Here is a 72,089-nt window from a genome sequence, read left to right on the forward strand (position 1 = left end):
CAGGACCTAATGAGAGTGACACGCCTCCGCTGGCCATCACAAACCTGAGAGCTCCGCGTGCCACAAACCCAAAGTGATGTCTGTCAGCTGAAGTTACGCAATCGCGGTGTTCGTGACTCGTCAGAGCCAGGGCTGCGCGGTCCAGATAGAGGTTGTGTCACGTTAGTGCTGCAGGCATATCGACACACACACACACACACAAACCATGAAGAGGCAGTGGGTTCATGTTCTTCCGTGGCCCAAGGTTTGCACTGGGCAGGTGCTTGGGGTATCGACGTTTTTTTTTTTTTTTTCCTTTTCTTTCAGCATTAACTTAAACTGGACACATCTCATATTCCCATTGCATGAATCTAAACCTTTCCTCTTATTTCAGAGGATTTAATCTGGCACTGGGACCCTTGTCTTGACACCAGTTAAAATCCCTCATTGAGAAGGCTCTGCACTGAGAGATAAGGGCCCTGAGGCAGTGTGGCAGGCAGTTCTCCAGTTAGGACCTTCTGTTCGTGTGTGAGGAGAGAACGAGAGGGGGAGGGAGAGAGAGAGAGAGGAGGAGAGAGAGAGAGAGATGGCCCCTGGCAACCTCATTACTGATGTCAGCATGTGTTAGCGTCCCCCCCCTCCCAGTCGTGCATGGTGAGGAGGCTCTGCCCCCCCCCCAATCCACTCCCCATTCTGGCTATCATCTCCTCTTGTGTGAGGCTTCTGAGGGCCACATTCTCCTACACACTGACTGATGGCCTGTTGACCCTAGCAACAGACCACAGGACCCAGCACTTGGGATGCCACAGCATGATGGTGTGGCTCAGACACACGCCGATGCGGTTGGTTCTACGGGAGCAGGACTAGTGAGGGGGGGGGGTGTTGGTGTGTCTTCATGTGGAATCACCTTGAGAGGCATGCAGGAGGGCTCTTTTTTGGGCATTTGTTTGATGTAGGGTAAATATCTGCATATGCTAATGAGTTTCACATCACTGTGCCCCGGGTGCAAATCCTGCTCGCAAAAGTTCAAAGACAAAAGAACCTCAAACCATCATGATGCATAACCATTTAGCTGCAGCAATTGGGGTAGGGGGGAGTTTGGAGGCTCATGTGTTGTCAGGGGACTACTAGAAAATATTCTACAACAGAGTGTGAATACATGTAGATCTCAAGATAATTTGGATAGGCACATATTTTAAATTAACATAGCCAATGCATCTAATCATGGTGAAATTAAGAAATAAATTGTAATTAGGTATTAGAGGCATCTCCTGCTAAGTTCACCTCACTAGATGTGGATGCTTTCATTGTTTCATAATGAAAGTGGGTTGAAATCATCAGTTTCATTATTTTGAAAAAGTATGCACAATTTATTGAACTCCCCGTTACCTGACATAAGATCAATACAGCTTTATTAAGTTGAATTATGTTTTCCTGTAGTGAGCTGTCGCAATCACTGAAAAGTTGTCTCTTATTCGGGTCAGTATTCACTTCATCAAGCTTGTGTTTATTAGCTTAGCATTTGTGTCCTTCCAATGCGGTAGATAGAGGGCCTTCCCTCTCTGGCTCAGCACAGTGTTTGTAGTTATCATTTTTCCTCACAGAGATAGCCTGTGTGTCTAACCCCCGGACACATAAACAAATTGCGAGGCGTCCCCATAATAAATAGCATAATATGTTTACAGACTACGGACAGCCTCAACATGCCTTATCAGCACACCGTTTACCTTGAATATTCTCTTCCGGTACCAAGAGGATATCATGGATCATGATAACACTATGTCTATGAGCGCTGTGAATTATTCAGGGCCAGGTCTGAATTGTTGGCACTGTCTACAGGTGCAATAGACATCTTTAGATTTAATGGTGTGGAGAATGTAGGCACAGGGATCTTCATCATCTCACAAACATTTTGAGAATGGGATTTCACATTCTCTCTAAGGTAATGCTGTAAAGTATTGCTGTTTAACACACAACAGAAACTACACATAGAACATTACATAAACTACACATAGAACCTGTAACACTGCAGAAACTACACATAGAACCTGTAACACTACAGAAACTACACATAGAACCTTTAACACAAAAGAAACAACACATAGAACACTACAGAAACTACACATAGAACCTTTAACACAACAGAAACTACAAATAGCACCTTTAACACAACATAAATTACACATAGAACCTGTAACACAACAGAAACTACACATAGAACCTGTAACACTGCAGAAACTACACATAAAACCTTTAACACAACAGAAACTACAAGTAGCACCTTTAACACAACATAAACTACACATAGAACCTGTAACACAACACAAACTACACATGGAACCTTTAAAGGTGCCATGTGTAATGTCCGCCAAAAAATCAATTCATACTTCACATTCCATACAAGATGGGCAGTATACCTCCAGAAAGTGAGTTGGTCTTCCCTAGAGTAACAACCGAGAAACGTGTATTGCAGTTTGGCTGGCGGTTTTGTTGCCCGCATACCGCCAACCATGGCCGAAACTGGTATTATGACATCTGTCGGGCTGTGGCTAGTAACTTAGCATGCTAATTCAGGTTGATATCTCTGCAGCACTATACCTTGTCATTTTTTTTATGACATCATCACCCTTATTTCTTCTCATTCTTTTGATGCGTGTAGCTCATTTTTTGGATATTTTTACCTCAATTCTTACACATGGAACCTTTAACACACAAACTATTAACACATGATCACTAGATGACATCAGGTAAGATACTGTACCATCCTAAGATATCCAGGTAAGATACCATCCTACTATGGTCCGTTATTTCCTTGAATGTATTGTACTTGGTCAGGAGCACCCTGGATTTTTAAACAATGCTGTCAGTATCGGCTGCCAAGAGCAGGCTGCTGCATAAATCCTCAATCACAGAGAAAGCGCTAGCTAGTCAGTCACACAGGCCCATAAGTCTTAATCCTCTATAACTCACAGGTGCCCAGTCAACACACTGCACAACAAACTCCTTTAAGCCAATTTAAAAGTCTTAATTTTAGTCCCTTCGAGGGGAAGTATTTGGCTTTAACAGTTATGGAAGTTATTATTCCCAAAACTCACTTTGAAAGTTTCTGTTCTGTGATAGAAAGAATATGTGTGTAGAGGGGGGGGGGGGGGGTCATGATCTTATTCACTGCAGCCTTCTGCAGCTTGTGAGTTTGCTGGAAAATAAAGCCCTAATCACACCCTTCTTTCAGTCCCCCTGGCTTTTGCTCCCCCATCCCACCCCTCCCCACCAACCCTTGCTTTCCAGCCTTATTTTGGTGTCCTGTTCGCTGAACAGAGCTATGTGTTTATGCCTCTCCAGCCTGATAAACAAAAAAGCCTCACGCCAGAGCTCTGTTGCTCGCTCACTCGCTCTCTTTTTCTCGCCTTGAGGATTGGAGCGAGGCCATGTGGTAATGGAAAAGGCAAAAGCCCACGTTGGCCAGAGCCATGCAAAGGCCTTTGTTTCCTGCCGTTGTCAGCAAAGGGAAGCCAATGACGAGGCGGCACTCCGGGTAATAATTCCAGTGACTCAAGGGCACCACACGTCGAGGCCGGCGTTCATAAATAGCGATGGGCCATCGTCATGAGCCATTTGCGAATATGAGTTGTTCATGATGATATGGTATGATATTGCCAATGAGCCATTGTGTGTTAGGCGAAGGCTGAAATGATGGGGTGGCGATACGATGGAGAAAAAAGGGAGATGCTTTTGGAAGGGGTTGCGCGCGCGCGCGCGCGTGTGTGTGTGTGTGTGTGTGTGCGCCAAGGAAAATCAAATTCATTAGCCCGAGATCATTTTCTGAACTCAAAAGGTGGAAAAAAAAAGAGTGATACAGAAAGAGGCTCATTATTCAGAAATACAAGAGCCAGTTTTACGTCAAAGCTTGACATCCGGTGATGAAAGACTGCTGTGTTTTCAGGAGACAAATTTCCTCACAGTCGTGAATCTATGGTATTTATCTGCGAGCTAGATGTTCAGTTGCCTCCCCGAAGACCACAGTCACCCTTCACATGGATTTCCATCTCATTCACTGTGGCAAGATGACAGCCTAGACCCGCCTAAACAGGATTCAATTATTCATTTATTCCGTTTCGCGTGTGGTTCCATCAAGTTACCTGACAGATGTCCGTTCATGAGAGCGTCACGGGCAAAGCAGCTCGTTTCAAGGCCAAGCAGCTGTAGCCTAAGCCGTTCACCTCATAACCATGGAAATAAACACTTCAGTGGGCCCTTTGCCTCAGCTGCCAGTGCAGAGCGAGAGAGAGATGGATTGACATAGAGAGTGAGAAAGAAAGAGAGAGAGGGGGGGGGGCAACAGCCACAGTTTAGATGAGCTACTACTAAGTAAGGCCAATAAAAACAATGGGGTGAAACTTCATGGCGCATTACTAAACTATGCATTTTACAATGTGTATAGGACACGAGGCCCATCATGGCTTTGCTTATTATTTTAAATTAAAGGTCCCTTAAAATCTCTTTGCTTATTATTTTTATTATTTTATTATTTTTCTCTTTTTGAAACCACCTTCAGGAAGGTAGATTCAATGTGGCGTTAAGTGTATTTTTCACTCCATTAATAATCGTTGCTTTTACTGTTCATACGTCATATTTCCTTTGTCTTTATTAATATCGCATTGACCTATTCACGCACAGTTTATTTGCAGATTCGGCATGTTGCAGATTAGATATGTTATCACCCAGGCTTGGTCTCTTAGTATGCAGCCCGACTCCCAGTGCCACTGAGACAGAGCACGTCTCTGTTTCGACTGGAATGCCTTTCATCGCTGCTCCTCGTAGCGATACGGCTGCGGGAGAGGCCTGTCTTTGTGGCGTGTAATTAGAAGCAGCATACAGTGCTCAAAAATGTCTCCGAAGTCATTGAATTCTCTCCTGTGCACAGATGAGAGAGAGAGAGAGAGAGAGAGAGAGAGAGAGAGGAGAGCATGAAGTTGTGTGGGGGCGAGACTGGTGGTTTGTCACCTAGTGAGGAGAGACACACACACTCTCTCCTTCCCCCTCTCTGTTTCTCTCTGCTTCTCTTTCTCTCTCTCTCCCTCTCTCTCTCTCACACACACACACACACAAACACAGATACACACAACCATGCAAAAGTTTCCTTTTAATTTGGATCAGCTCATGCTTGATTGCACAGCTAATTGCCTGCCCTTTATGTGCCGTTTTCATCGGCGGCTACACAAGACGGAAATCTCTCCCAGGGTATGGCTTTAAAAAAGTCCAGTGTTTTAGTTTTTTTTCAGCCCATGATTTCCTCCACCGAGATATGATTCAAAGAAGGTTGAATCTGTAAGAAACCTAATTCTCCCGGAAAGGTTTATTTTTCGAGCTGCCAAGTAAGACTGTATGGCTTTGTGCATAATGCAAAGCTTTTTTTTGCTCTCCCTCACTAACAAAAGGCTTTCTACTTTCTCAGATGTTCACTCAACAGCTTTGTCCAATCTGAGCACTAAGTAGCTCTATGATGGCATATGGTCCAGGCCGTCTCTTAGCAACTCAAACTCACGGTGGCATACACAGAGTCCGTAAAGTTGATATTCTGGCGGGTGGCTCGGGTCTTTTCTCTCTGGTTCAAAATAAAGGTCTCCTTGTCTCAGAAATTCCAACCACTGGACTAGGCTGACTCACTTGGCCCTGTCGCACGGTATTTCTGATGCAACACTGCCTTTTTTCCACTTTTTATTTTCTGCAATATCTCTCTTAATGCCTTCATCTATTGGTCTTGGTGACCTGACTTACTTTACCTTGTGTTAACACATCAGTTTAATTGTTCACATTACACTATGTTAGGCTAAATCTGAATCAGCTTCATGGCAGCCATCCAGGTCTTTGACATGAATAATAATAATGCTTGCAGCAAACAGCAATATGAATTCCATACTCGGAGATATTCAGCCCAGTTCATTATCACCCTTTTGAGGCTTGGTCTTTGGATGAATTGAGGTGAACAAGCTTACTTAAGAGTGCATCGAAAGTTCTTGTTTCTGAGCTGTGGTTCTTTGGTTGACACCTCTGTCGTCTTAGAGAGATACAAATGTCTAAAATAGGTTTCATTTCCAAACATGGCCCGTCCTTGTGGTCCCTTTCAGAGCATGTTGGAGTAAGAAGAGACAACTTGGGTCTAAAGAGACGGCCAGCGGTCCAAACGCTAACATGCCTGCCAAGTTTTCAAACAATGTGCAGGAAAAACAAAGACACTTTAGTAGGTCAAGCATGCAGATTTATAGAGGCTTTTTTCCCCCTCCGCGAGACAGATATTTCACTGGCTGTCAGCCGGGCTATGCGTGTCTTTCCGTGTGCAACCGGTCTCAGATCCTTTAGAGCCCAAACACTTTTTAACGGGTTATTTCTGCCATCTTTCCTCAGCAAAGCGTGGAGTGCCTCAATAGGACCGAGGTTGGTGAAGAATAATGTCACCGCAAGTTTAATTGGGTTAAGGGAGCCTGTCTGTGGCACAGATTTACAGAGGAGAGGGAGATATATACAGTTATACACCAAGGAAGAGGATGTCTCAAAGAGGGGTCTGCAGTGTGTGCTGTCGACTTGTGGACTCATTCCTTTGTAATGAATGGTTGCTGTTGCCAAGCGCCCAGGGGGGTTTGCTGCACCAAAGGTGTGAACTGAAATCTGCAGTGGGAGTTGAGAGGTGAAAGAGTAATGGAGTCTCATCCAACCGCCACCCTCCTATGCCACACACACACACACACACACACACACACACACACACACACACACACACACACACGCATGCACAGACAGACAGACACACACACACACACACACACACACACACACGCACATGCACACAGATACACACACAGACACACACACAGACATTTTTTTCTCTCTCTCTCTCTCTCTCTCTCTCTGGCCTTCATTCTCACTTCATCTGTGCATTCTTGGACACTTTTCACAAAAAGCCCCATGTTGACGGGGTGGGGGGATCACATGGGTTTAGCCTTTGTCAAAAGGTATGTGATAATAAATGACATTGCATAAATCAAACACTGTCATGAAGCGGAACTTAATTCCCGGGGTGAGTGACACCTTAATTGCCGTAAAAGTGTCATTAGTGGCTTGATGATATATTAGCTGACAACCAAAATGATCTGAGGCATATTTTGGGATGGATTCATTTCATTTGTCCCATGGGTGCTCGGAGGGTCTAAACCAGGTGGGTGTCCCCATAAGACTCCACTTTGTGAGATCATTCATATGCACCTCTGTTACCCAATATGGCTAAACTGGCATAATGACCCATAACAGCAGAATAATCAATAAAGAGTTATTTAAAAAAAAAATCACATTTATATATCTCCCACCACCAGTTGTGGTGATTTAGATATGCCATGTATAATTGCAAGGCTGTAATCATGATATACTTTGATATACCCCCAATATTCAAAAATGCTCAAAATGCCCCCCCATACCAAAACATAAAATGTTATGCTACAGTAGTTTCACTCACTGTTGTTCAAAATAATCACATGTCACAAACTGGAAATGGTATGCAGAATGGTTGAATAGCTGATGGAAACAGAGAGTACAGAGGTTAGATGATCTGGGGTAGTGCTTAACTACTAGTTACTACAAAGTATTGTTAACTATTGTCTTACGTCATGGGGGAGGTCATACATGATGTTATGTGATCATGCAAACAATCTACAATATAATGGCAGGAACTGATTTCACCCACCATGCACATTTGAACTCCCCCCCCCCCACCGCCACCCCATAGCTACAGCCTTGTATGACTGAAAGAGGGTGCTTTTTGTTCATTTCTTAGGTTGACTTTCTCTTTTTCTCAAATTTTCCATGTCAATATTTGTTAACATTTAAGCCAGAATCTCAAAATGTATTTGCATGAATGTTAGGCGGCTTCAATCACCCTTATCTGAAAACAATGAGTTGCAAGTTCTGCCTGGTTTCGCGGTGATGGGTCACGAATAGTCTTTCAGGTTTCTGTTACGTGTTTGAATAGCAGGATTCCTATGCAGGGAAAATACTTATATTGGCCCCATGTATTCCTCAAGCATGTTGCTCTACACATTAACTATATGAACAGCTTGTCAGGCTAACAAAAGAGGCTCTTGTCATTCACTCTGCATGCTCTGTCACGCATGTCTTGTGATAAATGAATGTGGCCAACTAGGATGCCGATATTAATAGTCACGCTTAACAGACCCACCTGATGGTCAACTCATATTTTCACACTCTAGTCTCTGCTGCTTCCAATCAACACATTGACCCACATTATGGCTGGCACCCTTGAGGCCTTTAAATAGACATGAGATGATATCCTGCTACCTTGGAAGAGGTTGGGTGTCTCTTGGTCACAGATGTAGACAAGAGTATGCAATCCAAGCTATAGCTGCAGTACTGCCATTATACAGTGTTAAATTGTATAAAAAACTAGATGTACCGCAGAGCGGTACAAAATATGACCGCCGCCCAGTCCAGCACATGTTATCCACAAAAATAAGTCACGCTGAAAGGCATATATGATTCTAACTGTCTCACTGAATTGCATTATGCACACTCAATTCTCACTGGTATCTGCTAGACAACAAGTACCAAAACATGATTAGTTCATAGATTTCACATGTAATATACATTTTATACAACCCCACCCCCATCTTGCCTGTTTATAATTCTGAGAAATTCTTGAATTGTGTGTGTGTACATGTTTATGTTTATGTGTGTGTGGGTGGGTGTGTGTGCGTGCATGTGCATGTGCTTGTGTGTTTGCCTGTTTATGTGCCTGTGTGTGTGCATGTGCATGCATGCGTATATATGTCTACTGTGAGAGTATGTGTCATACGTAGGATTACTGTGAATGTATGTGTGTGCGTGTGTATCTGTTTATGCACATGTGTGCATATGGAATGGGTTTACATGACCCCTGGAGGCAAACATACGCACAAAAACATACGCAGTTTTGACCATGTCAGCCAGAGATATTGTGATGAAAACACCTAATGTTTTGCTTTTTAATTTTTAACTAGGTGGCGCTATACATGAAATAAGTGGTAATGGGATAGGTTGACATGCCCCCTTAAGACCAACATACAAAAAAAAGGTGGACCTCCTGGGCCCTACGGATTTTTCGAGATATTCACAGAAAACTGTCTCCGGCCACCTACAGGCCAGTTGGTGTATAGTAACATAAATTAATTTATTGTGTGGCCCCCCATGAACGGAATTCAACGAAACTTGGCGTGCATTCAGAGAGTGTCATAATGATCCTACACTTCCAATTTTGTGCAGTTTTGACTATGTTAGGTCACAGATACCTGCGATTACAACACCTCATTTTTACTTTTTTGTGTTTAACTAGGTGGCGCTATACATGAAATGAGTGGTTATGGAATGGGTTGACATGGCCCTTTGAGATCAACATACAAAAAAAAAATGGTCCTCCTAAACCCTACGGTTCTCGAGATATTCACAGAAAACTGTGTCTGCCCTACCCTCCATTCGGCAGCTGCGCGGCGGTCATAGTTAGTGATGAAGACATATTGGCAAATTGGAGCAGGAGGTTCCACAGCAGAATTGTTTGAGTTGATCTTATCGTTTGGGAGCAGGATCCAGCACCTGATCCACATTATCAAGATGCTGCTTTCATTAAGCACTTGTTTCGAGTTCATGGCCCCCGGTAGTGATTCACAGTTCCCCATCTCCTCCTTAATGGCCGTTCACGTGAATTTACAGGTTTCCCTGGGGGTCAGCCCTCTTGGGTTTCCCCCTGCAGAAACCCCCTCCTGCCCCGTGTGCGCTCTGGATACCCCCGGCACATCTGGAATTGCCATCTTGGGCCTTTTTTTTTTGGTCTTTTCTTTTTCTGTCGGGGCAGTTTTCTCCTCCATGGCCTCTATGGGTTCTCTCTCTCTCTCTCTCTCTCTCTCTCTCTCTCTAACTTTATGACTGCGTTCTTGGTCAGACTTTGATCAAAGCGGTAGTCACTGCACCCCATCTGAGCCGACCCTCCCGCTTTCATCAGATCACGTAGACGAGTGAACCTCCGCTAGATCCCCCCCTCCCCCCACCCCCCAACCCCCATCAGAGTCAACGATTAAAGCACAGCACTCGAAAAGGGCAAAAAAGAAGAAAAAAAAGAAACGTCATGGTGTGTTAAATATAGCTCAAAGGAACCTGATGCACCTCTGGCTTCACATCTTTGTCTCTCAGAAGTTTCTAAAGTGATGATGAAGATGTGTCCTCTCGATGTTTGAGGATATTCAGATGTGAAAAACTGAATTTGCACTTTTGCACTGAATTTGCAGATCAGAACAACACTCACCCCTTATACATTTTCAACTTTCAACTTGGGTGCCTTTGATTTTGTTTAATGCCAATTTTTGACTAATGTTGCTAGTCGAAATATCATTCTTTCTTGACACTAAGTATTAGGGAGAACTATCTCTAAAATCTTTGAGATTTATCTGAGGAAGTGATGTGTGAGGAAGATTAGTTTTTAGCATTAGTCTATGATTTACTTTGACATACTGCCATTATGTTTCATTGTAATAGTGACCCATAATGTTCCCTGTGCCAGCTAGGCTTTTGGGAAGTTTGTAGGTCCACACTCAAGACAAGTTGAATGAGTGCAGTGCTCGGCCAATGGATGAGCTTTAGATAGGCCCCGCGTTTATCGTCTGACTCAGGCTATCCAAAGCTCTGTAGCTGCTTGCCGATGCCATCATCCCCTCATTCATCACCGCATCACTGCACCATTGCACCCAGAAGCTCAGAGACACTTTGAATCTCTCTCTCTTTCTCTCTCGCTCTTTCTCTCTCTCTTTCTCTCTCTCTTTCTCTCTCTCTTTCATTGTTCTCATCACTCTTTCTTTTTCCTTCTTTCAGCACAAGTGCTCTACTTGATTTTTTTTTTTTTTTTGCTGTTCTCCTCCACCAACTCTTTTTTATCCCCCCACTCAGGGCCTTTGAAAATGGGCCTTGGTTCAAGCTAGCTGCTTTCCCTGAACGCTGTCGAGTGACATAAGACAGACGACCACAAATCCACTCCTTAACCTCCTTTCAAGAAGAGAGAGTGAGTTTTATCCAAGGCAGAGAAGTCATGGCTTTGAGATAGCACTTACTGGCAGAGATAGCCACTAACTAATTAGCTACTACTAACTAGCATGTCGTCAACTGTTTATTATAGTTCTTATATGTCATTTATACAACAGTTAGGTCCAGTCGAGCTATTTATTCCTTTTTGATTGGACGAGAGGCATTCTATGAGTCATCCCGAGTGACGATATTCCAGCACAACGCCACTCAAGACTTTTAACTGCTGGTAATCACTCCACGAAATATACATTGCAACTGTTAAAACTACACCAACATTCCATTCATTCATAAAAAGCGCCAGCAAGAAAAATGAATGAACTAGCAAATTAAGCAATATGGCAGATAACAACATTTTTTGGCGTACCTACGGCCGAATTACATCCTTTACCAACCCTTCTCCCCCTCATGTCATATTGCTTAAGTAGACACTGCTATACTGCTCTTATGTATCTGTCAGAAGAAAGGAGACCACATTATAATATGTGTCATCAATCAATTTATAAATACATTTATAAACATATATTAGAAAACAATTCATGGACACAAATCCAATGAGAAGTGTTTCAATTTTATTCTTACCAGTACTGATAATAATCTTTATCATTGTTATACTACTGAAACATGGTCTCATACGGCAGGTCATGGTCAAATACAACTATGATGATAAAGATCAATGAAAAAAAAATTACTGAGTTCTCACAGACAGAATGGACAGCTTGGAGATTTGCCAAAAGTGTGTTAGATTAGACTAATCAGCCTGAATCTTTAAACAGCCACAGTGCTATCTGGAGAGAGAAAAATCCTGCTCATCAGCCAGTCATCCCTGTCTCATACGCTGTGCAATGATGATGTAAATTCTCCCATCTCACACTCTTGAGACTCTCATCAGCTCATACCTAAGCTGGCCTTCGTCGGCAACACAGTGTGGCCTGTCAGCATGATCCAAGAGGAGTAGTGTTGACTCATGATCTGTAATGAGTGCGATCGGAGCCATTGCGTTTATCTTTCCCCCATGAGGAGGAGATAGCGCCAGTGCTGCAGGCCTTTTAGTAATGGTTAATAGGTCAATGTCTCACCCCCCCACCAGATAATGAGCGCTTACTCCTGATGATGCTGTATGAACTGCAAAGCCTTTACTGACAATTTTATCAGTCAAAGGGACAGATAGTACAAGTATATGGCACATGAACATTTTTCGCTGTAGGGCAGTGAGTGGCAATTCCATTAGCTTCAGCTGTGCTGCTGCAGTTTTGAGAGTTGCGCTGGAGAAACCTTTTGACTCCATGTGTGGTGTGGGAGTGTTAATCAAGAAGATTAAACCAGCAAATGACGTGGGGGATAAGATCTCCCCAAAAGGGTAGACACGCAGCAGAAGAGTTGGTATCAGATGATTTTAATTGGCACTGAAACAGCTTATGGTGCACAACGACAAAAGATACCTAAACGAAGTTGGCTGTCTAGTTAACGTGGGGGTTACCCAGGGTATAAATTATCAAATGAAACGACTTGGCATCGACACTGAAAGATGAGTGTGGCCCTGTAAATAGCACCTTACGTAACCTCTCATTAACACCAATGTGCTTTCCCCCGGTGTGGTCGTTAGTAGGTAGCTGAGCTCCCCTCTGTCTTTTCACAAAACAGCACGACTCCCTGGGCGCTTGTCTTGAAATAGAACCCTCGACAACGTGAGAACCTGAGAACTGTTGCCGACGCCTCTCACTCTCAAATCCCTTCCTCCAGGTAGAGATTGCACCGGTAACCGGAACCCCCTGCTGCATTGTGCAGCCGTGGTGACAAGGGAAGGAATGGAACACTCACTCCTCTCCTTCCTCGTGAGTGTGTAATGATAATTAAATACGAGGTCCTCAAATAGAAGGTCCTGTAATTAATAAAGGCCGACGTGTGAAAGGGGGGAAGCGGACACAAAGGCAGGCAGGGAGGGAGTGATCAGTCTGGGCTCATCCCATGACAACTGTCTGCTCTTTATATGGAGGTGTGTTAGTGCACAAAAGTGTACTTCCACTTGACCCCAGTACAGGCGAGCTGCTCACTTACTGTAATCAGTCAGAGAAAGGAGTTTTACTGGAGCAACACAGATGTATAAACTTCAGATTTTATTTTAAAGTGCCAACATAAGGGACTAACGTTCCGACGTTCTGCCATGTCTTCGTCAGAGTCGATCTTTTACTGTAATCAGTCTCATGTTGATTTGCTGACACAGTTTAGACGGAGTTTCAGATGTGCCTCAGTTTAGTCAGAACACAGTTTGAATCCTTTTCTAATGTCATGGATGATTACAGCACACACTTAATAAAGCAACACCGTTCTAATCCTGTGAGTTAGAAGTTAATGGAGACATTAAATATGAGTCTTGTAATTACGACACATCAAATGCAATCTATTATCTCTTGACTATAATTTTTAATGATGCTCCACTGTGCATAAATGGTCCAGTTATGCAAAAAATGTTGGTGGGGAACTAAAGGTTGCACAGCATTCGAAGCGCTCCAAAAATGATCAGTTAACGCTAGAATTAACGACTTGACCTTTGACCTTATGCCGGTGGCACTGGGAATGGTTCTCAAGATGATGAGATAGCAGAGCGTCAGAGTGGGCGTCTTTTACACATGGGGAGGGAGGGGAGTGGAGGGGGAGGGACACACGACGAAGATGAGGCGAACAGTGAGCCATGTGTTAGAAATGGCAGGTGGGTGTAGAATGTTCTGGCAACGGTCACATGGCTAATTGACTTTTCATGGCGCATCTACAGTATGTAGACCTCAGCAGCCATTACGAGAAGCTGCGTATAGCCATGCAGTGCAGTTGTTGTTTTTTTTTTTTAATGGGTTTCCTCCCTGTGTTCCTGCTGCAGGGTCCTCTGTAGTCTGAGTGTAACAGGCAGGGAGATGTGGAGGCAGACAGAGAGATAGAGGCAGCACCAGAAGGCAGGCTGTGGCCTGGGGAAACAGACGGGAGGAGAGAAGACAAAAGGTTTATCAACATCAGGTTAGATGAAGTTCCACATCGCAGACAGGTTAGCCTGATGTCCTCTTTGTGTGTGTGTGTGTGTGTGTGTGTGTGTGTGTGTGTGTGTGTGTGTGTGTGTGTGTGTGTGTGTGTGTGTGCTTAAAGTCTCCTTTAAATCGCTGAATTATCAAGATTCATTTCAGTCAAAAGTCACTGATGCAATACAGCTGGAGACTTGAAAGTAAAGTCCTCTCTTTGAAGTGGATCGGCATATTTAGTGCTTGAAAAAGCCATTTCAGATCGACTGAGAGGAGATATTACTTGTACAACAAGGGGGATATTCTGTGAGACGAAGGCACATTAGGATATGAAGTTCATCCGCCTGGAACTAGTCCAAGAAATGCATTAACAAACAATTATCACTTTGTCAGTGAATTGCATTAAAGCGGAGATGGTGTGTCAAGATGGCCTTATGTCTCTGTAACTGTGCTTTAGACTTTCTCAGTGTTTCTAGGGCTCCTCCATGCGTTATAATGGAAGGTGGTACTTGAAAGAAATAACAGGGTTGCACGATGGATATGGCACAGAAGAAAATGTTCCATGCGTGGTTTCGCGTCATGAATAAGGTACGAAGGAAAGGAAGTGCACAAAAGGAACCAGAAAGGAGAGGGTGAAAAGAAGTGAAAATAAAAAAAACTATTTTATCCCCCCCCTCCATGTCATATCTCAATTTAGAAACCCATATTGAGGGATTAATGTGCAAATTATTTTACAAAATTGTGTTTACAAAATGATGCCATTGCAGGTGTGTTTTTCAAAAAGACAAGTGAGTGTGCTCTTTAGCAGATGAATCAGTGTCGGTGTCACTCCAGGACATACCCCACAGCACTGCAGCATTGCCCAAATAAAACCTCCCAGGCCAGGGACCAGAGAGGCCAGAGGCTGTAGGTACAGTACTTAGCATGGGTGCACCACTCTGGTTACAAGGGTGGGCCTTTGCTAAGCTGAGGTTTCATTTCATTACAGGAAGCGTTTTTAGAGAGACAGACACTCAACTTAAAATGACCTTTTATGTAACAACAAAAATCAGCTACTATGCTTACTATCACTGCTCAGCGAAGGTGCTATGTTTCATAGACCTTATTATATAAAATGTCAATGTATTAGCAACAATAAATTGAAATATAATACAATATAATACCAACAATGCAATTATATATACATGGTAAAATCCCAGCAGTGCTTGTTTACAGACATTTCCAGTTAACATTCAAATATAAAGGCCAAAAATCAAAATCAAATCATGAAATCATAGAAAGCCTCTCACAAGTCCATCTTGTCAAACATCTGGCTTTGAATGCAACGCCTAGATGGCACATGAAAACAAGCCTTTCTAGGTCTCGTTATTCATGGTCAGTAATTTGACATCCTGATGTTACATGTTACATAATTACAGATATCCTACCATAGCCCAATACTAGGTTTTTGGGGCGGAGGTTATGGTTTACCACACAAAGTAGCAAACACACTGACTCCGAGCTCCCTGTAGTGCGAGCAACGACCGCCCTCCCCCCCCCCCCACACACACACACACACCCCCACCACCACCTACCCCCATGTCCTAATTGCAGTCAGGAACTGAATTGTCCCCATCTGCAGTGGTCTTGACATGTTCCATATGAGCTCGGCCATTGTGTGGAGCTTTGTGCTCTCCACTAATGGGGTGGGGTGGAGTGGAGGGGGATCTTCAGTGTCTCCGGGACATGAATAGCCTGACCTCCACCCTGGAAAAACTTAGCCAAACACTCAACACAGTCTGGAGCATTTCAAGGCCAATTGTTAGTCTCTCTTTCTCTCTCTCTCTCCCCTCCTCTCTCTCTCGAGTTTTGTTAGTTGTTAGTCGCTCTCTCTCTCTTTCTCTCTCTCTATCTCTTTCCCTCTCTCTCTCTCTCTCTCTTCCACTCTCTCGCTCACTCGCTGAGCACATTTGTTGTATGGAGCAGCGAAGCACATAGACAGTGGGATGCTTCACTCGAGACAGACAGACACACACACACACACACCCACACACACACACACACACACACCCACACACACACACACCGGGAGCAGGGAGGCAGGAAGGAAGGCAGGTGGCCGGGTGGGGGTGTGCTTGTTTGGTCTGTCAGAGAGAGATTGTCTAAACAGACTCACGTGTGCAAAGCGGTTCCGTAAACATTGCCAGTGTTGGTGAGTATCCGTGAGTGCGTGCAAACGGAACAGCGCACCAAACACAGTCAAACATGAGAAGAAGAGAAAGCAATGTGAGGAAGACATGTAGCTTGACAATGTAGCACACAGATGTACAGCGTTCACATTCACACTCCCCCTCATTCTCTGTCTTTGTCTCTCTCTCACGCACCCACAAACACACTCACACATATTTTAATACTTGCCGATAACACCTTATTCATGTAACATGACCCCCCATCTGGCATACACAAAATACACACATGCCGATATAAACACACACACACAGAAAGCTAAACCACAGGAGGAGGTATAGGCTGACGTGGCCTGGGGACAAGCTCACACCCTGCTGTGGTCCACCCCCTCCCTCAGCAAAGCTAATTTGCACCAAACGCTAACAAGTCAAGTCTCTCCTTTCATCCCCCTCCCTCTTCATCCCTCTCTTCCTCCCTCTCTCTCATCCAGAGGGGGACAGAGTGAGTGAGTGAGTGAGTGAGTTGGGGGCAGGGTGCAGGGCAGTCTGTCTGTGCGCCCACAGATGTCCATGAAATATGTATGGGAGCACTGCTCGGAACAGCCACCCCCCCCCCAATTGATCAGCAGGGCGGTTTTCGTAACGGGGGGTTAGAAAAAAAAAGAGATTGGGCAGCACCTGAGAAGCCGTCCATCCACCTCATTACCTCAGCACCCCTCCCCCTCTGCCTCAACCCCCACCTCCCTTACACCCTCCCCCACCAGGACAACCAGACAGCAACCACACCTTGCAAGCACTATTGTGCGGGTCAGGATTTTGGTTGGGCGGAAAATGATATGATTTCTGATTTTCTGATTATTTGTACAAGGGACTTGATAATTTAGTGACATTTAGCAAATCTATATGCATGAAGTCGATACACCCAGTTTTAAAGGCATATGTGATGACAGGGAATAGATAATTTTAAAAGAGTCAGTCCTTCTGAGTCAGGATGTCAGTATTTTAATTAATTTCATGCATTTTTCACTCTGCCTTGATAAGAGCAGGTCTATTAAATGACTTCATAATTCTCATCCGAAGGTCCGTAATTGGGGGAAGAGTTGTATGGGGTCAGACTGTGTTCTGTGCGCTCCATTGTCTGTCTGGGGGAGGGGGGGGGGGGGTGATGGTAATCCGTCCCGACGTCTGAATTAGGTGAAATTCCCCAGAAGATGCTGACCTCCTCCAAACACACCCCCACTGCCACAGCCTTTTCCATGCACAATCAATGAGTTACAGCTGCGATTTGAAGCAAGCACCAGGATATTTCTCTCTAAAGTAACAGGACACAGGAGGTTGATTATCGATCCACTTCAGACCACATTATGGACAAACCACTGCAGGCAAACAGCATCAGACGGTGACAAAAAGCAAAACATTATCGCTTGCCTATTGGTAATAAACCATGAAAATGACAACTCCTCTTCCCAAGTAAGCCATCGTTGTGGTGATTCAGGGTAATCGTCTAGCCTCATCATTCACAGCGAATTCTATTTCCTGTGCCCAGCACCTCATCTCCCCACTGGTCATGAGCTCTTGAGAAGCTTGCTCCTGTTCTGTGGGATGTCCTTGAACAGCATTCACGGTAGTTATTGCTCTGATTGCAAATTGATTGCAGGTCCTCTTTCTCCCTCTCTCTCTCTCTCTCTCTCTCTCTCTCTCTCTCTCTGGATTAAAGGTTATCACCCCTAGCAAGCTGTGCTAATATAAATATGCTGTCAAAATTTGTCTTCCAAAGGTTAGCAGGTTGCTCTTTGTTGCTTGCTCATTTAAAAGAACAAAGGGAAGCAGGAAGTAATTAGTTAATTTATACAATGTTGTTTTTGCAAAAAAATTAACAAATCCACATTGCTGTTTGTTTATTTTTTAACGATTTTGCAATTGGTTTTGATATAATTTTTTAATCACCAACACACACGGCGGAATAACAACAACACACAGCTCCCTGAGAGCTCTGCTCTCCCACTGTGAGAAGCAGCCTTCTGGTGGCTGACATCACGGCATCCGACCTTGGCTCTGATCTGGCCCAGTGTTGTTTCTGTGTGTGTGTGTGTGTGTGTGTGTGTGTGTGTGTGTGTGTGTGTGTGTGTGCGTGCGTGCGCGATCCCCCCACCTGTGGGCCTGCATAAAAGAATGAAACACAAAGAGCAACTTCTGTGTGTGTGTGTGTGGGGGGGGGGGGGGGAGTGTGTTCCGTCGCATTTTGGCCAAGATTCCAATATTTCAAAAGGCTTTGAAACCGCGACATTCTATCAAGGATTCCGACTCAGAATAAGGCCTTGACATGATAAATTGAATTTCTCTAGCAGCTCAGAGGACGTAGAACACTCACCATTGTAAATGCTAGTTTCCTGTTCTTTAGAAAAAGGAGGGGAAGGGAAGAAGAAAACAAATATGTGAGTGTACAAATAAGGGGCAAGGAAATCTGAATTAAATAGCCACGATATGGACTTCAACAGTGTGACTGTTACACAACTAGCCCAAAACACCAGGGGGCGGGTGGAGGCACTCACATCTTCATTTCATGCACGCAAATGGGTTGGCGTATAAAATCCATATAAAACAGCTCCTTTCATGCTCCCAAACATGGGTGACAGCTTGTAAAAAGCAGAAAGAGAGAGAGAGGGTGAGGGAAAGAGAGAGGGTGATGCCTGTGAAATGGCGTCTCTCTCACACACGCACATTCATGGTTATTTCTGTAGCGGCGTATTTATGCTCTGTCTAACTGCAGCTGCCTGAACTCATCGCTTTGAACAGGAGACCAAAGCCCTGCTGCAAATGGGTGAGCCGAGCGGAGGCTCCTGGAAAACAAACAGGACGGCAGACACCACACTGGATCAGCCCTGTAAATGTCTACAATGGGAGCACGTTAATTAATTCGTCGACATGTTTATTTATTTGTGTTCTCATTTCAACTGTATCTCAAAATTTGAGATATATTGACCTCAAGAATGATACCATGGCCCCTCATCACACTCTCTGAATGACTCGGCTGGTGGGTTGGCAGGTATTAGGACTGTACCTTTGACTAAAATTCAATTGGCCAATTTCAAGGACTGATGGTGAATTCATGATTTCCTTAACAATAAGCAGAATCTCTGAGTTTTACGCCATGAGTTACCTCATACAGACTACCTCATCCACTCACACTGTCTTCACGCTGGCAGAAGAGGATGTGAGGGTTTTCTGCTCTCTCTCTGTCATCACTCTATGCATGGTTCCGAGTCGTCCAAGGTTCTCATCACAGTCTCCTGCCTCTTTTAAGCTCCTTTGTGGAGCAGAGCAGTGAGGCGACACCCTGTGCTGGGTCACTGCGAGCGTGTGAGCTACAGTAAGAGAACAGCACCTGATGGTGTGTGCGTGTGTGTGTGTGTGTGTGAGAGAGAGAGAGAGAGAGAGAGGGGCCTACAGACAGGAAGAAAGGTGGCATGCAGACTTCCAAGCTCTCTGAGATTATTCTATTCAGAAGTACCAGACCCATGCAATGGAAGTGCTCTCAGAATTTGATTTCTTGTGCATGGCTGACCGTTAGGAGCACTTAGCGAACAATCGAGAGCTGCCCAGGACGCCTCGCGTGGAGATCTGCATTAGCTAGCGCTTGGTGTGAGCCTGCCTATTGCCAAGGTTACTGTTACCTCCCTCCTATTTTTTTCGACTGTCGTTTCTATCCATCAGGGTTAATGGGAACGTTATTATTTCACTTGAATGGATACCCGAACATGATGGTTTCATTTATTTAAGAGAAGAAAGGAAGACTGCCCCGTTTCTTTACGAGCACATGCAAAAGAGAAATTAGACCTGCCAGCGCATTTGGGGCATTCTGTTAACAGTGGCGCCGATTGTGACGCTAACACATAATGAAGCCATCACTTATACCTTTTCATTTCCCATGATTCATTTGTGCCCATTGTACCAGCCTTTTTTTTGCCCGCCAGGCACATCACAATTTGTGATTAACAGCCCAAGTAAACACAGGTGAATCGACAAGGCATGAGATGAAAGCATAATGAGGAGCAAAGAAATGTAAAAAAAAAGAATGGGGCTGTTTGAGATGAAAAGCACGTCATTCAGTGATTCAAACAAAAGTTGCTCAGTAACTTTTCTAGGGGAGGAGTAAAAAAGCCATTATTTTTTTTCTCCAATGTTTACATTCTCCATTGTTTTGAAACTCATACCCATTGGTTGTGGTTTTTTACTGGTGTGTGTGTGTGTGTGTGGTTCATGATGCTTTCATGATAACGGTTTCTTTGGGGCAAGTCGAGACAAGTGGCAGGCCGCAGCACACAGGCTCAGATCACAGAGAGGAGGACCGAATTCATTTGGGCTTGAAATGACTTTTCAGTAAACATGAGATGCATTCTTTTGAGGAGCACTCACCTGTTCCCATCCTGAGATCCTGATCCAGACGTTTCATGTGGCTGTCTCTGCAGACGGTCAACACGACTCCAAAAGTGGTGCATTTCCTAAGGAAGGAATGTGACCAATGCAATTGTGTCTGCACTAGTAGCACATGTCTGCTGTGGAGTCCTACCTTTGGTATTGTCATCGTAAACAGGACATTGGATGATGTTGTGCGAGATGGAAAATGTGACATTTCGTCAAAATGAATATGCATACTGGTCTGCTCACACTTGAAGTAAAAGAATCCACAAGCATCTAATTTTGCACTTAAATGGCCAGCCATACTGGCTGTGTATGTGTGTGTGTGTGTGTGTGTGTGTGTGCGTGTGTGTGTGTGTGTGTGTGTGCGTAAAATGGCCAGCCATACTGGATATAACATGACTTGATATCAAGTGGTTTGAATTGCTTGTTCCACTGGTGAAATCTTGTGGCCTTGCAATTAAATTTGCTCAATGATAAAATAAAACAAAACAAACAAATAAAAAAACAAAACAATTGCATTTGGATTATTGAGCGCTGAGCAGAATGGTCAGCAACCTTTGTAACGGTTTTGTTTATGTAAAGCACATTGAATGACCTCTGTGTATGAAATGTGCTATATAAATAAACTTGACTTGACTTGACTTGACTTGACTTGTATCAGAGGTGTGTCCCTCAAAAGAAAACACAGTAACCTGGAAATAATCAGGCGACTGGCAGGAAAACAGTAAACCGTGCCCAATTTATTTTTTATTTATTCACAACATTTAGTTTCTAAAGGCGTTGGGAATCCTGTCTGAATCCAAACACACAAGACTGGACATGGCAATGTCCTCCTGTGTTTTTGTTAGATTAGGTCGTCCAGGCTGGGAAGCCTCACCCTGAACAGCTGCAGAGATCGTCACATCCAAGCCAAGTTTACACAACACATATTTCCACAGAACACACAAGCAGTCACAGTTCACTGTGTGCTTGTATTGTTTGAATTAAGTTAAGTTAAACAAAACTTCTGTTAGTTTGGTCATGCAAGTAGCATGCACAGGATGTACCTATAATATAAGCTATGGTTATATCGACTTCCTTCAGCTAATGCCATGCTCATGCAGTAAGTTTGCTATTTAAGTATACTATTTTACTGCAGTAAGATGAGTATGCTATACATAAATCAGGTGCCAAATTCTGCCATTAATTGCCATAATCACCAGTCCATGTTGATTGAGTGTTGATGTAATGTCATCTTGACAGCGCTAGTTATGATGACAACTCTCACTATGTTATGCATGCTATGACTGCTTACCGGCATGTAACATGACGATAGTATAGCAGTATTTAGTATTCATGGCAGTTGTCCAAATAGTGGACAACATTATATTCTCACACGTAAAATAGAACAGAAAAATGTCCAAGAAGAGGGAACAAGAGTGCTTCACGTGATTGTGATTTCTTGAGGTGCAGCCATTTTCCTGTGACACTTGTCACACGGCCTTGGCTATACTGCGCCTCGAGTCCGCTGCATTAGAAGAGTCCTCGTGGAGAATGGGGGTGGAGAGCCCTGGCTGGGCTTCCATTTATATGGTAATCTGCTGGATGTTTGCTCGCTGGCCTGAATGATTTCCATTTAAGGCAGAGCCATAAATTCAGCCGGACACATTCTGGTGGTTGGTGCGTGGCCTGTGCATCCTACTTGTTACACACACACACACACATTATACAACCACATGTATGCGCATGCACACACACAATCACACACACACACATCCACACAAACACACATTACATTAGCTCATGCATGTGGATAGATGCTCTCTCTTTCTCTTTGTTTTTTTCTCTCTCTCTCTTTCTCTTTGTTTTTTTCTCTCTCTCTCTCTTACCCACGTCGACACATTAATATCTCTATGGTGCAGGGTCACATGTGGTGACCTCCATGAAGTGACAATGACATGGAGAATGGCCTGTGACCAAACTGGCAGCAGCATTCCCCATTCTTTTGCAATGTTCCCTGCATTAATGATAAAAGTAATCTCTGAAAGTAAGCACAAGCATTAACCCTCTGTCTCTGTGTATCATACTCTCAGCACTGAGGTAAACTGATCAAAGCCCTGGAGGGAAAAAAACAAAAACATCCTTGATTGCTGTAATTTTGACAGCTGGGCAGATTGCACAGGGCTATTAGTCGTCTCAAGACTGCAGTTTTAGTTGAATATTACGTAATTACACCTTTGTGGTACCTTTCGTCTTGAAATCCACATGGTGCCACTCCAGCCTCTGCATACTTACTCTTACTTAGCAGTCTGATCTGAAACGTCTGAGACTGAGTGCCATGCAGGCTGACAGGTAGGCTACATCAGGCACATAACTGAAATGTTCTGTTCACTGAATGTATGCTGCAACTATACTATAACTATACTATACTATATTATACTATACTATAATCAATGGAACTGGTTACACCAGACGTGATGGCGGTGCGTACATTTGAATAAATTACATTACTCTTCTAAAACTAGTCTTACAATCTGCGAAAAGAGCGCTTTAATTAGGCACGTGTAGCCTAATTGAAATTACATTACTCTTCTAAAACTAGTCTTACAATCTGTGAAAAGAGCGCTTCAATTAGGCACGTGTAGCCTGGCTGAGATACTCCATAGAAATAAAACAAAAACAGCTGGTATCTACCACCCTACAGGCCATAGTGATAGCCCCACTTCACCTCTTACCCCCTATCCCTATCAACCACAACTCTTCCCCTGCATCCAAAACAGCACATATTCCCAACAAATTCAGATATTTTAGTTGTTTACAGATGTGCATGATCCTACCATAAGATGTGGATACTATGAGATGTGGATCGAGTCGTCGAGCCTCGCCAGTCTTGTTTCACACCAGGTGCTTCCCATCTAATCCCATCCCATCCTGCTCTCTCTCTCTCTCTCTCTCTCTCACTTGGTCCTCCCAGCTCGGCGTCACTCGTCCAGAGCCTAATGAGCTCTGATGGATCCCTTGCCCCAGTGCACTTGGCAAGCCCCCCCCCCCCCCACGCTCCCCTCCAACTAGCCAGAGGTAATGACCTGGGACGAGGGGCGATAATGAGGATGGCACAGGGGCCACAGGACTGTTGCGGTGAGCCACAGGTCTCGGAATTGGAGGGCTAGGGTGGGGGGTGGAGGGGGCAGGTTGAAGGGTCACGCACTGATTGTCGTGAATGCTGACCGGTCATTGGGGTCGGTGGCGCACAAAGAGGCCAGTCGATGATTTCGATGGCGGTTGGTGCACAGCCGAAAAAGAGGAGAAAAGAGGGGTTGATGAGGGGTCGACGGGCTACACTGCACGACCATGGCCACAGATGGCCACACACACACACACACACACACACTCTCTCTTTTCACCACTCTGTGTGTGTGTCTTCTTAGCCGCAGTGTATGCCTCTCGGAGCAGGGAGATGGCCTGTTGCTAACTGAGTGGCTAGTGGCTCTTTGCCATTTTGAGAAAGCCCCTTATCTTTAGCTCTCTCCCTTCATGTCCAGCGAGACATCAGTCTCCAAATCAGACGCCTGAAACGTAATAAGTGGGAGGTCATTAAGGCACGGCTGAGCTAGTGTCCTCTGCGATGCTCAAGCTTTCTTCATCTTCCTGTCCTGTGAGCTGTTTTTTTAGCCTTGTTTGAGCTTTTTTTTATCTTTCTTTCTCATTTTATTTTAAGTTTTTTGTTTTCCGGAGCTGTTATTTTATATATTTAGTGTTGTTTGTCTCATGTTGATGTCACCGACTGTCCGCTCGAATCTCCCTCTGCGCTCTTGCACTTCCACTCCGGAATGTTCCATCTGTCGCTGGCCTCCGTTACACCCAAGCGTTTTCCCCTCGGTCGACAGGCCGAGCCGTGCAGAGTGGAGCGGCACAGCAGCAGCAACAGCAGCAGCGTTGTCCTGACGTGAACCCGGCTGCCTTGGTGAGGGCTGTTCTCTCCAAGACAGCTAGCTTGACTCCCCCCCCCCCCCACACACACACACACTGCTCCCAAATACCCCCCCCCCCCCCTGCCCGCCCCCACACACACACACTCACTCCTACAATAACAGCACAACACTGTACTGTTCACGGGCGCAGCTGTTCAATACTCTTTTCTCTCCACCGAGCACTCATTGTCAACCAACCTCCTCTTACCTCCCTTATGCCCCCCACCCAACCCCGTACAAACACATACACACAACACATACACACACACACCTACACACACACACACACACACACACACACACACACACACACACATACATCCCATAGTCCACTGTACTCTGCATTCAACAGACCTGACCGTGTAATGTGAGCTACAGTGAGAGAGAGGGAGGGAGAGCGAGCGAGTGAAAGACTGAGAGTGCTGAAATATCTGACCATGATCAATCCCAGCTGGTGGCGTTAGATACAGAGCCCCCTGTGTCCCACATGTGTGAGAGGAGCGAGAGAAACAGAGAGAGAAAAATGAGAGACGAGAGGGAGAGAAAAAAAAAACCTCATGGCCATCTCTCCAGCACTTTCCCATTCGGCAGCCCTCCTCAAGCCTGTGAGAACATGGCCTGTGCTGTTTATTGTGCTTGGGTCTCTCTGTAATGGCCCATCACATGGGCTGTGTGTGTTTGTGTGTGTTTATGTGTGTTTGTGTGTGTGTTAAGGGGGGGTGGACGTCCAATCCGTAAACTGTAACGCCCTTTCTCAGATGGTTTTTTATACTGGTAATGGGAGCAGTGGACAGTGCTCCTCAACCCTGGCTGATTGAATGTTCAGTACAGGACACACGGAGAGAAGGTGATTGTGGCTTGTGTGTGAGGTGTGTGTGTGTGTGTGTGTGTGTGTGTGCACCAGAGGGTTCCCACAGGGAGGCAGTTAGTCATAATTCAGAGATAATTGTCACCTGTGGGGCAGTGAGGGCAATGTGACGTGACGGACTCAGGCAGCCAGAACTGCAGTCCCACACATCTCATCTCAGCACAGATGCTTTGAAAGGGACACTCACCAACGCATCAAAGCACTCCCCATGCTAAGTATAGCATGATATACTCTGAAAGCATGATATGAAGTTCAAAGGTCAACAGGTTCAGAAAATTATATAAAATGTAAAGAATGAATGTCTCTAGAAACATTTGAAGGAGGCAGTTGTGTGCTGTCACCGTTGAGAAAGCATAACAATCACATGAATATGTGCTTTTAATAAAGTGTGGGAATTAATTAATGTTCTTTTGAAATCAAGCATTACAGCATCTACAAACTCATTAAATGACTCTGAGACTGACAACCAAGTTGTTGATGTAGGCGCAACCTGAATTTGTTTCACCAAGCAAAATACTGACGGGGAGAAAAAAGAATAATCAAATATGTCTGTGCAAATGAACCAAAGTGATCTTTTAGTCAAATTATCATTCTGCTCAGCGTTCCCAGCTCCTAAGCTAATAAGACATACAGCGTGGTGAGAGTTAAATGCCTCTCTGAAGTTAATTTGCCATCCCCATCTGCAACAGAATAAATCCTCATTCAAAGTGTTTGAATCATAACCTTTTCCTTCCAAAAAATTCTCGTCACATCGCAGAGTAAAAAAAAAAAGAAGAAGAAGAGAAAAAACTGAACTTTTCTCCCAATTTTTAGTCATTAGCAGCTGGTGAGGCCACAAGCTTGGTCGATTTAATTTGAAACGCTGGACGATAAGTGTCATGCCTCACGGCTCTTTTGTCATTAAAAAAATTGATATACGTTTCCTCTTGCATCACTCTTTCAGCGCCCCCTCACATTCTTTGCCTCGGTTAAAATTCAGCAGATTGGGTATGCAGTTGCAAGTTACGCATTTGCTAGAACGCCATTAACCGCGCAAGAACAATTGAATTTGGGTGACACAGCAGGATCACAGCCTAGAGGTGAATGTTATTACTCACTCAACACTCGGTGATAATAAAGCACAACTAGAGGTCACTAGTTATCAGTGTAAGAATGACCTATGTGAAGTAAGAAATACAACCAGAGGCGGTGTTCAGAGATGACTGAATCACTAACCTATTAGAAAAATAAAACACTCAGATTCGGCTACAAGACTGCAAAAGCTCTGCATTACATTCACATATACTTTTACGAGGCAGTGGACACCAGCTTTTGTGAATTAGATATACTTATGATTTCAAGAAGTGTCATGTGTCAGTGTCATGTGGCTATATTAACTGAGCTCTACTGTATCACCATCATGACAATGAACAATAAAACAAAGCTGAATGTCGTTGCACTAAAAAACAGTCGAGATGAAACATCTCTGTAATGCAGTTCCTCATTTGAAACATGGGAGGAGGGGGAATAAAACCAGATGTGCGTGCTGGCTGATGCACAGGCCAAAACCCAGCAGAAGCAGATACTCCTCTCAAACCCAAATGACATCACTGCGGAGCCGCGTAGGTCGTTAGCACTCTCCTACAGGAGCCTCCGAACTTGAAATTCGGTCTCCCGTCATGTCCCCCACCTCACGTCCGGTTCTTGTCACGTCACACGGTAGCTTCAGCAGCGCCGAAATCATGCTTTGACTTCTGACGGAAGGTAGGAATTCATGTCTCTAGCAGAAGGCAGTGTTCAGTCACGGAGCCCAGTTGGCCTAAGGGGCTAAAACGTTAATCTTGGAAATATCTTTCCCTTTGAGTCAGTTTATCATTGTCAGGACCAGGAGGCTTGTCTCTGTGGGATATTTAAAAAGATGATGGCAATGGTTCAATTGAATATTTCATAGAAATAAATAAATAACTATCCACACAGCACTGCCAAGTGTGATACTGCTAGCAGAGCATAACAGCTTGCAACAGACATATTGGTCGCATGACCTGTAAGGCATCACATAAAACACTCTCATTACCATGCTAATACATTAATGCTTTATTTCCTGAGATCTGGCGAGCCAGCCAGACAACATGAATCAACACTTACATCTAAATGTGCCCAGAGTGCGAAAGACGTCAGGACTGAACATTCTGGGGTACTGCAGAGATAATATGGTCCTGAGTAGGCATTTTTTCTTAAGCCTCAAAAGCTCTTAGAGCCAATCTCTCCTTCTCCCCCTCTATTGCTAAATCATACACCCACCACCATCTTGAATCCACAGACCGGCCGAGGGACATATAATTACAACTGTCACCACAGGACTGCAGAGCGCGAGGGGAAAAGAAAAGTAGTACCATCCGCGCGCGGTGCGCACAGCTTGTTAATAATACCGCCATAAAAATCAGTGCGTGTGGAGAGCCGGCTCTAGGTGAACCGAGTGAACCAGAGAGCACTGATGGCGCTTGGCAAATTCCTCCGTTCCACTTCAGCTCCGGCCAAGAGCCGTGATGCATGTGGTGTCCTGGCTTGGCCCTGCCCCATCAAATACCCTATGGGGGAGAGAATGACAGCACCCCGTGTGTGTATGTGTGTAGGAAGCAGGTCACATAGAAGTGAAATAAAAAGGCATCCTTCTTTCATACTTTTGCTGGATAGGCCTACTTCTTAAAATACAACTCCCCAACACACACTCTAGAGAGCACTGAATCAGACCTTTATTTGACTTCTATCTCCTATTCAGATATATGGTGCTGTCCATACCATATCAAATTGACACGACTTCATCCAAAAGGTACTTTTACATTTGCTGCCAGAATCACTTTTAAGTGGAAACAGAGGTGGGAAATATGAAAATATGTTGAAAGGATTTGCTTGATTTAGTTTATTTTGACGTCAGGAGCAATACAATAACTTAAGTTTAATAGAGGATGCTATGGTTGTATGTTATAGGTATGCGGTATTTTAACAAACAATCCAAACATGAATAGGGGGAATAAAATAAAACTAATCAGGGATGCAGTATCAGCTTTGGGTCATTAAATGTTACCTGAACAGAAGACATCATCTACTACTGATGAAAAAATGTCAATTAAAAACACAGCCAATGTTTTCTCATAAATCATGAGCACAACATGTCCACATTGACTTGGCTTGGTGTAATTTGCAAGGGTCAGCTAAGGAGACATTTGTCTTCTGATGACACTGCCGACATTTATTGCTGTGAGTGACGCCCCTGGTGTTTTATTACGAGCCATGGGCCGTGGGGTAATCTAGTCTTGTGTGAGCTTATTCAGATCAAAAGTCAAATGCATGTAACTCTAACCAGCTGCATCTTCTTGTAGCTCTGAATGTCATGTGTGAGGAAATCTGTCCAAAACATGAGCAACACACAAGAAACACGTATGATTTGAAAACAAACAAAAAAAAAAACAGGCACTACCATGGCATGCCCGTAGATCAAAAGTGGGTCAATGGTTGCTAGGAGCACTGGACTGTGCTTTCTGGATAGACCTCTCCAAACTGGGGAACAGTCCTGCGAGGAATGAGGCCTCAATGTGAAGGGGGAGGGGAGAGAAGGAGAGGGAGAGGCAGAAAGAGAGGGAGAGGCAGAAAGAGAGGGAGAGGCAGATATGGTCCACTTCTTTTTGAAAGTGGCTACTACTCTCCCTGTTATCACCCTGAGCACAGGATACTAAGTGTGCAGATAACCGCAAATGCCCTGACACTGAGGACCAGGACCCCATTTCTCTCTCTCTCCTTTTCACTCTCTCTCTTTCTCTCCCTCTCCTTCTTCCCCTCTCTTGTTCCTGGCCTGTAGGTATGCAGCTGTCTGAGGGGAAAGGGATAGCGGTTTCTCAAATGTCTCAAGGTTCCAGCCATTTTGATAAAGAGGATAAGTTAAGAGGTTAAGAGGATATATTTTTTTGTTTTTTCTGCTTTTCTCTTCCTCTCTACTGGTTTGACCCTTCAGTGGAACAGATCGTGTTTGCTTTGGATCAGTTACAAGCTGAGCAATCTCTCGTCATAGTCTTGTTTCAGACAAAATAACACACACACAAGCACATTTAATCATACTCCCCTAACACACACTAATACAGCTGCATACATACACACACATACATATAGACACCTTATACAACCCAGTTATACTAATTTCAGACTAAATATTTCTCAACATGATGAGCATTTCTCCCTATGAACAGTGTTGACCTGAATGAGAATTAGTCAGCAGATGTTCTGTGCCTGTTAAAAGAGTTAATGGTTAATCATTACTTCCGTACATAGGCCTACTGTGGTAAAGAAAGCCTTTAAGAGAGCAAGCCGAGTAGTGACAAAATGACAGTGCTCCAGCAGTAAAGCAAATATGATTTATTAAGCACTTTTAATATACGTCGGAAAATTCAGCTTAATATAAGAAATAAAATTTCAAAATGAGGGCTCAATGTACATGGTAAGCTATTTACAATCAAATTCTTTCAATGTGATCCAAAATATGACAGATGCTTGGTGGGAGACAGAAAAACATACCCATGACAGGTTAACAGATGGCAAAATGTTTTTGAATACTGTCCAGGGTAGATCTTCAAAGAGTCAGCCTTCCTTTTTTCCAACCTTCAAAGCCGAGGCCTCGTGGAGAAAGTCTCAGGCTCGAAATAGTCCGTCATGTGCACTTGCATTCTCAGATTTGCTCTCACCGTTATTGTTCTCGAAAGAAACACTTCGCCGCTAACAATGTGAAAAGCCAGCACAAATATGACATTACACACAAAATGCTCAAAACGGCCTCGGCCAAGCCATGAGAAACAGATGTTTGAAATCCCTCGGCACCCGTTCCAAGCACTACCCCCTCTCCCTTCCCTCTCCCCTGGTGAAAGGCTAGCGCTTTAGGGGTATCTCTTTCGGACTTCTGAAACCAATACATTTCAGTTTTATTTTTCTGTGTTTCAACTTTGGCTCAACAAGTATACATATCAAACAATTCTTTAAAAACCATGATATTATTTAAAGTCTACTGGTTGGTGTAGGTGTGAGGTGTCAGCCATACTGATTTTTATACTGCCACAAAAATAAGATATGTCATTATTACCAAAATAAAGTCAACATAGAACCATTAGGGAGAAACAGCCTGAACCTTGAGGTGTACTTATACTTAGACTGCAAGGAACGTAAGTGTTCCTGTTTGACTAACACACTGAAATTGCTGCTTTCACTTGAGAACTTTGCATTTAGCACCAAACTGCAGTTAACCATTACACTGTTGGTTGTTTAAATACCCATTGAAATGCTCACGACAAAAAAAAAAAGAAACAAAAAAGAAAACAAGATCAAATAAAAGAGTCCCACAGGGACAAAATGAAATTATCTGGGCTTCAGTTTCCAATGAACTCGCTCCCTCTGGCATCTTTGATACACATAAACAAACAAACAAATGGATAAACAAACAAACAAACAATAAGAAGACCACCCAAAAGGAGGCCAAAATGACTACAGGCAATCTCTGAACACAGCACCATGGTATAAGCATACAATAAAAATGAAAGTGGCTTTTTTCCAAAATAAATATGGTTGATTACACTTGTAGAATAAATTGCCATTGCTATTAACATTACACACAACATATGTTTAGCACACCGAAGGAGATCAATACAGAGTTTTGGGTCTTCAGAATGGCAGGTTATCAATGCACAAAACATTACCTCATAATTCACCAGTAAGATGTGACAACGTACTCTGTGGTACATTGCTGTCAATATGTATGGTTGCAGGCAGAAAAAAAATACACAGAAAAAGACAAAAACTCAAAATGTAATGTACATTTGTTTTTTTACTGTTACTTTGATACCAATTCAAGAGGCATTAAATGGAAACCGAAACATACATGTCTGTTTTTTTCCTCTTTTTAGAAAGTGCATACACTGCATATTAAATACGAATACATTAAATAAAATAAAAATGATAGTGTGCATGGTTACACTAAGAAGGCTGTAACAAATGTAGGCACATTGAAGTATCAGTTTATGTGAGCCTTGTGCAGCGGTCAACATTCTTCCCTAGAATTTTTTCTTTTTTTTTCTTTTGAGGTGTTCCACTGACGAAAGAGAAGAAATGGATATAGTACTTTTGCGGATGAAGATAGTTGCTTTGGCACATTCCCTCGTATGTCAGGCTGACGGATACAATCCAAGACATCTGAAACGCCAATGGAATGATTTGGTTTAGTATTCAGTTGGAAAAACATTTTCTTGGACAGATCATTGCATACTTATTTGAAAAAAACTCTAATAAGTAGTATTAACGTCAGTGTAACAGACAATGGAAGAGGAAAACTTTAGTACTGCTTTCGAGAAAACTGCTTAATATGTTTCCCAGCTGCAATGGCTTTGAGCCAGAACATGTTTAAAAAGACAGCCTAAACATCAAAATTATAGTGTTCTTTGCTAATGTATTTCTAAAGCCATATGGTAATTAGGATGACAATGTGAAATGCATGGCACATCTACAAATGCAAGCCAAAGTAAAGTACTCCACAATCTTGTATGCATTTCTGATTTACCAAATAATCGTGCAACTCACCAGTTATAATGGAGTTTCCTTTTTGTAGTTATACCCAGGGTCTGATCCTTCAATTTGCAGTTTGAGGGCTTGTTTAAGGCTTAACTCTGTCTCCCCAATTGGGTAATTGTCCAAGACATCCTGATGCCCTCTGTTCTGCAGAGTTCTGGGGACAGACACTCTCCCAAGAAAAACCTGATTGCCCTGTAGGTGATAGTTGGGGTTGGTCATGATACCATTCCTCTTTTTCTCAGCTAAGCTCTGCTGTTGGATATAGTACTGTTCTTGGGTCTGCCCCGAGTCTAGCATTGGGCCACCAACCACTATCTTACAGTGTGGGTCCTTGATGCCAATATTGGACACTGGGTTGTTGAGCGCAATCCTCTTGTCGAACTGTGTCATTTCATACTCCAGAACTTGACCCTGGGCAGGGCCACTGTTCTTGGACTTCTTTTTGTCCCCAGAGCCCATTTTGTTGGAACAGTTAGAGGTGCTGTTTTTGGTGCCTTTGCTTTGCTTGAGCCCTGGCTTGATCTGCCCCCAGTCAAACTCGCTGGTAGGAGAGCTAGGCTGTGGACCTATGGACTTGGTTGTGGACGAAGGTGAGACAATGGACTGTCTGCTTCGACTGCGTGGCAGAGAGTGCTGCTGAATCTGTTCGGTGAAGGAGAGCCCATGAAAACTATCTATGGGCACAGTCTGGGCGGTTGCAGTGGACGAGGTGGTTCTCAACGAGGAGTTCTTTGAGCTTTTCAGGGAGTTGTTGGAGAGAGACGATTTCTGACGGTCCACGGTGGAGTCTGGCGACTCTGAGGGGGAGCTGAAAGCATGCACTGGACCGTTTTGCAGGCCACGTCCTGTCGATTGCATATCACCGGCTCCTGTGCTCCCAGAACTGTTAGACTTGATTGTAAGGGACTGCATCTTCCCCGAGACAGTCAGAGGAGTCTTCTGTTCCATGGTGTGTATTGGAGAAGGATTGCAGCCATTGAGGCTTGAGGCGCCATATTTTTCCAAGAGTTTAATGATCATTGTGTGCCCACCCTTGGCGGCTACTCTCATGGCCGTTCGGCCAAATTGGTCAGCATGGTTAGGATCTGCACCGTGCTCCAACAGAATCTGGACAACATCAATATGACCTTCCTGGGCGGCAATTCCAAGCGCTGTGGCTCCCTGATTGCAAGTGTGATCAACATGAGTCCCGTTGTCGATCAGAAACTGGACAACCTTGGCGTGACCCTGCCATGCTGCAGACTGCAGAGCAGATCGCTTCTCATTATCACAAGCGTTGACATCGGCATGGTAGTTGATTAGCATCCTCACCATCTCTACGTGTCCCTGCCAGCACGAGACGTGCAGCGCTGTTCTCCCTTCTGTGTCACTGGCCTCCACGTTGGCTCCATTCTCCAGAAAGTACTCCGCCATAGCCAGCTGATTCTCAAGTGCCAGTATATACAAGGTGGGCCGCCCGTCAGCGTCTTTGTAGTCTATGTCTGCCCCATGACTTAGAAGCAACTCCACAATGTCTCTGTGACCTTCCAAGGCAGCCACTCGCAGAGAATTCCTCCCGTCGTACCCCCGCTGGTCGAGGCAGGACTTGTTTTCGAGCAGTATGTGCACACAGTCGTAGTGGCCTTCTTGTGCGGCCAGTATGAGGGGGATCCGTCCGTCATTGTCCACCTCTGTGCACCGGGCACCTTGCTCAAGGAGTGCATCGCACACTTGCCGGTGGCCTTCGAAGGAGGCCATGTGCAGGGGCGTCCAACCTGCATCGTCCCTGTGGTTCTCGTCCAAGCCTCTGTCCAGCAGAGTCCTGACCACTTCCACGTTCCCCTGAGCGGATGCAATGCTAAGCACTGTTCTTCCTTCACTGTCGATACTGTCCACAGCTGCGCCCCAGAAAAGCAGTGTGTTGACCACAGAGGCGTGACCCATTGAGGCAGCAGCTAGGAGTGGCGTTCTTCCATTGTTGTCTGTGTGATCAACATCAGCGCCACCCTCTAAGAGTAAGTCCACTACATCCACATGTCCTTCATAGGCAGCTACAAGCAGAGGGGTCATGCAGTCTTTGTCACAATGATCGACCTCTGCTCCACGGTCTATCAGGAGGCTGACAACCGACGCGTGGCCTTTGCTGGCTGGCACACAGAGGGCAGCCACTGAGAGAGCTGTCCTGCCGTCCACATCCTCATGATTCACCTCTGCCCCATGGTCCAGCAGGTGCTCCACAATCTCCCTATGCCCCATATAAGCTGCCGCAATCAGGGCTGTCCGTCCTTCATTATCTGCCTTGTTCACCTCGGCACCATGCTGGAGCAGGTTGAGCACAATGTCCTCGTGTCCTCCCCAGGCTGCTGCCCTGAGAGCTGTTCTGCCATCTGCGTCGGCACAGTCCACCTTGGCACCAGCGTAAAGGAGGGCCGAGACGACCTCTGAGTGGCCACCCCACGCAGCGGATCTAAGGGCAGTCCAGCCATCATGGTCAGTGTGGTTGATGTTTGCCTCAAAGCCAATGAGGCAGTTGACGACCTTGGTGTGACCTTGCCTTGCTGCCAGTGTAAGAGGCGTCTGACCATGGTTGTCTTCGAGTTCCATGTTTGCCCTTCTGGTAATCAACAGGTTGACCACATCTAGATTTCCACTATATGCAGCGTTAGCCAGAAGTGTTCGCCCACAGGAGTCTGCCTGATTCACAGAGGCCCCATTGTCAAGCAACGTGCGGATGGAGTCTTCCCTCTCAAGAGCTTGCTGCACAATACAAGAGGCGTGATCGTCCTCATTGTTGACATGAGCCCCAGCTTTGACCAGGAGCTGCAAGACCTCCTGCTCTTTTGGGATTGAGGTTGACAGAGAGTCTTTAGCAGGGGTGCCATTCCACACCATCCAAAGAGCAAGGTTAAAGGGTTCTATCTGCAGGTTGGAATTTATCAGGTGGAGAGCAAACTCTTGCACCTCCAGAGGTTTGAGCTGCTTGGCCCTGCAAGTGTAGCTCATTGCCATCATTCTGTGTCCCTCGGCAGCATTGCACAGGTACTTCTGTGTACAGTGCTTCACGTCAAGGAGCCATTCCGCAAAGCTGTAGTGAAAAAGAATCTTTGTGTTGTTGAGTCCATCAACAAGAAGTTTTGAGAGGATGTCCATTTTCTTCTGGAACTCCTCCATGTTCAGAGTCATGTTTTTAGTCCAAACAGCATGGTAAAGCTCTTTCACGGTGAGGGGTCGGCAGGCTGCGAGCATGACGTTCAGAATGGGTTGCACTTTAGCAAACTGTTTCCGCACAAACAGCCTCTGGCAAAGCCAAAGGTAGAGGCCGTTGAGGGTGCCGGGGATGTCACGGATCTCCCGCAGCATGATGAAGCTCTCTACCACGCCGTCCAGCACGCGCTCCAGGTAGAGGAAGCAACCGCTGCTCTTGATGTGCAGCTGGTTGAGCATCTCAGCCGTCTCCTTGGTGAGGTGTTGTCGTAAGGCCTCCTCCTGGTCCAGCCTATGAAGGATGTACTGCTGGACATCCTTGACGATGTACGCCTTGCGCAGGTCATCCAGACTGATCTTTCGGAACCCTGCAATAAAAGACACACAGAAAAACGACAATTAGAACCAGTTTGATGTTCCAAACAGAAGCATTTCTCATTTTTAAATGATAAAACTACAGAAGATTATATGGCTATTATTTATTCTTTGAAACTGAATTAACAGCAGCACATAGGAGTGCACAGCCTCGCTGGGAAGGGCAGGCAGACAGACTAATTTTACCATTGATCTTTTGATCCTTGAAGCAATGCATTGTTTGATCCATTATGGTAACCTTTAATTTCGACATGCAGAGGCTAATCAGCTGTAAACACAGGATTTTTATAGCCCGGGTGGTACAAGACCACGTCTGAGAGTTCAGCATCACTTGGTATTGAGCTATGTACCAAGTCCAAATCAATTCATGCACAACTCTGACAGTGGGATGAGAAAAAGGCCTTTGTAATATAATTTCAGAGATAGATGAAAGGATGAAATACTTTTTGAATATCAAACCAAAGACCAAGACCAAAGCCACAAACCAAACCTTTTTATGAGATAAACAGAATGCTACTCCTGAAATAATGGAAGAGAAAACTCATCATGAAGATGTTCTTGATGATAAAGCAATTTTAACCTCTGAAATAGTTCCATATTATAGCTTCCAGAAGCATAAGTTCTACCATATGTCTTTACTGTTATGCATGTTCCCAGGCATTATTCTATAAATTACATGGTCATGGTTTGGCATTGGGAAAAGCATTCTCTTTCACTACAGCAGAGAAAAGGCATATATGTATGTTATGCAACGTGTACCTGAAATGCCCTACACTTTCTTTGTTCGGTCTACAACGGCTATGCACACAAGGACAAGTTACAAAAATAAGGCAAGTTACACAAGTGAGGTCTGTCTACATACCACCCTTATACACACCCCTTGTTTTGTTTCCCTACTGCAACACTATGTATTGCCAGACTTTTCCGAGGGGGGTGGGGTGGGAGACATTTCTGTGTGTTAATTAATAGACATAGAGACTTATATCAAGTAGCTCCAAGCAAGGCAGTGGCTTCCCAGATACTGAAAATTCCTTTGTTTTATCTCACATGCCTGCTACTGCTAATGGCGTGGTGAACATTCTCCTTGCTAACATAACTCCAGCGTGGGTGAAAGCCCAGGGGCAGGGAAAGCATTTTACGCATAGATCTATTTACTGTTCCCATGGTCTCTGGCTTTCCCAAGCGATAAATGAAAAGGGGAGGGGGGCAGTCTACATGGCCCACTCTAAAGTTGTTAACATATTTCTCATAGTGAACTCTGCCTCCCTCAATAGGAATGATGAGCAACATTCCAGTGTTTTATTTAATTGTCTGCCAGATCGAAGAGAGATAAAGAAAGAAAGATGAAAGCAAAGGAGAGAAATGGAGGGAAGAGAGAGAGGGGGGGGGAGGATGAGTAAGAAATTCACTGCCAGCAAGTGCATAAACATCCTACATAGCCATACATTGCAACAGAGCCTTCATTCACAACAGTTACTCCTCCCTCCTATAATAAAGCAAACAAGCTCAAAATAAGATGTCATGATTTTGTTTGTTTCTTGCAGAGAACCAGACTGATCAGATCTGCTTTGTCAATGTGGTAACATAATGTCAGTGAGACCTTTGTTTGCAACAGATTGTGTAATCTGAATGAGACTTGGCACCATTCAGATAGCATTGTGTGGAATGCGAGTGTGCGCACACACACACACACACACACACACACACAACACCTGTTTAGCTGCACTTCACAAGTAGTAAGTCAATAGAAGTATTGACATTGACAAAAAAAGGCATAATGAATTAATCCATTCATGTACCAACAACAGCTCTACCAACTAATAAATCTTTATGACCACATGTTGCATGGGAAACTCGAACGCTGTTGTAACATGTCCTGCTTTAAACTGGCACTCCATGTATGCCATAGCTTCCCAGCATGGCGCAGAGTGAAGTGAACCCATTCCACTGCTGTCCTCCTCCCTTGGCCCTGTGTTGTTTTTATCATTAGAGATTCTTTTCCATGACTGCGACCAGGCAGGGAGAGGGGAGCGGAGTCGGCACTCATTTCCAGGCTCTCTGACCTAGCGCCCCACCTTTCGCCGAATCCTTTAGCTAGTGCTTGCTTGGGCCGCCTCCAGCCTTAGGACAGGAAACTAACAGAGTCCAAAGGAGGAAGGAGGAAAGGGGACCATAAAGGGGGGGGGGGGGGGGGGAGGAAAAACAAGGGGGATTCTAGGACAGATGACCTAAAAATCCATTTTCGCTGCTGGATGGCTTGTGCCTGTGCATCATGTGTTTAAAGTAGGTTGTCTGGCTGTTTGGCTTGGAGAGAAGCCATGAGGGAGAGAGAGAGAGAGAGAGAGAGAGAGAGAGGTCCAGAGAGTGTGCTGTGCGCCGCACCGCAAAAAGGATTAGTTAGCCATGCTGCTTCCTGTACCTACAGGATATTTCATACTTTCGTTTGTTCCAGCACCATCTCAGATGAGAATGTGTTTTTGCATAGCTGCTTGAACCTGTGTTCATAAGCCAAGATTGGAACAAAGAGCTCTAGTCATGGTGCAGGCCAGGAGTTCCTTAACACAAGTTCCAAAATAATCTGTGGTTTGCAACTATTTCGTAGGTGCTTGGAGAGCGAAAAAATACGACAAAACAAAATAAAACAAGGGGGACTGATGTCAGGCCACAAATACTACGGATATCATTGTTAACATTGATCTTCAACATTGATTGAGCATGAAGGAGGAAAAGGAAACACAAACACAAACACACACACACACACACACACACACACACACACACACACACACACACACACACAGAGAGAGAGCAAATTAACTCGTTCTGCCTCCACTGAAGCTTCCAGTCGGCACACGCCAAGAAGCCCTCTCATTCAATTACAGTAAATGGAAGATGCTGACCTACAATTTCCACTTGAGTCATCAGAGACATCACTTCACAAGCTCTGCAGCCTGCTCAACTGAGTGGCGGCGCTAGTATTGCGGCGGTCATGTACAGGACAGCCGAGTACAAACAAACACACTGCGAGGGACTCGCCGAGCTTCTGCTCTGCCCAGTGATCATGAAGACATGCCCGTGAGAATCAACCGCAAACCCCATCATCACAGCTCCTCTTATTCGCATCAAAAGCACCTCCCAGAGTGAGTTAGGTGGCCCATGATTTTCTTGTTTTTAATTCTTGCAACACTAATAAAGAAAACAAAGGTTATTTTTTTCCAAGACAATAAGGTTGTCTGTATTGGGTTGTTCAAGCTCGCATTGCATCTGAAATGCGCTAATGCTAATGGCCGCTGGGCTACTGCAACAACTGTGCATTCTTGACCAGTCTTTGCCACCATGTGCATCTGTTGTTGCTCATGTCTCTTTCTGCCGGGATTGACAGGGTAACTCAGTGGAACACGAGAGGCTCTCTCGCTCGTCCAGCAACTGTGATAGTCGCATGGCTAAGGGGACGCACCTCGCGGGCCCAGTGTAGGAAGCAGCTGCCACTTGTTACGGAACTGGATATGAGCCACAGAAGACATGCCCTCCCTGCACAAAGGTGAACTGTTCAGCACCCTCCTCCTGCCTGCCCCTTTTCAGCCTTTTGCCCAAGATTCATTTTTCAGATGACAAACATGGGGCCACGCATTGGCACAGCGCAAGATCGTTGGAAGTGAGGAAGGGTTAGGGTTGGGAGGGGGGACAGGGGTGGGGGTGGGTGGCGGGGGGTTTGTAGGTTTAAAATTTGGACCCCGGGCGTCTCCAAGTGCAGCACGTTCTTCACAAGCCACAAACTTAAGTCATCAGATCCAAAAGGAAAACAGAAACCCAAGCTCCTCGCTCTCCTTCACTCCCTCAAAGCTCCCCGTTCAACACCAATGTCTGTCTAGCAGCTGCAGAGGACCTGGCTTCAAAACAGAGAGGCGGCCACTGAGTAGAGCGAGAGAGAGAGAGAGAGAGAGAGAGAGAGAGAGAAGCCAAACTTCTAAAGGGACTGCAGACCAACAAAAATGTTCCATCAGTCAAACATGTTGAGAGATCCGTTTTTAAACAGTGGCGACGGGTTTGTTTGTTGGAGGTCCTGCATCTTACACAAAGGCAAAAGAGGGAAAGTTTGAGAGAGGCTAGAAGAAGTGGTGTTTCCTACAGTGAACGGGAGAGATGGAGAGAGGCCGAGACGGAGAGGGAAAGCTAGCGACTCCAGATGACAGTTGTCTGCTTATAATTATACGGGATAGTCCCTCACCAAAGGGAGAGAAAATATGCTATAAATAAACATCTCATTACAGTGTCTTTCCTCTTATACAAACTCCTTCAATTAACTCGGAGCCTCATTTTGTTTGATTAAAAAAAGAATGCGAATTGAAATCAAAACCACAAGTCGAGACAAAAAGCTGTTGCAAACACTTTCATGATTCTAACTGAGGTTATTGTATGAGTACCACATCATTGTTGATGTGTGCAACAGTTGCTGAGTCTAAAAGGTTGGGCCATGGTTAACCATTACAAACAGATGGGGTTTTTTGTTGTTTTTATCTCATACAAAGAGTCCATTACAGGTACAGAGTGAGTCATGCCCTGGCATGTCCATGTGTTTCTATCGAGCACAACCGATAGCAAGAAAGCTACAAAGTCAGTCTGAGGAGCAGCAATACTTAATGGACAAGTTTTTCGCCGCCCTTTGCTGATGTAAGCCAAATTTAATTTAACAGGAAATATACCAAGCTTAACGGTATCAGTAACAGCAACAACCCTGTATTGCTTGCACTGCATTTTTCCAACACCGCCCCCTTCTCTCTGTATGCCTCGAATCACACACAAGCGTCCTAACTTGGGTCCTCCATCTACCAAAAACTATCATACCACCAGCATGGGAGCCCTGCCTATGCATAGACATCCATCAGCAGTGATTTATGCATAACACTGCAGAGCACAAGACAGCTGACAGAAACAAATACTCAGACCAATGGGGGGGCGGACTTGCTTCCCTATCATCCAATGAAATGAGATTTTGTTAGCTGTCGGGCACACAGTATTGCTTTGAAGAATGCTGACATGGGCAGAGGTGTGTGTGTGTGTGTGTGTGTGTGTGTGTGTGTGTGTGGAGGGGGGGTGAGGGGGTCTGAAAAGGAACGGATGGAGGTTGGGCAGATTAATTCGTTTTGAAGCACACCTGGGAGGCTCTAGCAGAGCCCTGTGACACTAATAAAGCCTTACTGTCCCACACGTGTGTCTCACCACATTGCGATGAGGCCCTTCTCGGTACATGCAGCTGTGCTGAAGGACTGCGTGTGAAGACAGAAAGAAAGAAAGAAAGAAAGAAAGAAAGAAAGAAAACCAAATACTATTAAGTCAACACCTGTGTCAAACAGTCTGGGAACAAAATGTTAGTGGGTGCTGATGGATCCTCCCCGAGGGGGAGTCGTCTGATATTAGATGAGGCATGAGGCAGCGATTTTGAGCTCATCTGAGAGCGAGCTCCAAATGCATAGATCACTACAGGTATCCCCAGCCAACTACTTACTCTGCAAACACTGCTGTATCTACTAGATAAGGTATACTTCCCGGCGCTCTAACAAAACATCATCTGCTAGACAGCCTCATTACGCTACTAGCTTGTGAAAAAGAATGTCTGCACCTGGAGGCTGTCTGGGCCGATGGCCTTCGCATCGGTGCATTAAGCCTTAAAGAGGTCCTAAGTATTGCAAGTACCCGGCAACTCCTTTACTGGGGTCATGGAAGGGTTGGGAGGCCAGGAAGGGTTCGAGGTGAGGGAATATGGCTCTGAGGCGTGGGACTGGGAATTTTCAGAGGATGTCTGAACTTTCAACAACCATGTCTGACAATAATAAATGTAGTTTTACTGGCCATCAAGTCGCTTCAAATAAGCAACCATGTAAGTGCCGGTGAAAGGCATTACTGGAGAGTCTGGAACCACTTTTGCGGATGTAAGTCACTCATGCAGATTTGAAGGTCCCATCTGGTGAACTATCAACAAGGATTTGGACTGAGTGCTCAGGTGCGCACAAAATTATTTGTCGGCATCGGCATGCGCAGACAACCCAAACACGACAGAACCTCTGAAAAAGAAAGCTTTCGAGACATCCAAAAATACCACCTTAACTTTAGGGCTCTTTCTCTCGCCTTCATTAATTATATATGAACTTTGAGGTTCAGGCAGAGACTACGCCGCAGCCATTTTCCTCTCTTGAAATCGAATTACGACATAATTAAGAGCCTTTAATTAAGGCCAGAACCAACATGCCTTATTCTAACGAAGGCCTCAGCGGCGGAGGCAGCAGCAGCAGCGGGAGCACGGGGCTAAAAATAAAAACGACTCTTGGCTGCAGAAGTTATGCAGCTGGCAGGAGGGTGCTGTACATCCAATGGCATTATCTACAGAGACAGAAAGCACCGGAGAGGGGGAGTGAGGTTGAGACAAAGTGAGAGAAAAAGGACAGGAAGGAAAATAATGGAGAGAGCAAGGAAGAAAAAGAGATAGAGAGAGAGAGAACTCAAAGTGTATTATTTTCTCCATCCATACTTCCCATCCGTTTTCACACCTTTGCTGTACCACCACACCTCCTGGCAACAGGAAGTTTGTGGAGACCTTTTAAAATGATCCCTTCTTACGTGTGACTGCATTTCCTGTCCTCAGTCACTCTGACAATGGCTTCAGTTTGCCCAATTAACCTTGGGGGTGCCATTATTTTGTCAGGCTGTTCTGGCCTACTTCAGTCTTTTTGTGGCACTGTTTAGCAAGGATAGCAGAGACAGGCTGTTTAAAAGCACTGGGGTGAAGTTTTAACAGTGTCACAGAGAGAGGCAGAGCCAGAGAAGATAGGATTTGAAGATAGTGGGGAGAAGAAAAAAGGTAGATCGATAGAAGGTAGACAAACAGAAAGGTAGACTGAAACAGAAAGGTAAGGAGATCCCACAAGCATTAAGATTCTGCAGAAACTGCCGGACCTATACACAAGAAAGATGCAGACACAGATATGTATAATATATACCATCTAGACATATACATATAGACAGGGGATACAGGAAGTAAGAATGAGAAGAAGAAGAGGAGGGAAAAGATGGTCAACCACGGAGCAAGACGTTGCTGAAGTGTGTCCTGACTCATGACTACACGTGCAGCTCTGCACCTGAGCGACTGATGGACTCAGACACCCCAGCCCTGTCATTTGTGCCGTTGGCAGGCACCCTGGCAGGCTAATTACAGTATACTGTGTGGGATTACCCCTCATCTTCAGCACTTGGTGCCAGGAGATCCAAAGGTGCTCCTTTACTTCTCTTTTACCGCTCTTTTCTCTTCCTTGTTCTCTTCCGCTTTGAGAACAAGTGGTGAAGAGGAGGTCTGTGCGACACTCGACCTTCAGGCTCAAGTGCCTGCAACTTTTCAGACGTTTGCCAATTAGCAGTTTGAGGGATAATGCTAATGAAGGGAGCGTGTTTCTCATTTGCGATGCTGATCCTGCTCTTTTTTTAAAGGTGAGAGCACACGTATCTCCTTTCCAACGCAAAGTGGAGTGAAGTGAAGAGCATGCCTCTGTCTCTATCTGCATCTCTCTCTCTCTCTCTCTCTTTCATCAAGCGCAATGAGACGTGACACACAAAGCTGCTCGCCGCTGACATCACCTTTCTTCCCTGTGTCTGTGAGGCTAAAAAAAAGGGGCCATTCTGAATGTGCTCCAGACTCCTCCATCAACGTCACAGTCTCACGACAGCGGCGCCTGATGGGAAATTAATGTCCTTCCTCCTCCAATTCCATTCCTGTCCCAACCTCCTCCTCCTCCTCCTCTTCTTGCTGCTGCTGCTGTTGCTCTGAGTGGATGGACACATACATACCTGACCCATTGAGACATAAACAGCCTGGGCCACTTCACGGCACTTTGTTTGTGTTGTCAGTGGGCCAGAATTTCAGGAGGAGTTGGGGGGGCTTAGGGGGGGGGTCACAAGCCTCACTCTGTTTACCCCCACCCACTTGGCAAAAGGCGGAGAGGACTGAAGAGGATGGAGCGGGAGGAAGGTTTGGTGACCCTCAGTGGAAAGGGTTAGACAACCGCCATGATGCTGCTAGTGCTTTGTGGTTGGAGGTCAGTGTATGTGTTCGCAACTGAGTGAGTGAGTCAGTGCGAGTGTGTGTGTGTGTGTGGTGTGTGAGAGAGTGTATGTGTGTGGTCAGGACCTCTGTGGGTCATGGTGGTCTGGGTAGCCGGTGGCACTAGAGGAGCAGCTATTTCCATTCCCCGTCAGCGACAGTAAATCCTGCCTGTCACCTGGGAGTGGAGACGTGTACGGTCCGATTCATGGCTAGAGAGAAGAGGATGGGATAGGAGAGGAAAGGAGTGGAGTGAGAGAAGAGCCCTAGCAAAAACAAGACACGCACCAGAGGAGGAAAGAAAAACATGTGCCCCCACCACACGCCCAGAGATGCCTTCCCCATCGCTGCCTTGCTGGCTTTTTGGCAAGGGAGTGTCATAAATAATCCAGGGGGGCAGAACCACAGAGGGTTTGTGAGCGAAAAGCAAAATAAAAATAAAATTAAAAAAAAAAAAATATCCTTGAGAGTTACAGGGTGGTAACAATGAGTTATAGGGCTCAGGAGACAGTATTAAAAAAATGAGAGGCGAAAAAAAAAAACTGCCATCATTTCAATTTGCGAGGAAGGGAAAAAACAGAATGCAAACCATCTGAATGCATGTCTCTGACAGCACAGATTTTACAGCTTCCTTCCAGTGAGAAAATGAAATATTTCTGCCTTAATTACGGCACCTACATCTGCCGAGCCAAGGAGTGCATTCCCTTTATGTAAGCCTGCGAGGCTAGACGCAGAGTTCCCCGTTAAACACACAGATGGTGACCATTACGCTTTCCCCTATATTCTTGATAATGTGCTCAGGCAGAGAAAGTGCTTACGCAATTTTGTGGAGATTACAGGGCCCTTTTCAATGCCACATTTGCTGGCAAGACGTGCTGGCTGGCACTGGCAAGACGTTTGAGGGGGGGGGGGGAAGCAAATTAAGACAGGTAGGCATGAGAACAACAGCTAAAAATGCTACAAATTAGACCCACTCAAGTGAGCACTGTGGTTGTGGTGCTGTACTGAAGGCCTCTCCTACCATAATTCATACCCACGTTCCCCAACAGACCAGTAGACAATAAAAGCTTTTTTTGGCGCTAGCGGACATGTCTGTCAGGACTCTTTTCACCAGAATAAAGAAGATCCTAGTTTGTCAATTGCCAGACTTGACCGCACACAAGTCTCCCTCTTGTCCCGCGGGCATGAATGGCTGATGTTCTAGCCTTGTGAGTCTGATTTCCGCATTTCAGATTTTGTCCCTCCTTTTTTTACAGCCAGTGAGGGCTACTCAAAGTGGCCGGTTGAACAATCAGCCTGGATCAGAGACTGACCTCTTGACACAGATGCTTCACTGAGGCAAATGCCCCATGCATGAGACACTATGTTTGTGTGTGTGTGTGTGTGTGTGTGTGTGTGTGTGTGTGTGTGTGTGTTGGAGGGCTACTATCTGGATGAGTGGCCATTTCTATTTTAAAGAGCCCTGGCAGGGCCCCTCTCCGCCCCACTCCAGTTCCTGCCCTCATTCCGCTGGAGGCCCAGTTAAATTGGCACAGTTTCCCCCCCACGCCTCGCGACCACAGCCTCCGCCTAAGTGTTTCCACTTCGCTTCACCCTTCCTCGTGGCCTTACAGTACAGTAGCAGCACTCAAAACACAAGGGTGGAGGTGGAGAGCAGGGGGGTGGGTATATGGTATGTGTTTGTGTGCGTGTGTGTGTGTGTTTGGGGGGGGGGGCAGCCCTTTCACCTTGGACTTCACACAAAAGACCTGTAGAGAAAGATTGAAAAGATGAAAACCTGGAAAGAAGGAGAAAGCCTTTTCCCGGTCCTACAGTAGGAACGGAAACCTATCCCCTCTATAGGATTCCTCAGCATGAGTTAGAGGAAGAGGAAGATGAGGCAGAGGCCTACAATGTGAAAACCAGCTGGGACTGATGGGCTCATAGTAAAAGGCACTCTCTGTGAACTTTCCTTTGTCCTGCAGTGTATTTCTCAGTAGCAAAACATTTCTCTTTCTCGCTTGCCTTTCAACAACCGGCTCTTTATTTGTGAAGCCCTCAACGGATATGCCGGCTCAAGGGAGATGGAATGGTGGGGGGTGGGGGAATGACTCGTAGTGCAGAGCTCTTTCCTGCAAAGGGTCTCAGGAGGTGTTTCGACTTCCCCAAGCACATTCTTCACACAGAAATAGACTGGAGGACTGAGAGAGAGAGAAAGAAAGAAAGAGAGAGAGAAAATAGAGAGAGAGAATTCCAAATTTATCCTGAAGATGAAACCCAATCAGGAAGGCAGAAATTCCACTGATGTTGTTATTAGCCACAGAGGCTGCTAGCCTAGATGTGATGAAGGATGTTTTCCATGGCAACACTGGGGTCTGTTGCTACACAGACTCAGAGAAAAACAGAAGCTATGATGGCCTCTTGTTCCTTGTAATGCTTAAGCCTGGCAATGCTTAGGACATAGTCTCTTTTGCCAGAAATCATTTGCTTGCCACTCAGTCCTTGATGGAAGCTAGACTGTTTCAATGGATACAGCAGTATGGTTCTATGGTTCATAAAAACATGTTGATGCTGACAGATACTGTACACAAACACAGTATATACACACACTGACAAACACAAAAACTAAAACAAATGAATGAAAATAGTCAGCATGCAACAGACACAAATAGACAGACTTCAAGTAGCACACAGTGAATTGAACTACAAACACCAACATGCACAGATACACACATCATGTTGTCTTCCAAGTACAAAGGTTTTTGTTCATATCAAAAGATTTTCTTTGCACCCAGCAAGACTTCACTGGAGCACTTCTGTGCCAAGAGAAACTGGCCAAATAAACAATATGGAGGTTATTTTTAGTAGCTGCTTGGCCTCAATTCCCTAATTTCTGGCATATTTTTGAAACAAACGATACAGGAATCATGAGGACTCTGACTGAGGTTATAATTAGGGCCTCCATCAACCACCCCCCCCCCCCCCCCCCAAAAAAAAAAAAAAGAAAAAAAGAAAATATACTAGGAGCACACTGGTGCCTGGAAAGCTTGAGTCAGAATAATAAATAAACTGAAAACCTCAACCAAACCCAAATGGCAAGAAGCTCAGCGATGAGCAGTTGAGGGAGGACAATGACTGACTCACAGAATGACCGAGTAATCTGAACATGCAGTAGACCTCTCCAAAGACATTCAGATATTTCAGTGGTCGAATGCCTTCACTCATGTGTGCTATTTGACAAAAATGACATTTAAGAAAAACACAGCATCTTTTGGTAGGGCAAGTGTTCAATTACTTTTGACGTAACTTCGCACTTAAAGAGAACACTTTAGCAATCAGAAAACAACAACAACAACAACCTGGTTATTCAATTTCCAGCTGCCATGGCGTCTCTTGTGTAACTCGCGTAGAAGGCTAGATATATATCAAGGGCAATTTAGCAAAAACAAATCCATCTGCTTTTGGGAAAGACCTGACTATTGCAACCTATCCAGGGTGTTCTTCTTATCAAAGAACATGCCAAACGAGGAAGAGAGACAGGAGATCAGTCAAACAACAAATGATGATAAATGGTATTTATTTGTCCATGCGCTGTGATAAATCTCTTCCTTATGGAAGTGAGGAAGAAAAGTAAATGGCTGCATTTAAGCTTTATAAGTGGCTGTGTCTGTGTCAGTGGTACCATAGATTCAATTAAACCAATCCTTTCAGCAACTGCAGTAATTTTTCAGTAATCCCTGTATTACTAAACTATAACTCAAGCTAGTCTGCCCTCCACAGACACACACTTATTTCATTGACATCTCAGTTGAATATTCAATAATCCCTACTTGTGTCACCTGTTCTCATCCACTGCTTGTGAAAAAAACGAATGACATATCAGTGGTAATAGCCCTCTGTGTGTGTGTGTGTTAGTGTGTGTGAAGAAAGGGGTGGTTGTGCCTCTAACTGCTGCACAGACTTTAGGCTATGACTGAGTGCTGATTCACAGACTGCCTGAGGGCCCATAACAACCCTCAAAGAGATAAAGCGCGGAACAGGGCAGGAGAGAGCCAACCTTGCCCGACTGATTAAAAACGAGTCACCGAGTCGCAACCCTGACTGAGATTCCAGCAGCTTGACTCCCACCAACATCTGAGGCGTGTGGTCGAGCTCCGTTACTTCCACTGAAGTATCGATATGAAAGGCACAGATGAGGCTCAAGATCAGTGGAGACGCTGGCTAATTAAACGCAAAGATGTTCAACGAATGTTTAAAAACATGCGATGGCTTCTGAGCTGGCTAATTTTGGAGCAAAGTGCGGCCTCACGCCCAACGCTGTTAAAACGTTATCAAAGCGTAGTCATCTAGTCATAGTCCCACTGGCGGAGACCCATCAAAAATGACTCACATTGACATTATTCATATATCTGAACATGCCTTCATTACGATGTCGCCTTGGCGAGTATATTTGTAGTGCTTTAGTAGCACAGTGCAGCTAATCAAGCTGCCATTTGGGGGTGAATCATATTGGAAGCATAAAAGGCTGTTTGATTATGTAACAACAGAGAGGATGGAGCATGGGACCACCCCACTCTCTCTACAACACTGCATTTCTGGAGGTGAGAGATATGCACAGAACAGCAGGTTACCAGAAGGTGCTCCTCCTACACAGTGGGTACACACACACACACACACACACACACACACACACAGAGCTTAATGCCATACCAGGCTTTTCTGTTCATTTCATAAGTGTAGGCTGGTACCCTGACAACTAGATAATGCCAGACAGTTCAGCTTGTCACAGCACATAAAGCAAAAACAATTTCCATGAGTCGCTGTGGTATTTGAGTGTGCTGTGGCGAGACTTAATCTTTAACATTTCGCAGTGTTAAAGCACATCCCACAATTTGCATTTAGAGGTCTCTGATGTGGCTGTTGCAGCTGCCTGATGTGCACTGAGTTCAGCAGTGGCAAGGCAGCTTGACAATTTTCACAATGCATACGTGAAAGGAAACCTTGGAGGAGGTGAGAATATCTAATAAAAGACGTGAGCAACAGCGAAATCCCAGGGTAGAATACAGCAGATCCCTTCCCTCTCCAAGAAAATGAATAAGATTTACACCACATGTCGGGATTTCAAGAGACTTTCACAAATTCTTTATAATTTCATGGAAATTTTTGACAGTTCAAGAAAGGAATAAGTGTGTGGGGTGGGGATGAGGAGAGGGGAGGGAGGGCAGTACAGAAGTCTGCCTTACAATTCTCCAATCTTTCAAGCTATAAAAGACAAAACCCTTTTGTGTTTTCAATCAATATGCATGCAGCTCTCAGTTGAATGGAGGACCTCTTTAACATGGCATTGTGAAAAATGGTAAAAAAAAAAAAAAATCTCTAGTTAAGACTAATTAGACAAATCATATTGCCTGACAATAGAACTGTGATGTATAAATATACATATAAAACCCAATTAACCTCCCTTACCCCAAGGTATGAACTTGCTTCAAATGGATGTCATACCGCAAAGTATAACTCCACCTACCTTGGAATTGGGCTTTGACATGCAGTATAAGCAGCAGGCTGTTCTTTGTATGTCTTGCTGAAGGAACTGCTTTAGCCCTACTTTAAGGCAGTGGTGGCATTTCAGATGTAATAGCAGCATCCATCATCAACAGTTCTAATGCTACTCAGCGTAGCACACTAACAAAGCAGACCAGTCACTGTTCGCTACCCATGACACCACACTTTCAATCAAAGACAGGGGTCGGGTTAGTCAAACGTAGAAGACAAACACACACACACACACACACACACACACACAGAGACACCGTACCAGTGAAGAGTTTGGTGATGGCCTTGTTCTGGCGTCGGGCGGAGCAGACGAGGAGCAGCCAGGGTGGCAGGAACTCGTGGTGGCTGGCCAGGAGCTCAGCGATGGTCCTGGGGCTGCCCGAGGCCACGCGCTGCTCGCTCTCCCCCAACTGGCAGCCCTCGTCTATGGAGTCCACCAGCAGGAACAGGGCCTGGGGAGGAGGCTTTGCACTCAGCAGGGGCAGGAGCACACACCTGAGGGAGGGGAGGATGAGAGAGAGAGAGATAGAGACAGAGAGAGAGAGATGGCAGAATTTATTAAATTAGCACTAATTAACCTGCATGTTCACACTACCATGTCCTTATCCATTTGTCTGTGCGTGGGTCTTTTAGCCACTCTTTTATAGGAGAACATTGTTGTTTGCATTTTAAAAACCTTCTTCCCTACCTCAACAAAAATAGCCTGAAATGATTACCACTTCTGAATGAGAGTGCTCTATGCCAATATTCATGTCCAACTAATATTCCAACATAATGTAAACTAGATGCTTAGCAACAGCCTGGGGGAAAGCAAAGCAGCAGTAATTGACTGAACATTGCATTCAGCATCTACAAAAGTGTTTATCTGACAGTGAGCCACACCAGCGCACTTCAGAGCTGTCCCCCTACACACACACACACACCCCTCCGAGGTCCTTACATCTGGAGGCTTTAAGTGACATATCGACTCAAAAATCACTTATGTATGCCAGACAATGGAAGCGGAACAGGACAGCCGCTGGATCTAGAGCATCTCATTGGCTGACTTGAGTGTGCATCTCATGTGTAGCCTATGGTTCACTGCCCTGCTCTTCTTGTTGGGTTCATGTTTGTTCTGGCAGGACATCAGTCCATGTCTTCAGGGGCCTCTGTCTCTGTCTCTCTCTCTCCCTCCCTCCCTCTCCCATGGGATGCCAGTCCTCGCGTTCAGAAGTATTCGGCAGTTTGTGAATTCCCGCGACCACAACTGAGGCCGGGCCTCTGGGTTTGCGCGTGCTCCCACCGATTCCCCGAATTAGACACAGTTACGAGGAGACGAATTTAGATCGACCGCATGCCTCTTAAATACAGCCCAACGTCTCGCCCTCAAAACCCACCTCCACACATTTCAATATCTGTCAATAAGAGGGAAAGATCTGCCCGAGAGAGAGAGGATTTACCACAGCATAATATACACACCAGAGTATTTTAATAGATTCATTTTTTTAAAGTTTTGAAGTGATGTATTGAAGTGAAAGTCTGTTTGGCATCGCACCACATGTAGCTAATGAGCTATTGGAAGTAAATTAGCGATATAAGCTTGATGCCTAACCAACATTGTGAGCCTATAGCCACTACAAACATACAGAGGCTGAGAGTCTCTTGACACTGTGATGCTAAATTACCCATGCTACCCTGAAGATTGAGCTTAATCTCCACAAATTCTCAGTGAACACAACCAACTACTACACTAATACATCACAACAAAATCACACAGAAAAGAAAGTACTTTTCTTCTACAAAAATAATAAATTACAATAAAATTATTCTTAATCCCAGCCAATACACATCAGATGCCACTGGCAGTTAGTACCAGAAAAGGACTTAGGGTCTGGGCAATTTGGCTACGCTTGGTGAGACAGTTCTTTCCCAACACGACAGGGGCCAATGACAGCACAGAGGACTGGTGACAGCACAGAAGTGCGGATCCTGCTCTGAAGACCAACTGTTTAGCGGCTCCCCATCAAACGCGTGATGGAGGACACAGCGAGGGCAAATTACAATCGCAGAGGGTGGAAAAGGGCTGCTCGGGGGAGGGAGAGAGGAGGAGGAGGAGGTGGTGAAGAGGCAAGCCTGGCCTGCCACCCTCGCCATCTGCCGCAGAGCAGTCACCGTCTTTAGCAGCCGAACGGCGTTGTGTGAAACGCGCCTTCATGGAGACGGTTAGTGAAGACGTCGGCTGCTCGACAGGGCAGGCGAGCCCTGGGCAACGTGCCCACACCTTACAAATTCACCGAGCTGGATTTATTGAGCGGGCACCAGGCCCGAAAGTTTTCCCATCATGCAACGGCACACCAAGGCCATGGCAGCCGTCCAGCAAGCATGTGCAGCAATGACACTGCTCTGCTACAGAGAGGCAGAGCAGCAGGTGAAGGAAAAGGCTATGGAGGACATTTAAGGAACAATACAGTACAATCTGCCACACATATGAGCATAACTGAGAGGGATTTACAACTACCTACACAAGCCAAACACATTATTCATAGACATGAAAAGACTAATCAAAAGGCTTGACAAAAAACATGGGTCCATTATGGCAGTATCATTATACCAATATATTGTTTGCTATGTGCTTACATGGCAAAATTAAATCTGTACATTAACTCCATGCATGTTCGAAAGTATGTATACTCAGTGCAAATAGTAGTGTTAACCAAAATGGAGGTAAGTAAACCAAAAGGAAGGAAAGATACGAGATAATAAAAAGGCTGTCTTGGTGCTGTGCCAACTTTGGTAAACAGTAAAAATGTTTCAAACGTTGCAGATGATGGAGCATCAGGAGAGACGTCGCTTTGAGGCATCTGACAAAATTCACCACGCAGAAAAATGGGGAAAAAAACACCAAAAACCAACAAAACAATGTGGAACAAAGAGATATGCTTTAAGCACACAGAAGCACTGTGTGCTGGAAAAGTCCACAAGCCCCTGCAAGTTAGGGAGCAATTCTGACTTTGCAGTTTATCAAGATCTCTTCTTGCAAAAAAGATGCACAGCCCACATGAAATGTCTTGAAATCTCTTTAGGGTCTGTGCTCCCTCTCTCTTTCCTTCTCTCTCTCTTTCTTAATCTCTTTCTCTCTCCATCCCTCTCTCTCTGACAGGGTAGTAAAGCCAGTGTGTAATAGATGGTCTGTATAGTCTGTGTGTCTTATGACTTGACTTGTGATAGAACAACACGTCGAGGGAGTCTTGGAAATCAACGACTTCCTCAATGTAATTAATGTGAGCCCGTTGTAATGTGGAGACTCTGAGAAAAGAACGCTTTTTTATTCATGAGTAATGGATTTAATTATAGCTTCCCCTCCAACCCCCTGTATTTAAACTTTAACAATTCACTCATTCCAGAAATTAGGCATCTGGGGGACATACTGGAGAAATGGGCTCCCCCCCAAAAAAAAGCGACCAGCTCGAGAGTTCCAGGCGAACCTAAAGATTGGAGCCATTATGAGAACAACAGGAAGTTGTTGGTGAGTGATGGTTTGTGGTGAGAGGGAACCCTGCGGGGTTCTGCAAACGAAACCTCCCATGGTGGGTACCATTGACTCTCTCAGCTCTCAGAGATCTCACTCAGTGACTTCAACCACCTTTTGTGAATTACCACAACTCTGCTGTCAATTAATCACACTGCTGACAAACAGACACACCAGTACACAGCAATGTTGAACACAAAAGTGAAAAGTAGAGGGATTTGATGCTCTAGTCCAGAGGGGTCAGATGAGTGTTTCAGCCATCTCTAGCAGGACTCAAGCACCATTGTCAATATTCTCCTATGTATTGTACTTCATTCATCAGACCATCCTGTCTGCCTCACCCACGCTTTTGGCTATGCTAGTATCAAAGTATTTACAATAGTTCTGTGCCTTGAAACTGCCCCTGCATGAAAAGGAGTTTAGAAACAGAAATGTCCCACCCCAAGCTCACCAGCAGGGCTTTGCTCGCTTTGCTTCCTACAGACTCACATCTCTGACTGCTGGACTCAGCATCCAAATATGCGTGTGTGAGAGAGGAGCGGAGAGACACACAAGTGGGATGTATCAGCTCAGCCCACACAGTCTCTCTCCCACTCTTTCTTTTTCTTTTTCTTTTTCTTTTTCTCTCTCTCTCTCTCTCTCTCTCTCTCCCTCCTGGTTTCGGGGGCCCGGTCTCCTGCCAACGCAAACCAACGTGGACAGGGGCAGGCTCCACACTGCTGAGTCATCGTTGCAGCCACTCTCTCTCTCTCTCTCCCTCCCTCTCTCTCTCTTTCTCTCTCTCTCTCTGTCTCTCTCTCTCTGCCGCGTCGCAGCGGTCCTAGCAGCAGCAGCAGCAGCAGCCTTTGAAATGTGGACTAATCTGCTGCATCTTTCGCAGCCCTGCACTGAGCGAAGGAGGTCCGGCACTTTTCATCCTCCATTTATGTCCTCAGCCTGGCCTCTCTCCCTCTCCCTCTCTCTGTCTCCTCAACTTAAGCAAAAAAAGAAGGAGAGAGGGATAGAGAGAGAGACACTTCCTGTGTTCATTCTTTTTTCCCCGTTTTCCCTCCCCCTTTCTTTTTCCCATGGATTCAGCCTTGTCTTTCTCCACTGTCTCATTGCTCTGTTTTTCCATTAGAAAGACACAGGCCACTGATCAGTTAATGTATCCAACGTGGAGAATGAAAGGAGAGGGAGGAAGGGCTGAAAGAAGGGAAACCGTGGAGTGAAGGAGGAGGAGGAGGAGGAGGAGGGGGGGGGGGGGGGGACACTACATTGTGGGAAAACAGGCCAAATGGAGTCGGATTTTCTCATGTCTCCATAATCTCCAGTTTCCCTGAGTGTTTCCTTGCGAGAGTTGTTTTCAGCAACAGAGAGCGAGAGAAAGTGAGAGAAAGCAGAGGCATTGAGCATTCTCCAGATGCCAGACACATTCTTTCTCCCGGACCTCAGATCAGAGTGACGCTTAATTAGGTTACGCCCATCGCCCACCATAAAGCTGCTGTGAGATTTTAATCCACTTGCGTATGCCTTTCTTGCTCCGGTCCACTCTCTTTTATTTTACCAGAGGACAGCCATTCTCTCTCATCCGTCCAACAAAGCTCGGCAACTACTTCTGCAGCTTAATCAGAAGTTCATTATCGATTTGGCCTGTATTGCTGAGTTGCGCAGATGTCATCTGATCTGACAGCTTGAGTTCAGTGGGAAAGAAGATGACAAAAGCCTAAACCCACAAAGTGTTAATTAGAGGTAGAATTGAACATGGAAATACACAGAGCAAGCTTCCAAACTCCCTAAAAGTACAAATGACAGATGTGATAATTATATCAGTTTTACAGTTGAAAGCTTTATGTCTCAATCCTTAAGAGAGCTTAGAGCTTACCAACTGTCCTCAAAAAGGACTGGCCCCTTGAGTGGCCACCCCACCCCCACCTTACACATACGTGAACACACCAAAAAAAATGAAAGAGACGTAGGCACACGCACACACACGCACGCACACACACGCGCGCACACACACCTAAGCCTAATGCAGCCTGCTTCCTCAGCAAAAAGCTTCGGCCTCACTCACAGTGGCCAGACTGGCCACATGACCTGGTCTGCGTACCTCCCCCAACCTGTTTGCACTCGTGCCTTTGTCTCAGAGGGCAACGAGGGGAAGCTGGCCTGGCCAGACTCTCTTTGATAGCTTCAAATCACACGGGCAAATTAATTCCACCCCACTGTATCGAAATAGAAAAAAAAAAACAATTTCTAAAGCAATTCTGTATGCACACACACACACGCACACACACACACACACACAGAGATGCAAATAAAAAACTTTTTTTTTTGCTTTTTAAAAAAGTTTTTGAGTGAAAGAACGTAGAAGGGGGAGAAAAGTTCAAAGCCTCATGCAGTATGTGTAGACCAAATGCCTTGTCAGTTTTTCTCCAAATCGAAAACTAAGAAAACAGAAGTGTTGTATACAATGCCACAAAAGCCCATGGGACTGAAAAGATACTAAAAGGACAAAAGCACATCAGATGGTGACACAGGAACACAAAGAGTAGAGGGTGATGACCCAACACATATAAAAGTGACAAAGGGCCGGTGCTTAGCAAGGGTTAGCAAACGTACACACAAACGGCCTGTTGCCTACAACAAACACGCGTGTTTGTATATTACCCTACAAAGGAATTTAGCCCACATGTGTCGTGTTGCAGGTAATGTTTGAGAAAAGGTCAAGGATATTGTATAGACTTCTTTTTCACCAAAAAACAGAACAGTGGAGCTTAATATTCTCAGAAATGTTTATTCAATCTTATCCAGTAGGAATTCACTGCATGAACTGGACATTACACAGCTAACTCAGCCACACCAAATTCACTGACAAGACCAAAACATTCTCAGTGCATTTCAGCCAAGCATTAGATAACCACCCAGCTGCTGCTGAGGAGATGGAATCATATCCCTCCAACAACATGCAAACAGAAAAAAATAATAATAATAATAAATAAATAAATAAAATGAATGCTACGGTTTACAAAATAGATCCTCCTCCTCCTCCTCCTCCTTCACACCAACAGCCGGACACATTTGTTGTCCTTCAAGCAGAAGGTTTAACAGAACTCGACATGTTGGCTTAAGTGCACATCTCCTACATTCCATCTCTGAGGGGCTTGATAGCATCTGTGGCACCAAAAGAGCTTCTTTATTCCTGCACCCCGTCACCCACAAAAGGCCTCACATGTGAGAAAGAGGTGATAAAATAGTGCTCTGAAAAGTGCAGATTTTTTTTTTTTCTCCTCTGCCCAGAGCAACAAAGAGACAATGATCTTGATGCGATAGCCTCGCCCGGGCCGTCTGCTGTCTAGAAGGCTCTGCTGAGGGCAGCGCTGTCAGCCCCTGGGAGATAACCTGTTTGGCAAAGCCGGGCTGTTGGACTGGTTTGTAAAAACAAGCCGTTTTTGTTGATTCACACGTGCATACACACAGACCAAGCACTAGACATCGCTCTCTTTCTCCCTCCTGGTTTCCTCTTTCTCTTTTCCCTCCTTTTTCGCTCTCACTCCTTCTCTTCCTGTCCTCTCTCACTCTCTCTGTGGTTTCCGTCGAGACCCTTATCTGCAGGGTTCACACACACATGCAGTGAGGCAGCATTATTCCTGATTGGTGTGAGACCGATATTCTCTGTAAAGGGCTTTCTTTGGGCTAAGGTGTGAAGACGCGGAATAAATCAATAACTTTGTTGACCGTTTAGAAATGATTTACCTTACTGAACGTTTGACCTACTTTCCTCTGCCTGTGTGCATGTGTGTGTGTGTGCATGTGTGTGATGTTGAAATGGCGCATTAAGCGTCAGCAGATGGCCAGACAGAGGCCCGTGTGTTCAACGCTGCATTCCTGCCTCCCAGTGCAGCAGACTCGACTGCCCCCCGACTTTGGCCCCAAACAAGTCATGCAAGCAGCCACTCACACACACACACACACACACACACACACACGTGTCGCTGCCACCCCAGAGAGGGTGAAAGCCCCTTTAAAACTCTGCCCCACAAAGAAAGGCCTACATCTAAAACCTAAATTCCCAGGCTTGATCACACTACATCATGCAGGTCGCTGATTCCCCCACTAAGCTCTGTGTCCTGTTTCCAGTGGCTGCCAGGCTATGAGGATGGGTCAAAAGAAAAGGGAGGGAGAGAGAGAGAGACCTTTGAATCACCTGAATCTCAATGCCACTCAAAATAGCTGACCTTTCTCTTCCCAGGGACCCACTGGGGAGAGTTCCCAGCATGTCACACAGCAGGAAAACATCAACAAAAATTCCAGCCCTGCAGGGGTATGAGTGAGGGAGAGCAAGTGTGTGTGTGTTCGTATTTGGGTGTGTGTGTGTGTGTGTGTGTGTGTATTTGGGTGTGCGTGTGTGCGTGTGTTTGCTTGCATGCGTGCTCTAGGGGTAATGTAAACAACAGAGAGTTTGGCTGTGGGTGTCTGCTACTGGTTGACTAATAGCTTGACTCGCACGGATCACCTACCTTTTGAACGCCTCGGTGGGGTTGCGCTCGCACTCCCCCGGCTGCAGGGCGCTCTGCACGGCCGGGTCGCGCACCTTCTCCTCGTAGCCTGGCACCAGGCCGCCGCGGCAGATCTGCGCCACCAGGCCGCGGATGAAGCCGCTCACGCACAGCGTGTCCGAGTCGTCCGCCCGGCAGAAGTGGAAGGCCAGGCTTTGCTGGTGGAGGCCACGGTGGAGGCCCTGCGGAGAGCTGGGCCACAGAAGCTCCGTGCACAGGGCCGTCTTACCGCTGCCCGGACCCCCCACCAGCAGCACCCCCCAGGCCGCCCCTTTGCCCGACCCAGCTGCAGCGCCACCTCCGCTACCGCCACCGATCGGGTTGGGGGGCCCACCGGCGGTGGGGACAGCCTGCTTGCTGGGTGTGCTGCCGGTCACATTGCCGAGGCTGTTAGTCTTTTCCTGGAGGCAATGCTGGATCTTGTGGAAGACCCACTCCCTGCAGTAAAAGCGCTTCCCCTGCAGCAAACTGGTTTGTGCCATTGTGAGATAGCTACTGCTGTTCAGGCTATTCCTCATAGGGCTCGTTTTGCCCGCCACATTTCTAACCCCGGGCAAGCCAGCTGCAAACACAGGTATCCATTTCGTTGGCTCCACATGTGTCTTCCAAGTCGACCGCAGCTGTCCAAAGTGTTCTGAATACGATTAAATGGTGTGGTGGTGGTTGTTGTTGTTGTTGTTGCTGCTGCAGCAGCAGCGCGGAATCAGATGAGGCTGCACAGACACAGTTGATGCTGGAGCTGGTGCTTGCTTTTCTCAACAGCGAGGAGTCACTGTTGGGGCTTAAACCATGGATTTTCCACCAACTTTTTCCATGGCTTTCTCCGTGGCTCGACAGCTATCTCGGTGTGTATCCAAGTTTGCGTCGTTGACATAGCGCACCACATAACAGGAAACCTCGCTCCTACAACATCCCTGCATAAATCGTCCCTTTAAATCGCGTGGGCTAACGTGGACCAACACCGGAGGTCCGTGATTTGTTTCCGTTGATGCGTTGCAGCTGTATGCAAGAGTGGCGATATTGTTTCCATTACATTAACTGATGAAAGTCTGCCAACGGAGCGTCCATCTCTCCAATAACATGGCCCATTGTATGTCTTTCCTGAAATAAAACATTAAACCAGTGTCAAAAACAGCACATGATACATTTTCCGAGCCTAACCAGTGGTCAGTGACCTGTCCTCGCAATAGGTTCCCCGGCGGTCTCGCAACAACCAACTTACCCTATGCAATCGCCTGTGTGTGGTATCAAACTGTTTTCTCAAAGCACAGTCGTTAATTTTTGTCAATGGTTAGCCTAGTTTCTCGACCCACTGATCCCCTTTCCTTCCTATGTGGCTTTCCATCGCAAACAATCCCCGTCCGACCAGTGCAGGGAAAAGGCAAGTCTCCAAATGAGAAGACCCCTTCCTCCGCCTGCAGGATCATGGGTGCCCTCCACTTCTCCAAGCCATAGCTACTGACCGAATGTCGAATAACTAAAACCACTGCAGCAAATTACCTCGTAAAGTGCTGGTATCTTTCTAAAACTCGTGCTGTATTGCTTCTTATATGATCAAACGTTTGAAATATACGAAGTAAATTCCTTCTTGGTCACAGAGAAGCGACAGCGACAGAAAACAAACGACAAAAGAAGCAAGAGTTTTTTAAGCATTCGGACTATCCGACCGGGAAACCTTAGTCTAGACTGGACATAACCTCGTACCTCGTTAGTCTCCATCCATATTCCATAAGAATAATGCCTAATGCGCCCACGACTACTCTGACACCTATCAGAATAAATATTGCCACGATATTTTGTATGGCAAAAAACCTCACCCCCTTTCAGACAGACAGGGTTGAGGCGTTCAATGCATTTGGAGAAAACATCATCCAAGAGATTGCTGATGACTGGGTCTGTTTAAAGAACGCAATTTTTACACATTAGGCTATTCCAACCAACAGAGATAGCCTACCTTATCGGTGTAATAGGCGACACTGTTTATAACTTCAGTCAAATACCGTACGCTGGAGGATTTTTTTACAAGCTGTTGTGTGGATGAAATGTCTAATAAGCTACACAGCTTCTCACCTCCTGCCGGTGGGCTATTCCTTTTCGATGCTTCAGACCTTTTTCTCTTCTACCCGAGTAAATCACGAAGCAATCGTTGATTTACTAATATGTAGTTATTCCCAATGCTGATCTCCTTCTTACATTTTCACTCCGTTCAGCCGTGTCTTTGCATTTCTTTCTTTCAACGGGGGCTCCTCCTGCTGCCATCTAACGCAGCCCGACACTCAAAGCTTCTCTCCGCCTCCAAACATTCTAAAATTTTGCATTTGCATACAGAGCACACCAGAGCCGTAACTCCCGCAATACCTCACGGGAGTTGGAGTCTTATGAAAGACGCCATTATCACCATATTTGATAGCTTTGCCTTTACAGTTAGGCCCACTGTAACATTCTTTTCTAGCACAAATTAGTTTATAGACTTTATAACTTTATAACGGGTCTAATACAAATGCAATGCCATATACTTCATATTCTCGAACTCAATTTAGAATTAGGCTTAAACCATAATCCAGAACATCTGCAGATCAGTGATCCTCATTAGAGGATGAAGTACAATCATAAGTCTACTAGGCTAGGCTGCTTTAGGCCTATATTCATTTACCACCCTTGGTGGGAATGTTAGGCCTACCCTAACAGCACTAATGAGCCATTATGCAGCAGCAGAGGTCATCTTTTTTTCTATTTTTAAAAAAATAATAATTTAACACATGGTCAGTAGCTTTTGTCAGATAAATTGCTCAGTTGTTTTTTTCCTGTTCTCCTTCAGCTATGACTGTAGGTTAGTCCTATTACATGATTTTCAATAATTGTTGGATCAGCAGTGAAGGCAATAGGGAGGATTGGGAGAATTCCCGGTCAGCCGGTAACGTCTTGAGGCTGGGCTTATTACTGTGCCCTCCACCAGCCTGGATTGTGTGATCGCAACCTTTTACTCTGACTCCCTGCAGCCCTGGTAATAACGTGGTAACAATATGATGACCTGACATGTTGGATAGGTACAGACTACTGAAGATTTTGCATGAGTTGGCGCAACATGTTTTAAGTAGCCTTGAATTTCCCCCGTAAAAATAGAAATCAGGCCAAGCTGGGTCACACTCCCATCCCCACTCTCTGTCGGAAACGGGGGCCACCAGAGCTTGAGATCTCCCAGTAATATTTAGTGTCCCACTCCATCCCAGGACTATAGTTTAAAGCTCTGTGCATACATAGGCTAGCCTAATCAATTTGCATGTCTGAGATGATTGATGGTGCATTTGCTGGGCCCATTGACCCACCCTTTGGCTACAGACGATGACTACCTATCATGACTGTGTTCCTGACACTGTCAGATTTTTACACAAGTTTATGTTAAAGGAAAATTCCGGTATTTAGCACTTTGAGTCCCTTTTCTGGTTTGTTTTGGATGAACTAGAGTGGTGGACACCGAAATTTTGATGATTGGTCCTGTCTCGACTTTTCTGACTCGTTTTGAATACCCTTTGACTAGTCAGAGTGGCTGCCTACAGGCATGCTCAAACATGTCCTAAAACAACCCTTAACGTTCGTTTTCAAAACTGTGCAACTCGCCGAGTGGTTAGTGGTGTTCGTTGATTATTAAAATAAAATATATCGGCGCATGTAGGATTTCCAGCCGTCTTATTTGCTATTGTGGAACTATTTTTTCAGACACCTCACAACCGCGTATAAACTTCCGCTCAATATTTGAGCCTGAAGCATAGACCGTGGCGCAGTTATTTCAACGTGCAATGAGTCTTCCAACATAAATCAATGGGATTTTACAAAATGCCAAATAAAACACGACAGAAACTGTATTTCGCTAAGCTACTTGTTTTGGAACACCAACGAACACCACTAACCACTCGGTGAGTTGCACAGTTTTGAAAACGAACGTTAAGGTTTGTTTTAGGACATGTTTGAGTATGCCTGTAGGCAGCCACTCTGACTTGTCAAAGGCGATTCAAAACGAGTCAGAAAAGTCGAGACAGGACCAATCGTCAAAATTTCGGTGTCCACCACTATTTCATCCAAAACAAACCAGAAAAGGGACTCTAAATACCGGAATTTTCCTTTAAGTTCTACCTGACTACAGAAAAGCTTGTCCAGGGCAACTCTTTCAAATGTGTGTTAGGATCTGTCAGCATTTTTTAAAATGTCAAGGTATAGTCTGTAATCTTTAGTGCCAAGCTTTTGGGTGATTTTGTGAACAAAACATGATCTGTGCAAATAATCAGTTACAAATAAGGTAAAAAAGGTTCCGATAATTGTACAATTTTCTGTTCTCTCTGCAGAAGCCTACCATTTGCTAAATTGCAGCTTAAGTAACAGCCTTCAAGGGTCATTACAGGGCAATGTAATCACTGTTCTTTGCCGCTGTGCATGATGCCCGTCGGTTCAATTTGGCACCCACAGAGCTACAGTACACATGTAACCTGTCCAGTTTAGATTGATGTCAATCAATTTCATTGGATATGTACAGGCCTTTCTTTTGTGGTGGAAGGGCATTTTCCTAAAACGAACTGGCCAATTCAGAGACGATGGGGTGCTGGCAGCATCGCTGAAGCTCACCTTGTAAAGTACACTTTTCCACCAGAGTAGACATTTTATTCATAATTCATTTTTAAACAGGTTCTTGTCTGACTCTTAATATTGTGTGTGGGTCTGTAAAGCCAATACTGTATTTTTCTAGCCTTCAGGGCCACTTATGTAGGTTAATAGGCAACTGTTGGCACCCTGTACCACTTTACTTATTGCTATGCCTGGTAAAAATTAAGGAAAGAAGGTGACCTTCACTGTGCTGTTTTGTGTATGGTATTGTTTACTTGGTTGTAATAAGCTTATGTTACAACTGTGCTTTGCACAAAATCATTTAAAAGGAGGTAATGTTGCTTAAACATTGTCTATATTAACTGTGAAAATATTCATGAACATTTTAAGCACTGTTGAAATGCATACAGTGAAGCGAATAAGAGTTGATGGTAGTTTGGGCGGTTTTGCATATATCTGTGTGAAGTGCTGAACCTAAGCCCACTGTTTTTGCTATTCTACCAGTGAAAAAAGGTCTTCAGACACCTATTACATTATGCCAGGAATAAATTACGTTGTCAGAGTAGTTTAGACACATATTAAAGTGTGGAGAAAATGAGCCCACTGTCCAACCCCCAGTTTGTGCAATCCCTGAATAAAACATGATTAACAATCACAAATCTCTGCAGTAGGTGAGTGTTTGCATGATAATTAGTGATCCCACGATTTTTGCTGATTTGATGCACCCAGAGGGGAAAATGCTGGTTGCACTATTGGCAGGAGAGATAACAAGAGGCTATGCCAGCACTTTGCACAGACTCTGTAAATAGAGGTCTGCATACTGCATATATGGGGCTCTTTTCTTTCATAGACAGGCAAGGTGTTAAATTCCTTGAGCTATAGATAGGGGACTTCCTACAGTGCGGCCGTCGGCCGATAAACAATCAAGCCTATTTAACATTACACAATGACGCAGATACAACAGCAATGCACAAATGCATGACGTGGGACACAACGTACATTGAATGTCTATAAACATTAAATTCTATAAACAATCATGTTATCATAAAAACAATTATTTCACATATCAAGTCCTCTGTTATTGACTGGCCATAACAGAAGATATTGATCCTTTGCTTGGTGCTGTATATGATTACTTCCCAGACCTCGCTTTGCGTTCACCAGGCTTGTGCAAAATTCCAGAATTGAATTGAAACTGGCTCTTAAATTTCAATTCAAATCTTGAATTTCACTTGCATTTCAATTGAGGTAGCAAACAGGAAGCAGAATTGCCATTCGAATTGTGCACAGCCCTGGCGTTCACACAATCATTCATTCTTACATGCTATGTCTCTCACCCAGAGACTGATTGGAATATCCACCCAGGTGTCTCAGTCTCTCATCCGTAGCCCAGTCCATGATTGGCACTACAGTCGGGACAAATGCCCTCTGTCTCGGGAGTGAAGCCTGCGCTTTGTTATAACTGTCTATGTTCTCAGTGATGTGTATGTGTGTGTGTGTGTGTGTGTGTGTGTGTGTGTGTGTGTGTGTGTGTGTGTGTAAAGTGGCCTGCCAGGAGCAGAGGCATGGACATGTGTCAGGAGATCAAGAGAGGAGCGAGGAGGAGGGGTGAAGGAGGGAGGGAGGGAAGGATGGAGGGAGGGAGAGATGGAGGGTGGCAGAGTGAGTGAGGGGAAAGAAACAGAGAGATCAAGAGAGGATGGAGAGCAGGACAGAGGGTGTGAAAGACAGGAGGAAAAAAAAGAGAGATCAAGGGGGGGCTACAAAAGTGTGAGGTGGGAGCGAGGCAGAGGGTAAAAAGAGAATAGAGGAGAGAGGCCGTCTGCATGTCTCAACCTTCCGCCTGTGAAGAATCTGTTAAAGGTGCTGCAAAGGACTCAATCACCTTTCAACAAGAAAAGTCACAGTATTTCTTCACAGGACATTATTTGCATGAACCACCCCTTTAGACGGATCAAATCATCTTGTAAAAGTTTTCTAAACTCCGAAACACTGCTCATGGGTCTAGAAAAAAATGGATTTGCTAGGAATGTGTTAGCCCTTGCCGAGGTAGATCCAGCAGGAGACATTGCTGAAATGTGATAAATTGTGTTTATTATGGTGATGGTGTTAAATCAGGTCTCCTCTCCTTAAGGTCTGCCACACCAGATAATCTCTGGATTTTCTAAAGTAATAAAACTATTCCTTGCTAGAATAAATCTACAAAACCAGGATATTTCACATATGTTAAATGTAAAATATGTCGACGCAACATAGATTGTAAAATAACTCAAATATTGCCCACATATGATGTTGTTAAAAAGAGAGCATTGCAAGATGGAGTCTGTCTTTGCCTTGGCTCCAACTCGGCTGAATTTGGATTTATTACACTGGCTGCAAAACCGTGTGGTGCTGTGATCTGATCTGCCGAAGCGCAGTCTTTCTCTACAAGTGTATGGACGTCCAGCAGACTGTAACTAACAACATCTATCTATCTATCTGAAATATTCATATCCCTGGTGTGTATACATGTGCATGTTCATGTGTGTGTGTGCGTGTGTGTGTGTGTCTGTGTGTGTGTGTGTGTGTGTATGTGTTTGTCTGTGTGTGTGTGTGTGTGTATGTCTGTTTGGGCATGTGGGTGTCAGTCTGTTTGTCTGTGTGTGTGTGTGTGTGTGTGTGTGTGTGTGTGTGTGTGTGTGTGTGTGTGTGTGTGTGTGTGTGTGTGTGTCTGTGTGTGTGCGTGCGTATATATATATATATGTGTTTGTGTGTGTGTGTGTGTGTGAGTGTGCTAGCGATAGAGAGAGAGGGAAAGTGTATGTGTGTCACTTCTGTCAGTGGAAAGCTGGCAGAGACATCAGGCCAACATGTGTGATGCATTATGAGCGAGAGAGAAAGAGAGTGTGTGTGTGTGAGAGAGAGAGAAATAGAGAGAGAGATCTTTCCAATCCTCTGTTTCAAGTGCCTTTCTCCCTCCACGTTAGTTCCTTGGGCTGCGCTAACCTAGCTCAATGCTCCGATCCATAACGCAATTTGTTGTTCAATTTGTTCCTGACTGATTCAATGTATATATTGAACATGAAATGCATGAATGAAATGTGTCGCCTGACTTTAAAGCATTCACTTTATTATGGGTGTAAAAGACCAGCTGCATGGTAGTTGTTCATGCATTTATTTACAGGAAAGCTAGTTAAAAATTCCCCAAGCTAAAAAGGAACACAAGTTCCGTGTATTATCCCTTGCAACATGTACTCATAAATAACATTTACTTTAACACCCCATTCCAAGCTATATTTATTTCAAACACTACAGCATTGCATTCCTGTATTTAAGAGTTGTTTGGGTTGGCATGAGGCTAACGCTAAGTTTTTTTCATGAACTACAAGGATCTTTGGAAAGATTATGGAAGCTCATGCTTTGCAACAAGCTAATTGTATATTTATGAGTTCACCGAACTTAAATAATTAATTCTAAAATAACAGAGAGCAGTATCAAAAGCTTGTGTCATCTGCAGAAAACTAGGACAAGGAAGGAGAATCATGGGCATTGTAAAACAATTCAGACCTAAATAATTCATTAAGGCTTGGTCGAATCAAAGAACCACTGATAGCCCCCCAGACTGCAGGAGGCTCAGGAGGCATTTTTGATGTCTGCCTACCCATCTGTCTTGAGGGACACTTATAAATAACAACTTTTGTCTTGCTATCGCACTTACGCAACGATTCCAGCCGAAGATGGCACATTCAGGACTCTCCAGAATCACTTCTCAATCAAAGTTCTCTGAGAACAAGAGACATTGTGCAGACTTCTGTTATATCAGTAGGCTCTACAGTCTCAAGTCTGCCATTGACCATTTCAGAAAATGAGGGCACTGTATTGACTGAATAGAGATTCAAGAGGGATGACATCTTCATGTCAAGCACATTGTTTACTGATTACTCTATGCGACAGTATCCCTGTTGTTTAATACAGTAAGCCTCTTCACAAGCTTGTTAACTTGAAGAAACACAAGTGCCACGATGCACACTGGATCTACAAGTTTTTTCAGAGCTGGTAGGGAGAGCAAGATAGAGTTTTTAGACTATTTTTTTAGACTAGAGAAGAACACAGCGTAGTCATGTTTAATCGTTTCAAACAAATCATCTATTTGTTGTGGCAATGACTCATAAACTAAGAGGGATGATTCAGACTAGTCATTCTTCTCAGCGTGCCATACGGTGACACAAGCCAGGCTCAACAGTTGGCAACAGAAGACTTCAAACAAGAGCACACCAGTCTTGAAAACAAAAGGACTGAAAAGAAATGAGGAAAGATACTTATCCGAGCATGAGCTCCACAATAAACAAACAGCCTTGTGTGTGTGTGTGTGTGTGTCTGTGTGTCTGTGTGTCTGTGGGGGGACTGATGATGAGCTTAGACTTGAGTAAAATGGCCACCTCTTGTTGCCAAAAGCCAACCCAGCCCAGTCCAGTCCAGCCTTCCTTCTCGCTCCGTCCCCTCCGAGTGACCTCCTGCTGGTCCGCTGTCCCACCAGCCCTGACGTGACATGCTCCACGCGTTTAACGACGGTCTCTATCTGGTCTGGGGGGGGCTGCCTGTTTGCACAGCTCGTAAACCTAATTAGGCCCAGGGTCACAGCCTGTCTCCTTTTATGGCCTTGCTGGTCAGCTTCCTTCGGTGGCCTCCAGTAGGTTAACGCTGGAGGAAGAGGACCCCACAATACCATCCCGCCATTCCTCTGGCCCCATTAAGTCCATGGACGTTACATAGGGGCCTGGGAAGAAGGCAGAAAGGCAGGCCGCATATGTGAGTTCTCAGAATCGTCTTCTGTGAGAGGCTGGTTCATTTGAGCTGTGCAACGTTTGTTTGATCTGCTTCTCTCTGTTGGGGTTTGTGGCGGAATAGCCACAGCCCCCAAGGCCAAACATGGAGTGAGGTATTATGGGTGATGAATGGGTCACGGTGACCTTCTCAACAAATGGCGTCTTTATTGAAGAGGTCTGGCTTGTGTTGTGTGCGTTTGAGTTTTCATGCATTCTGCGATTAGCCCCACTTGTGGACAAACACTTACTCGAGGTCACGACAGGGCAAGTGTGGAACACACATGGCACACACACACACACACACACACACACACACACACACACACAAGCTAGAGAAAACAGCATCACAAAACAGCACTCTGTCTACTTACAGTAAATCATCATCTGATTGTTTTTTTGTGTGGGAGGCTTGTCATAATGAGACACATTAAACAAGACCTTAGATAATAATGTTGTTCTTTCTGTGTGTCAGGGACATAGAAATAAATGCTGTCTTGTGTAACAGCTTAACTTGAGGATTTTCACTGAAATTCCATTTTAAGATTATTTTGCTTTATAATCAAAATTAGATCAGATTAGACGACTCCAAATGGTGGCTGTAGAGAATCCTCTAGAAGAGGGGAAATGCACCGCTCTGTATTGTCCACCGAAAACTACAGTGTGTGTGAGACTGCAGGTGCTAGATTGTGTCAGAGCAGATGTAATTTATGTGCCCCTTCAGTGTTACTCTATTCACTAGGCTTCCCTACAATGGCCCATTACAACCACAGTCCTGGGAATCAAGTACACTGGAGTCTTCTATTGGCTGCCAGATGACGAGAGCTATGTGGGGGTTGTAAAGCTCTTCTTTCTCATCACCCAAGGGACACGTCTTTGGTTTAATATCAACTGGATATGTTGGTCATTATGATCTGTGCGAAGCTATATGATATAATGGGTTTATTATGTATTTATATGTGACCATGATTGAATCGTAACTTACATGGGTATATGTTTGACCATTCTGTGATGATAATTTTCTGAAGATCAAACAGCATATCCCGAGGAGCTTTCCTTGTTAATAAAATGAACACTTAAAACTCCTGAATGAAAGGTCTGTGGATGTGGGTAAGGGTAGAAAAACAAGACACCTGGCACCTCTAATTTCCATTTTCTGCTAGGATTTTCAGAAAAGCTAAGAAAGATGGTCATGAGGCGAAGCTATCTCACGGCACGAATGGGATGAATTCACTCCGACTCTTGCTGAGGCCCTATGTGTAGTCACTCTAGAGAGAGAGAGATATGAGCATCTTGTTCATCTCTTGGAAATGATTTTCCCACTGCAGCTGTGTAAAGGCCCCTCTGTGTCATTTCAGGCTTCAGCAGACGCAAGCAGTGGAGCAAGCGATCGACAGCCCCGATCCGAAACCGCACGTCATTACCACTTCCCAACACTGTGCGACATGGACAGCCGAGCACGAGAGGTCACTCGGCCAGCAGGGGGGGAACAGAACGTTTCCGTGCCAATTCGAGAATATTGACACAATACAAATTAAGCCGAGTTTAGCCAGCTATCCGCCACGTCTCGGGGGCATGCGAAGTATGCATGACTAAGAAGTGCAGTGCGAGTAAGGCCCGAGATCACAGGAGAGTGTTTTGTGTTGACGCAGTCTTGAGTGGTGCTGAAACCACAGATGTGGAGAAAAGAGCTGAATAGGGACACAAGATGCAGAAAGCAGCCTTACTTCAAAAGCAAATCTTTAGTTCTCCATTCATTTCATGGACAGCATGATGGAACAGGATTTTCTGGTTCTGTAGGCCTGAATCTGTGTTTCCGTAAATCTGTTTTATTTTCGTTCTTGTGCTTTTTTTTTCATTTCAGTCACAACACCATGAGATTGCTTCACACTACAGTGAGAGTAGTTGGTGATTCAATAAGAAGGAAAGTGTGTGTGTGTGTGTGTGTGTGTGCGCATGCTCATGTGTGGAATCAGGGATGGAAAGACAGGCCGTTTGATTGACAGCTATTTCATCCTGAAAGATTCCATGCAGGCCAGATAGAATTCCCAGGCACGTGGTGGATCGGGGAGAAAGTGTGTGAGGTGGGAGTTAAGAGAAAAAACAGAGAGATGAGAAGAACACGAACAGCAGTGCAAATAAACTCCCGAGGGCTTGGCATATGAGGGCCCACCGAGACGCAGAAGAAGAAGAAGGAGTCCTTGCTGGGGTGGGGATGGGGAGGGTAGTGTTTGGGGGGGGGGGGGGGGGCGCACGTTTGCTGTCACAACAACAGACCCGTGGCATTGCTGAGGAGTCACTGAGATCAGCTGGGCGTAGAGAACAATGGGTCACCCCTCACCTGAGTCCAACTGAGTGTGCTTCTTAAGCCCTGTTTTAAGTGCTGACCGCTTCATTTATTTGAACCAGTCAGACCTGTAGTCTTTCTCTAGGGTAGTGTTTCATTGTTTAAAGAAAAACTCCAGTGATTTTTGTAGATCTATGTTTATGGAGTCAAGTACAGTCGGTACGAGAAAAAAACGGTGCTACAGTACCTAGCTCGAGTTGCTGCAGCCAACAGAGCAGCCAGGCAGCTACAGTGCCACATTCTGTGGGCATAATCATGATCATGATGAAAGTCATTTATACAAACTTTTTTTGGTAGTGAGTACGAACTTTATCCTTGCTGCAATAGTTCAGTCTTCACTCCACCCCGTATATATGTATGCTTGAGTGTGCGAGTGCTTGTGTGTCTTTGTGTGTCCACGTGTGCCTCTGTGTGTGTGTGTGTGTGTTTATGTGTGTGCATAAATGACGCCGCTTGCAGAAGATGGACTGTATTTGAAAGACAAGTGGAATAGAGTAGGGAGAGGAGAGGAGCGGAGCGGAATTTGTGAGCTAAGCCAGACCAGAGGCTACGTGAGAAGCATGGGCATGGGCCGCCTTTAAGGCCCCATTGACTACGCAGTGATTTGTAGTGCATGACCTCAAATATAATGAGTGTATTTCAACATCGTCGCTGCAATATTACACATAAACGCCTAAGCTGGCGAAGTGTTGGTCATCGTTAGAGTAACTGTGTGGCCATTTAGCCTGATAGATGGTGACAATAGTAGTCTCACTGGTGCAACACTTCAAAATAAAATCCTGCTGAAATAACAACTGCGCTGGTATGTTCCTGCCAGCATCAAATTAATGTTTTTTTTGGCTTGGTGAAGGGTATATTTTTTGTCATATTTTGAATTGGCTGAAGTCTCAGGTATTTTTTTGTACAACAGTGTAAATAGATCACAGCCTTCACCATAAATATTAGGCTGTTGCCAATCATATTATAAAGAAACAGAGAGGAAAAAAGAGTAAAATGGTGTTATTGCCACGCTAGACTATCTGTTGTTTCCCATCTAGCAGAAATTTGGGAAGCAAATGTGACAGTGTTATGATGCCGCGTGAGTACTTCTCAGAAGCACAACTTTTAAACAATGAAACAAGCTGTCTCCTATAACTGTTTTTGACTTCGCCATCAAAACTAGCTATGCTTCCACACATAGATTTGTTTATACCCAAGGCAATCTCCCCCACCCCAACTCACCAAAAAAGGAAGGGGGAGAAAAAGAACATGTTATGCACTGCACCACTGCAGGGAAGCGATGGCTAGACGTCTGTTAGAGTCCTCGCCAGCTGTGAGACAACCGACGTAACGCGCCGTCTGCAGAGGCAGGCTGCCATCCCGGCTACATTAAACATGATATAATTCATCAAATCTGTCTAGCAGGTGGCTCAGGCCCGGCACTGACTGACTGACTGTGCCTGCCGTGGAGGCTGGGAGAGTAAAAATGGCCCACTAATAGGACAGATAATGCTTCTGTTGCATGATGGGAGTTCAGGGCTGTAACTGCCATCAACTGTTTGACAGGTGCAGCACTGCCAACCCTCACGTTCCTAAACACATATACCTTCAGCACCCTATAGAGATGTAGCGGTTAAGTCACAAAAACAGAATTTTGACCCACTGACAGGTAAACCGCCGTTCTGAGCAGTAGCCTGCCAGCCATTCACAGCCTAATATCAGTGGATTCCTCCTACCACTTAAACCACTACCAAAACAAAACATCAATTATTTTAGATAAATATACACACGAGACACAAAATCCGACTTCACCCCAACCGCAGACGGAGAATTGCAAAAACACTGTGTGAAGGGCCAGCGAGGGGAGAAAACGTGTTTCCTAGGGTACTGCTGTGATAACTCTGATAGGATGCCACCTACATTAGGGTACTGCTGTGATAACCCTGATAGGATGCCACCTACATTAGGGTACTGCTGTGATAACCCTGATAGGATGCTTCCTACATTAGGGTACTGCTGTGATAACCCTGATAGGATGCCACCTACATTAGGGTACTATGCTGTGATAACCCTGATAGGATGCCTCCTACATTAGGGTACTATGCTGTGATAACCCTGATAGGATGCTTCCTACATTAGGGTACTATGCTGTGATAACCCTGATAGGATGCCACCTACATTAGGCTACTATGCTGTGATAACCCTGATAGGATGCTTCCTACATTAGGGTACTATGCTGTGATAACCCTGATAGGATGCCACCTACATTAGGCTACTATGCTGTGATAACCCTGATAGGATGCTACCCTGTCCCAGTCCATTTAGATGTCAAATGCATACATTTCTAATAATAGAAATGTCTTAATGGCTGTATGTATATTATTTAAAATGCTCCAACAGTACCTAATAGTTTCTATATGGATGTGTTTGCCACATTTTGCGACTGTTAAGTCTGTTATGACACAAAGTAATCTAACATTAGCCTTTTATAATTGTCAGGTTTAGCACAGCAACCACACAAATTATTCATGACTGATTAAACCAAACAGTGGGCATGATTATAATTTTCAGTAGTCTAGTTTTTTTGCTTTTTGCTTTAGTTATTTTGCTATAGACCTATTGGTTGTATTGACTGATGTGCCCATAACAAAGGTTGCTGGTTGTACTGGCTCACGCTTGGCACTGACTCATAACGTTGGAGTCGAGAGGTGGGGTGTTGGTTAACATCTGTTGATGTCGAGGAAGAACTTTTTTGTCTCAAAAGTGCATGAAACATGCAAGTTCAAAACTCCCCCGGTAGCCTATTAGTCCTACATCTCCATTTTATATTTGCCTAGCCTATATCACTTAACTGAACTCAACTGACAACACATAAATCCAATGATTCGGTCATTGAGGCTCACTGTCGAAACGATACAACAAACTTGTATCTTTCTGAAGTTTATTTTTTTCATTACGGGGTATAGTAGCCTAATTGCCTAATATCTGGACAATAGTTTTTCCTACCGTTTTGCTGTTTAAACTCAGTTAACAGACGCTCTGAGCTTTCCTGCCAGT

General features: G+C 45.0%; 1 protein-coding gene across 3 annotated transcripts; it reads right to left on the minus strand.

Moving 5' to 3' along the window:
- Positions 1-29,872: 29,872 nt before the first annotated feature.
- Positions 29,873-59,589, minus strand: ankrd50 (ankyrin repeat domain 50). Of its 3 annotated transcripts, none has more exons than XM_042074491.1 (5): positions 59,379-59,589; positions 57,270-58,409; positions 49,525-49,757; positions 32,093-35,634; positions 29,873-31,708 (listed from the first exon to the last, which is right to left on the minus strand). In XM_042074491.1, the coding sequence occupies exons 2-4, from the start codon at positions 57,824-57,826 to the stop codon at positions 32,096-32,098; spliced, it is 4,329 nt and encodes a 1,442-aa protein (XP_041930425.1). In that variant the 5' UTR covers positions 57,827-58,409; positions 59,379-59,589; the 3' UTR covers positions 29,873-31,708; positions 32,093-32,095. The 3 variants fall into 3 exon arrangements, with proteins under 3 accessions (XP_041930425.1, XP_041930426.1, XP_041930427.1); XM_042074492.1 differs by lacking the exon at positions 59,379-59,589 and adding an exon at positions 59,263-59,371; XM_042074493.1 differs by lacking the exon at positions 59,379-59,589 and adding an exon at positions 58,531-59,000.
- Between the last annotated feature and the right edge of the window lie 12,500 nt (positions 59,590-72,089).

The sequence above is a fragment of the Alosa sapidissima genome, chromosome 20 (assembly GCF_018492685.1).
Source record: "Alosa sapidissima isolate fAloSap1 chromosome 20, fAloSap1.pri, whole genome shotgun sequence".
NCBI classification, from domain to species: Eukaryota; Metazoa; Chordata; class Actinopteri; order Clupeiformes; family Clupeidae; genus Alosa; species Alosa sapidissima.

Bases quoted from the DNA above. Each gene is read 5' to 3' on its own strand.
- ankrd50 (XM_042074491.1), bottom strand. From the start codon at position 57,826: ATGAGGAATAGCCTGAACAGCAGTAGCTATCTCACAATGGCACAAACC. The intron at 49,758-57,269 runs GTAGGTGATCCG...CCCCTCCCTCAG, and splicing joins CCCACCGAGGCGTTCAAAAG to GTGTGTGCTCCTGCCCCTGC. The intron at 35,635-49,524 runs GTACGGTGTCTC...CTTTTATTGCAG, and splicing joins CATCACCAAACTCTTCACTG to GGTTCCGAAAGATCAGTCTG.